General features: G+C 42.7%; 1 non-coding gene across 1 annotated transcript; it reads left to right on the top strand.

The window, feature by feature from the left end:
* Window positions 1-43,853: 43,853 nt before the first annotated feature.
* LOC127235903 (U6 spliceosomal RNA) lies at window positions 43,854-43,960 on the top strand. The gene has a single exon (XR_007835742.1). It is a non-coding gene; the product is annotated as a U6 spliceosomal RNA (small nuclear RNA).
* Window positions 43,961-72,089: the final 28,129 nt, after the last annotated feature.

Below are 72,089 nucleotides of genomic sequence, written 5' to 3'. Positions count from 1 at the left end.
TGAGTTTGATTTCTTCCTTTTCAATTTGTAGCTCCTTGAGCTCCTTTTTTATTGCTTTAGCTAGAACTTCAAGTATAATATTGAAGAGATATGGATAGAGTGGAAAGCATTGTCTTGTTCCTAATTTTGAAGGGATCACATTAAGAGTTTCTCCATTTAGTTTGATGTTGGTTGATGGTTTGCTGTATATTGCTCTTATTATGTTTAGGTATGTTCCTGTTATCCCTGATCTCTCCAATACCTTAATCATGAAAGGGTGTTGGATTTTGTGAAGGCTTTTTCAGCATCTAGTGTGATGATCATGTGGTTTTTCTTTTTCAGTTTGTTTATATGGTGGATTACATTGATGGATTTTTGTATGTTGAAGCATCCCCGGGATTAAGTCTACTTGATCATGGTGGATGATTTCTCTGATGTGTTCTTGGATTAAATTTGCCAGTATTTTATTGTGTATTTTTCATCAATGTTCATGAGAGATATTGGTTTGTAGTCCTCTTTCTTAGTTGTGTCTTTGTGTGGCTTGTGTACCAAGGTAATTGTAGCTCCGTAAAAAGACTTTGGCAATGACCCTTCTGCTTCTATTGTGTGGAACACTTAAGGAAGCATTGGTATTAGCTCTTCTTTGAATTTCTAGTAGAATTCTGCACTGAAACCATCTGGCCCTGGGTTGTTTTTGGTTGGGAGACTCTGGATGACTGCTTCTATTTCATTAGGGGTTATAGGTCTATTTAAATTGCTTATCTGTTCTTGATTTAGTTTTGGCTAGTGATATCTATCCAGACAATTGTACATTTCCATTGAATTTTTGAATTTTGTGCAGTACAGGTTTTCAAAGTATGACCTGAAGATTCTCTGGATTTCTCCAGTGTCCATTGTCATGTCCCCCTTTTCATTTCTGACTTTGTTAATTTGCATGTTCTATCTCTGCCTTTTGGTTAGTTTGGATAAAGGTTTATCTGTCTTGTTGATTTTCTCAGAGAACAAACTCTTTGTTACATTGATTCTTTGCATTGTTTTCATAGTTTCTACTTTATTGATTTCAGCCCTCAATTTGATTATTTCCTGGCATCTACTCCTTAGGGGTGACTTTGCTTCTTTTTGTTCCAGAGCTTTCAGTTGTACTGTTAATTCTCTTATGAGACTATTCTCCAGTTTTTTTCATGTGGACACTCAGTGTTATGAACTTTCCTCTTAGCACTGCTTTCAAAGTATCCCATAAGTTTGGGTATGTTGTGTCTTCATTCTCCTTGAATTCTAGGAAGTCTTTAATTTCTTTCTTTATTTCTTCCTTGACCCAGGAATGGTGCAGTTGCACACTGTTCAATTTCTATGAGTTTGTAGGGCTTCTGCAATTTGTGTTGTTGTTGAATTCTAACTTTATTGCATGGTGGTCTGATAAGATACAGAAGGCTATGCCAATTTCTTTCTTTCTTTCTTTCTTTCTTTCTTTCTTTCTTTCTTTCTTTCTTTCTTCTTCTTCTCTTCTTCTTCTTCTTCTTCTTCTTCTTCTTCTTCTTCTTCTTCTTCTTCTTCTTCTTCTTCCTCCTCCTCCTCCTCCTCCTCCTCCTCCTCCTCCTCCTCCTTCTTCTTTTGGGTCCTATTGAGGTTGCCAAGTATGTGGTCAATTTTAGAGAAGGTTCCATGTGGATCTGTGAAGAAGGTATATTCTTTTGTGTTTGGATGGAATGTTCTAAAAATGTCTGTTAAACCCTATTGGGTCATAACTTCTGTTCGTAGATAGGTGGACCTATCTACTGTTGAGAGTGGGGTGTTGAAATCTCCCAGTATAAGTGTGTGAGGTAGTATGTGTGATTTGAGTTTAGTAATGTTTCTTTTATGAATGTGGATGTCTTTGTATTTGGGGCATAGATGTTTAGAATTGAGACTTCATCTTGATGGATTTCTCCTGTGATGAAAAATGTCAATCTTCATCTCTTTTGATTGATTTTAGTTTAAAGTCTAATTTGTAAGATAGTAAGATTGCTATACCTGCTTGTTTCTTGGGTCCATTTGATTGGAAAATCTTTGCCCAACCCTTAACTCTGAGGTAACACCGAGCTTTGAAGTTGAGGCATGTTTCTTGTATGCAGCAGAAGGACGGATTCTGTCTTTGTATCCATTCTATTAACCTGTGTCTTTTTATAGGTGAGTTAAAAACATTAATATTGAGGGACATTAATTACCATTGATTGTTTACTCTTGTTTGTTTTGGATTTGTTGTTTTTTTGTGGTATTACGTGTGGATTTCCCTCCATACTTTTTTTGGCTGTTGGTAAAGTGGGTCTCCCTACTGCCTATATTTTTGTGGGTGTAATTGACTTCCTTGGGTTGGAGTTTTCCTTCCAGAATTTTCTGTAGGTCTGCATAAGTTGCTCAGTATTGTTAAATCTGGGTTTGTCATAGGATATCTTAGTTTCTCTATCTATAGTGATTGAAAGCTTTGCTGGGTGTAGTTGTCTGGGCTGGCGTCCATGGTCTCTTAGTGTTGGTAAGGACATTCTGGCCTTCAGAGTTTCCATGGAGAAGTCAGGTGTAATTCTGATATGTTTGCCTTTATATGTTACTTGTTTTTTTCCCCTTGGCTGCTGTTAATATTCTTTTTTTATTTTATACGTTTGGTGATTTGATTATTATGTAGCGAGGTGACTTTTTTTGTGGTCCACTCTATTTGGTGTTCTGTAAGCTTCTTGTACTTTCATTGGTGTGTCTTTATCTAGGTTGTGAAAGTTTTCTTCTATTATTTTGTTGAATATATATTTGGCACCATTGAGTTGGGTTTCTTCACCTTCTTCTATACCTATTATTCTTAGGTTTGACCTTTTCATGGTGCCCCTTATTTCCTGGATGTTTTGTGTTAGGGATTTGTGGGACTTAAGATTTTCTTTGGTTGATGACTCTATTTCTTCTAGTGTATCTTCAATGCCTGAGATTCTTTCTTCCATCTCTTTATTCTGTTGGTTATGCTTGCATCTGTAGTTCCTGATCATTTGCCTAGCTTTTCTATTTCCAGCATTCCTTCAGATTGTGTTTTATTTATTGTCTCTATTTCAGTTTTCAGGTCATGGACTATTTGAATTGTTTCCTTCATATGTTTGATTGTTTTTCTTGGCTTTCCTTGCTTTCTTTAAGATATTTGTTCATTTCTTGTTTTTGTTTTTGTTTTTTGTTTTTTTTTTGGTTTGTTTTTTCTTCCATTTCTTTAAAGGATTTTTTTTTCATTTCCTCTTTTGGTGTTTCTATCATTTTCATGAAGTTGTTTTTAGGGTCATTCTCTTCTGCTTCATCTGTGTTTGGATGTACAAGTCTCACTGGTATGGAGTCCCTAGACTCTGGAGCTGTCATATTGATCTCTCTATTGTTGACTGTGTTCTTTTACTGTTGTCTACCCATCCCTTTTCCCAGTGCACACTTGTGGGGTCTCTTCCTGTCCTGGTGAGTACTGGACCAAGGTTCTCTTTGGATGGGTGCAAGCAGGTCCAGTTCTCTGATGGCTCTCCTTGTCTAGTGGATGGAGATGGGACTAGGGCATTGGCAGACTGTGGATGGGCTGGTCTGCTCTGAAGGATTACCTGTGCACAGTCCCCAGTCCTTAGAAGGCTCTTAGCAAGGCACAGAATGTGGGTTCCCTCCTTGGGCAGAGGAGAGACCAGGATGCTGCAGACTCTGGGCAGGCCAGTCGGCCTGGATGGTCTCCCCAATGTGCATATAGACCCCAGGCCTCAGGAAGTTCTTGCAGGACCCTCCCCCACCCCTGCTTTTTATTTTTATTTTTTACTTCAAATATTTTTTACGGGTATGTGTGTGTGCACACCTGTGGGTGCCAGAGGTCAGTAGTAGAAATTTTCCTCAACTACTCTGTATTTCTTTTGAGACAAGATCTGTGGCCACTATGATCTGGCCTAGGGACTGCCCCATCTCTGCATTCCCATGGCTCAGATTATAGCAGGTACTGCAGCTACTGGCATTTTATAGGGATGTTCGGGACATAAACTCAGGTTCTTATTTTGCATACCAAACACTTTAGTGACTGAACCATCTATAGGCTCTACTTCCTAACCCTTGAAAGCATTAATAAATGCATAGTTGGCTTTAATTTATCAGAGCACATATGCAAATTGAATCTCATGTCAATAAAGAACCCTCTTTGTTACTAGAATTTTTTTAAAAAGTAATTTACCTTTAAATTACTAGGTCTTGCAAAGATGTGTGGTTGTATTTGATAAGAATGGCAGGCCACAAAGTTCCTACTGATGCTAACAATTACAGACAAATCGAGACCTATTTCTTCATTCTTTTTTCTCAAGCTGAATATTTCCCAACAGTGGTAACAAGAAAAACAGTACTGATTCTAAAACCTTGTTGTTGGGAATTTTATTAACAAGACAATGACTAGCAATTGCTTAATCTTTATAAAAGGAATAGAAATGGATGCTCTGCAGACACATTGAGATATGGCTTAGGTCATTCAACTATCAAGTAGTAACTGGATATGTTTAACACATAGGTTAATCATCTAAATTAAAATTTCCTCTTTGGCCTTTCTTTCATGGAATGTTCTGTGGAGTGGACACACACTAGGGTGTGTTGTGGGTGTTTTCTGTGTACCATGACTAAATGACATGTGGTTTGTAGAAGACTCTCTCTCCCCTCCTGATACATTAACATTTTATTGGATTAGTTAAAATTTTGAAAGCTTTTGGCACATGAATACAACTGAGCCACCCAAGAAAAGAAATGTCTTCCATGCCTAAGACTAAAATATTTATTTATCATTATGCTATGTCTTAAGTTTGAATCCTCGGCAGATTTGCCTGGAGTACTTGTTGAAGGTTTCGTGCCTGGTGTAACCTTGAAGAATCTTTTGAGGGTACCTGCCTGCCATATGCCCAGCCATCTGTGTTATTTCTTGCAAAAAAAAAAACCTTATTTTTTGTATGGGTGTTTTGTATGTATACATGTATGTGCACCATAGAGGCCAGAGGACATTTCCTGGGACTGCAGTTATAGGGGATTGTGAGCCCGAATGGGTGCTGGGAATTGAACCCCAGTCCCTGGAAGAACAGCCTGGTTTTAATCACCTGATCATCTTTCTAACCTCTGTGCTTTCTCTTACACAAATGCTCTGCTTTATTGTCAGTACAACTTGTATCCCCTTATAGTGGTTCTCAGAGAGCTGTGTCCCCTACACTTTCACTATGACAACTGATGTTCATTCTGAACAATCATTCCTGAATCCCTCTCTCTCTCTCTCTCTCTCTCTCTCTCTCTCTCTCTCTCTCTCTCTCTCTCTCTCTGGTTTTTTGAATACATGTCTCAACCCAAGTAGTGCACCTGAGTTTAAAAGAAAATTAGTAATTCATTTCAACAAGCCAAGTTATCAGCTCCACAGCAGGCTGGATATTTTTATGTCTAAAGCCTTTGTGCCTTTGTGTGTGTGTATTGTATGGAACTCTGGTATTTAGTAACTGCTATTGGTAGAATTCATGTTAGATCAGAGTGGCCTGGTATGTCCCTTGTGTGCTCACTCAACTCTGTGGCCACAGGTCATCTTGTTCTAGAGGAAAAATATCTAAAAGAACAAACATACTTGAGAAAGAGTGAGTAAGAAGAGTTTTAAGCTATAGTTATTGATTTTGAAGTCTTAGCTTTTAAGAAATCAGTGTAAGTAGGATACTCTGTACTGAATTCCGTTTTTGGACAAATGTTATAATTTCATTCTCTGGTGTCTCTGCAATATGTTGGCTTAGAGTTATTTGAACACACAAATACAAATATCCCATGTTTGCTCTCATATGTGGGTCCTAGAATTATTTATAGATATTTAAAACGAGGACATAAAGACAGAGACTAGAGGAAGGAAAATGGTAGAGGAAAATGATTGGGGCGGGGAAGGGACATAATGGGATGGGGAGCATGTGCTCAAAGTGTGCTGTGGGATATATGAAGGGAATTGTCTCTTTGACAACAAGTGCTATGTAATCAGTTTTTGGAAAGGATTACAAAAGATTTGTCTTTTCTTCATGTGAACTAAATTCTGTAAGCTGCTTAAAATATCACCACCTAACCCTAACCTTTGAATTGAAATTAAGTGCCCCTCAAGTGGAAGTGCTATTTGGCATAGGATTATGGTATTTTAGAGGCACTGTGCTGAGTGCACAGGGCACTGCTGTTGTAATAAATAGATGTGCTGCCACTCACCTCATCATGGTCAAGACCTCTGACCTCTCCAGATTCTGTGTGGGGCTGAGAACTAAGCTGGGGCAGGTTATCAGGTACCCACTCTCCTCAGCCCTGTCTCCCACTCCCCAATAAGAAAGAATCCATTATCACATACTTTAAGTGCTGGTGGACCCTCTGGGATTGTAGATACCTCATTTAAGCTAGGAGTAGCCCTCAATGAGAGTGGCCAGTGGCCAGGAAAGTGTGGGGCACTCTTTCCTCATCTTCCTGTCACTTCATCCTTCAGTGGAACTCACGGCCAGGTCACCTGTGACATTCCTTAAAAAACATGTGTGTGTGTATGTGTGTGTGACTCAGATTCCCCAAAGGCAAAAGCCAGAGGCACTTGATCCCCCTGGACCTGGAGTTACAGTCAGTGGTGAGATGCCCAACTTAGATGCTGGGAACCAATTCCAAGCCCATTTAACACTCTAACCTCTGAGCCATCTCTTACCCCTACAACTGTGACACTTGAGTCCCCCTGCCCTGAGAAAATGTGATGTGCCAATAGCTTTTCTTCTCTCAGTGGCTTCTACTGCTACATGTCGGTCCATTCTTGTGTGTGCCATGATGAAAGAACACGGTGAGATGGTGGCATTGTGCATATGGCACAGGTGGGGGCTGAGGTGTGACTTTAGTGAGCCCCTGCATTTGGAGAGGGTGAAGCTAGATTGATGGGCAGCAGGGCACAGACAGCGATCTGGCTTCCGTGAGGTCAGCCTGCTCCACGCAGGCTCTGCAGCTGGGTGGACTTTTATGGTGGTCTCATTGCCTGTTTTTCTAAGATGGCCAAGCACACAGTGGGGGCTTTTCTGGCTCTTAATAGCATGCACTGGGGTCAAGGAGTTCTTTCATTCTGGGGATCCTTAAAGAATGTCAGCCAGCAGCCATCTCAGCAGCTACAAGGATAAATGCTTCAGTTCTATGAGAATCTGGGCTCCTAATAGCATTCATAAACAGTTACTGTGGTTTTCTGAGCCATCTGCTCTCTGTAAAGATGTCTATATGAAGAGGTTAGGAGCCTTTGACAGAATCTTTTAGGAGTCTTTTAAGCTGTGAGACAGGATGCCTTCTACAGGCTGGTAAGACACACCAAAGTTGGTGGAGGGAGAGGCATATATGCCATCATTAGCAGACCTCATGGCATTGCTTTTTGTAGATTTTGCCTTGACTGGCACTGAAGCAATGCCCAGGCATGCCCTGTTGATTTGCATTTCCCAGACCCCTGCTGCTGGTGTGCAGGGTGCCTGTCTCATTACCATTCTGCTGGGTGTCAGCATTTTTGTAATTCCGAGAAGAAATGAGCTATCTGGAATATTGTGAGACGTGTAATTCAATATTATATGAGCCTGTAGCATAATTGAGTTTCGAGAAACAAACAGCCAGGAGTTTGAGCTGATCAACCTGTCACACCAACAGCATGCCTGGCCCAAAGTACCACCTAAGGCATGTGCCAGCAAAAGACACAGTGCCAGTGCTCTTGGGGGAATGCTTCCCCTTTGACTCTGAACAGTCATCAACTTGAGTGAGAACAAAAGTGAAGGCAGAGGTGAGCAGATAGGAGTGAAGTTAGTTTGCTCTCTGTCTCTGTTACTCAGATCCAGCCAGAAGTGGAATCCAAATTCCATTCCTGCTGTTTCAGAGCACACCAGCTCATTTGATTTCTGCTTTTAAATGGAACTCACCAAGCCCCTTTTAATTAGTGTTCAGGTCATTTTCTGAGATGGAGGAGGGATGCTGTTGCTGAAGGAATTGTGTAGTGATGGGGTTATCAACTGTATGGTATGCACTAAAGCTGGGGCAGGGTTCTCAAAGCTGCAGCAAGAAATGGGCCATCTTCCAAGAGTTGCATCAGTCTGGTCAGAGAAGTACCGCAAGCCCCATCCACAATATGCTCATCTGACCCTTCCTAACTCCAGTATGGCCCTTCAAAGTCACTGTGTGGCAGGTGCTCCCTACTGCCACTGTTTTCTTTCTGGGATCAGAGCTGAGGACATGCTCTTCCTGCTCCCAGCCTTGTGTCTGCCTTTACCCTGCCCCTTGTCTCCTACCTTCCACCTGGGTCCTGTCCCCTCAGTGGGCTAGTCTTTTAAGCACCCCAGCTGGTAGGTTGTTTAATAGTGTGCCCCTGTTTACTTTGCAATAGGAGACAGAATCAGCTGGTGAGTCCCAGTGTTTTTTTGTAAGACATAGAAAATAAAGCCTGTTTTTACAAGTGCTTTGAGGCAGCTTAGGTCCAGCTGCACATGTAAGGAAAACTCTGGACCTTCTGGTAATACTTGCTAGTGCTATATCCGTACCTAAACTAGAAATTTAGGGCAAAAAATGAACAGCCAGCTTGCCTAATAACCTGAGGACATGGCAAGGTAACCTGCCTGAAAAGCTTTAAAATAAATCTGGTGTAAACCAGAGATAAACCCATGCATGGTCTTTGTTGAGAAGTAGACATACATAAGAGGTAGATGATGGGAAGATTCTATCCCCAAATTACTCAGCCAATGAGAAAAGTGGGGTGGGGCCTGTGTTTAGAGCTATGTTAAAAGCTGTTCTTTGTACTCGGGCAGTGCACCCTGCCACTTTTATCTTAGTTGGTGGCTTAGGAATATAAGACTATGAGATAAACCACACCATTACTCTGAGTCTTTGGTGCTCATTATTGGGGTGGGGTGGGAGCTTTGTTCTCACACTCTGAAGGCCTTTCCACATTGGACTGTCTCCACTTCACATTTCTGCTTACTCTCCACATCTGTATAGATGAGAATGCTGACTAGAAAGAACTACAGAAGAGAAACACCCCAACAGTGGGGGACTGAGGGATGCACACACACCTAGGGAATGTAGTATTTCAAAGCTATGAACTAAGCTTCTAACCCAATCCTGAGTGACTGTGCCCACTTCGGCAGATACTCATGATGCCACAGTGTGTGTGAATGCAACACACACAGCACAGGTGTTGAGAGATTCAGAAGTCACAGCTGCAGTTCTCCCAGTACAGGCTCTGTCTCTGAATGCTGTATCTGAAAGTTCTATGAGTATGGGGGACACTTGGGCAGGGGGGAGCCAACCCACTGCTGTGGCAGGGACCCCCACAGTCCCCCATGTAGTTGTTCTCTGCTTGCTGGTGCTCAGGGACTGGTGCCCAACAGCCAATCCATTTATTTGAAAGGTGTGACTATCAATGGTTGGTGCTGCAGGGGGAAATGGAAAGATTGACACAGGGCAAAAAGGCAATGGTTCTTTCAAAGATTCAACCCGAATCTCAGAGGTCCAGGAAGAAAGCCAAATTCAGTAGGTGTTTGGCACTAAGCTGTCTTGTCTGTGACACATGACAGTGTAAACATTAAGGGGCTTAGATGTGGCTGCTTTCTAGACAGTGCGGGAACTGTTAAAGAGAAGAGGGACATGGGCGAAATCTTCAGCAGGTGTCCACTTTGAGCCCAGAGTCTTACAGACAATCGTGTCCTTTTGATGTGAACACAAAAGATTCGAGAGTCTGGGTGTCTGCCAGGCAGGCAGCCCCATGGAGCTGCACATGGCTTTGTCACTGGGGCCGCTCTCCAATGGACCAGTTATCATGGGCAAGTGCAGACCCTGGCCATCCATGCCAGCACTTCTTATGGAGTGGAGGGGACTGCAGAAGAGTGAGGGGAAGAGCTTTGCACTTGGACTTCAGAGCCGAAGGTCACCCTTGGGCAAAGGAGGGCATAGAACCCTAGGGCCAGTGCTCTTTTGGGCAACAAGGCCAGCTTATGAAGAAGGAGCTTTTAAATATTCAGAGGAAAGACAAAGACATTTTTGATTGGTTTCCTAAAGTATTTTGTCAGAGTGCTATTTATGAATCTGGAGACTAGTAAATTGTGATTAATGATCAAAGTCTATTCTTATTTTTGTGTGTGTTTGTGCATCATATATGTGCATATGTGGGTGCATGCGCATATGTTCATGTTGAATGTCATTTCTCCAGTGCTGTTTTCTCTTTCTTTATGGCTTTCTTTCTTCCTTTCTTTCCTCCCCTCTTATTCTCCTCCTCTTCTTCTCCTTCTTGTCTGTGTCTGCTGTTGTCTTGGAGCTTGCTAACTAGGCTAGCCTGGCTGGCCATCAAGCCCTGGGGATCTGTCTGACTCTATCTCCTCAGTGCTGGGCTTACAGGTACATGCCACCACATCTGGTTTTCTATGTGGCTCTGGGGATTGAACTCAGGTCCTCATGTTAGCACAGTGAATAATTTACCAACTGAACCATCTTTACAGCCCCAAGACTTGATTTAAATGCTAATGAGTAAATTTCACTGTTTAATTTATCCCTGCCTTCTCTATAACACCCCCCACCCCCACCCCCCACACACACACAGAAAGGGAGAGAGAAAGAGAGAGAGAGAGAGAGAGAGAGAGAGAGAGAGAGAGAGAGAGAGAGAGAGAGAGAGTGTGTGTGAAGGGAAGTGAGGTGATGAAAGAAAGGGAGTTGAAGAAGGAAAGCCATTGAAGACTCATTGTAAGACAGTCTTGCTTCTGGTGATCCTGAAGCACTGATACACCCCTCCTATTTGCTGCAAAGGCAGAATCTATCTATATACTAAGTTTCTGTTTTCAAGTACAGCCTTGGCTGTGATACTGGAAAGAATGAACAGTCAGAGCAAGCTCTGGTCTGTGAAGGATATTGGCTGCTCATTGTCTGGTGAGGACAGGACCATACCCAGCCAGTTGTGCTAAACTGAGTGGAGGTTGGAGTTTGAGGATGCTCAGGGAAGTGGATATTTACAAGCCCTGGCCAGGAAGAATGTGTCTGCAAAGGGTCCACTTGTCTGCACCCTAGGTTGCCTTCTCCCTGGGTGGGATGTCATGTGGTCCTTTGGAGCTCTGCAGACCTGAGATGTTTTATAAATGAGCAGGTGCTTCCATTTTCACCACTGTTCTTCCAGAGTGCTGTGGCTGCTGAGCAGGATTTAAGTTGCCCCAAGTCATGGGATGGTCAGGCATACTCCCTCATCCCTGGAACTATGAGTATTTTGAACCTGATGACATTTTGATTAGAGGCATGTGTCCCATGCACTACAGAGTATTCGGCACCACCCCCAGGAGCTATATACTATGTGCTAGTAGTTGCTTCCAGGTACAAGACAAAACTTGCAGCCCAGTTGGGTACCACTGCTATGAATCCTCATTACAGAACTAAAAAATAAGCTTCAAGGGACGAGGGTGAGCTGCAGCTGCCTTACAGAGCAAGCCTCAGTACTCCTGGAGAAAGGACAACAAAGCCCATACTATACACAAGTCAGTATGTCTGTCCAGTGTGCTGTAGGTGGACTGTTGTGTGCCCTATGCTAATCATGGCTCCTCGTCATCATGTGTCCCCAGTCACCATGACTTTCTGGCCTCCATTGTCACAACTCTTTTAGGATTTGCCTATGTGGGGAGAGTTATCTGTCTTAGGACACACCTCCTTTCTGGGGTAACCCAGGTTGGTGACTGGTTGCCATGGGGGTGCAGGGCTGCTTTCCTGGCTGCATGGTGGAAAACCTCAGATGAGCCCAACTTCAGAGCCCATCATGGGCCGGCTGGCACTCTGTTTGGGGCTAAGACACAGCTCAGTTTTCCCCCTCATCTGTTCATCCCTGCACTCTCAGGCCAGATCCTTCACAGCGATCTCTATCTGAGCTCAGAGTCTAGGGGAATCCAATGCTCTACACAGTAAGGACACCACTACTATATAAAGACACAGGACCCTGCAACTCACAAATGTTTTTTTGGTGGGAGGGAGGGCAAAACCCTAAGCCAACAGGACATAAATGTTAGATAAAAAGCCACTGGGAAAAATGGCTTCAAAAGAGTGATTATAAATGCTCAAGGGTTTACAGAAACACATAGTATAATAGGTAAAGATCCCATGAAGAAACAGAAAGAAAAAATGAACAACATGGAGAAAATTGTATGAAAGACACATTCTAGATTGGCAGGGCTTACACTGTTGAATATCTGCTTTCATCACTTTAAATTTTCTCATGTTCTTAATTGTTTACAAAGTCAGTAAAATTTTATTAGTTCTTTATGTATTGTGTTTGTCTTTCTTTTTGCTTATTTTCTAATAGTGTGCTCAAGTGTGTGCATGGATGCCATGTGAATGCAATGCTCACAGAAGCCAGAAGAGGGTGACCTATCCGATGTGGGTGCTGGGAACAGAGCAGTATGTGCTCTAAAACCACCGACTTAACTCTCCAGCCTCCTTGTATGCTCATTTTCTCTACTTCATTTTTTTCCCTCTGCATCATTTGTCATCAGTAGTTTGGGTAGCTTACACCTTGATGGGCACTGATGGACTTATTCTGTTTGGAGGTTATTTGTTGTGTTTCTTGGATCTGCAAATTCTTACTTCTCAGCCACAATTCAACATTCAAAGCTGTCATTGCTTCAGATGTTATTTATACCCAAATGTTTTTCTCTTACTTTGAAACTCAAATCATACACATTGTCCTGTTTGATATTGTCCCATAAGTCACAGAGACAATTTCACAATTTAAGCAACTTGCACCATGAAATTCTGATGTGGCAGCTGAGCAGATAAACTCAGTGGGAATGGGCACATTAGTATTAGATAGATTAGACTTTGGAGACAGATAGTATTACCAGAGACAAGATGGAAATTTCATCATGCTAAAGATTCAATTTACCAAGAGGGAAATCTCAGACACAGAGAAGGATCAAGAGCACAGCTGTCTGGAGTGTGGCCATCAATGGCCTCTGAGCGCTGGCCTTCACAGCTCAGTTGGAGATAGCTTCCATCCTCAAAGTCACATCTTCCCCAGGCTCATCTTCAAGAATGAGGGCGACTATAAGACCTACACATTTCAGTCCCATGTGGGATACACTCAGGTCAGAGCTCTGCAGATTGTTCTAGCATAACCTCCCAGGTGCCAATGTTCACATTAGGAAAGTTGTGTGAACAGAGGGCAAGGTTGTGTTCTAGAACCTTATGGGAATTACTCTTACATTCCCAGCATCCATGCCTGTCAGACAATCCCTCTCCTACTCTAAAACCACTTGAAAAACGATTTCCCAAACTGCATGGATCAGAATTGAGACTATTGCTATCCCCACTATCTGTTGAAATGGGAGGCCTACCAATGGGCCCCACAAATCCCTATGCCTTTTCCTTCATGGTACTACACCTTGTCTACTGCTGTACAGGGGCTAGTAGATATACCCCAGACCACTAAGTATAAAAACTTTTATGCCAAACTGTCAAGACCCAGCAGCTGTCACTAATAGACCTCACTGGTTCTAGCACCATAACATACAACAACATCTGGTCCCTTATCTTTCTGGCTAGTAAGACAGAAATACCCCTTGTGACTAACTGCTTCCCATTCCAGATATTTCCCTCTTATGTTCAAGCTAGCAGTGTGTTTCCTGTTTATTAGGATATTGTCTTGGAACCCTCTAGCAGAGGTGAAACTATCTGCTGACTAGTTTCAGGCCAAGGAGCCCCTCTTTTCTAAGGGCAAACGTGGGTGTCTCTGGGGCATATGGCTGCCACAGACTTCAGTTGCTACAGCAGAAATGTCCCTGTGAATTGTCACAAAGAAAATTGCAAGTGTGCTACTGTGGTGGTTCTTCTCCACAGTGACACAGTGGCATTAAATGTGTTTAAAAATCCATCACAGGCTGAGTCTGTAGGCGGTGTATTGTTTGAATTTGAATCAGCAGTGTAAACAATTTCATGTTTCAAATGAAATTTCTACAAAAACACTCATCCTAGAACATAACATAAACCACTACAGATTTGACAAATAGGATACGGCTGCTGTGTTTGAAAACACTGGTATAGATGAAAATGTATTATTCACACCAACTCTTTCCTCTGCCTCGAGACTGAAAATTGTTTCTGTGGCCAGCTCTGAAATCTGTGCCTTGACAACTGTGGTATGTTCATCCATCCTGAGTGACACGTGGAAACCCATTTCACATGTCACCACCATTCTTTTCTCTGGGATGGTTGTCTCTTCACCTACTCTTTACAATATATATTTGGGGTGCCTAATGCTATAGAGTTCTTTGTATTCTATAGATTATGTTCTGGTAGGAACTGGCCTAGGGTTAAATTTTACCTAAATTTGGACTTGTATTGACTTTGCTCATTGCTGGAACAAAACACTTAAGGTTAATAATGCTATGGAGTAAAGGTTCGTTCGGATTCATTAATTTGGATATTTCTCTCTGGAATCACTTGGTCCCATTGATCCTGGGCCTGTTGTGAGGCAGAGCCTCATGGTAGCTGGAACATATGTCAAGAACTATTTGCTTCTTGGTGGATAGAAAACCAAGAGCTGGAGAAAGAGTAAGGGGCATGGAAAACAACCCAAAGGAAACATTCCTGGTTATCTACATTGGCCAGGCATCACCTCCTAAAGTTTCCAGCCCCTCTCCAAATAATGCTACCAGCTGATGATGAGTGTAAGAATTAACACAGTGCTCATGGAGAGTGTCTCATAGTTAAACTGTACAGAGACAGGGAGATGCCTTAAGTGATGTTCAAGAAATTTCAAATAGTTTTAGTCAAAGCAATAACATTAACATCAGGCATTGTGGGTTAAGGGACACTGATTCTAGGGTAAGGGATCTGATATTAATGCCCACCTAAAGCTAAGAAATAAGAGTTTAAGAATTCAGGCTAAAGTGTCAGGAGCATGAGAGCCTAGCATTTATGTCTACAACCATGGACATTCATAGCAAGCATGAATCTTAGACTACAATATTCAGATAATACCAGAGCTCAATGAGTATTAAATCTTCCTTTCAACCAATAATGTTTGGTTTTCTCCTCTCTGCCCCAGGCTCAGACTCATTTATAGAGACAAACATCAGTGTCCCTGGCTGTTCGAAGGCATCTGAGTGCTTTGCCAAAAACTGATTTCTCACTGCAACCTCAAGGTCCTATCAGGGCCAGAGACATCAGATGCCTCTGTTAGCTCTCTGGACCATGGTTGGTGTGCTGTCCTCCCAGGCCAACACTTATGAGCATCCTAGGCATCTCATCCTGCAAGTGTCACTCTTAGATTTAAGCACTGTCTGATTTTATCCCTGCTGTGCCCAGTGTGTCAGCAGCCAGGACTCTCCAGTAAAGAAGCCCCCTGGGACTGCAGATACCTGTGTGAAGTTCACACAAACACACCCTGATTTTCACATACATGGCGTGAGAGTCCTGGTAAGACAGAATAAAGAAGTCCTGCTTTGTTGAAAGTGGCATAAATACATAAGCAGGTGGTTCAAGTGGTTGCTGGAGGTGACGATTCTAAAGTCTGTAAAGTAGATGAGCAGGCTGGCAGCTGGAGTGAGCTGAGGGGCTCAGGCACCAGTCAGGGCAAGGGAGTAGATGCCTCCAAGTTTCTATTTTGGTCCCTCATCTCCCCCAGCCAAAGGTCTGAGGTCCCCATCAGTTAAGTACCCTATCCTTCCCTGTAACTATCCCTCTTTACAAGCTTAACTAGGAAATGGAGCTTCTGACTTAATTAGTATTTATTTCTTGCCAATTCAGTTTTCCATGCAATCATTGTAGTTCCATTCATCTATTGGCTTATGATATTCACACTCTAAACCTCACTTGTTTTTATTTTCTTCTGTTAGTTTTCCTTTCTGTGAGAAATGGCTGGTGGGACAGTTGGTAGAGACGTCATGGCAGAATTCATGGTAGTGATAGTGTATGGCAGAGGATACCTACATCATGGTGGACCAGGGAACTGTGTTCAAGAACCAGAGGAAAGGCTCTGTCCTTCAAGGACTCACTCATAGTCCTCTACTTCTGCCAGCCAGACTCCATGACCTCTCAAAATGTCTCCATCTTCTGGGGAAAAAAACATTAAAAACTTGTGTGCTCTTGGCAGGGACATTCCAGATCCAATTCACAACATTCCATCCCCAGTCCCCAGAGGCTCATGGTCATTTGTATTCTATAGATTATGTTCTGGTAGGAACTGGCCTAGGGTTAAATTTTACCTAAATTTGGACTTGTATTGACTTTGCTCATTGCTGGAACAAAACACTTAAGGTTAATAATGCTATGGAGTAAAGGTTCGTTCGGATTTTAGTTCAATTAGGAGAATTGCAGGAGTCTTAATGGTTTCCACACTCTCCAAAGTCTCTTCTGAGTCTCAAAGCAAATGCTCCACTATGAGACCTTCTTAGCAAAGAAAGTTCCACATGTCCAAGATACATCAGCACAGGACAGGCTCACCCCTAAAGAAGGATTGGGGAAGAGCAAGGGGACCCTGACCATAGCAGGCCTGAAACCCAACAGGGAAAACATTAACTCCTGTAGTTTAAGTCGAGCCTCCAGGCATGTGGTGCCATGCCATGAGCTCCAGCAGGCTTGGGCAGTCCCTTTGCCTACAGCACATTCGGAGTCTCTCTTGTGCTGGTTCTGCTCAGTGGCTTTCTCAACTTCTGTCAACCAGGCTGCATCCTCTAATAGCTCCATAGCACCCTAAAATAACACCATTAGCTAGAAGACAGCTATTCAAAACATGGGCCTGGGAGGACATTTCAATTTTCAAAAAGCACAGCACCATCCTCTCCAGGGCAGTCAGCAGGCAGCTGTCTTGGCCCCGATGGTTTTCGGAGATATCCTAACTTCTAGGAATCACACCCCAGTTTCTCCTACAAGCTGTTTGAATAGGTTACCTTTACCCACTGGTACTATTGCTAGCATTCTAGGGCATCTCTAGCACACACCCACACCTCCAATTCCTCCTGAAGAGCAATAACTTATTAGCTCCAGGCTGCCCCCAGTGGCTCCCTAGGTAGCCTCCCTTCTGTGTGGGGTTGTCCTTTCTACTCGAGGTGGAACACAGCTTCTATCAGCATAGCCGTGGTGTCCACATGCACCTTAAATGTTAGCAGCAGCTTAATGTGCATTTGGAGTGGAATGAGATTCTTGGGCTGGATCTGATGCTGTCCCTGGAATTCAGAGTGTCATGTAGCCCAGGTCAGAAGCTGTTAATTTTGCTTTCCACTCTCTTCCCTTCTGGAGTAAACTTCTGGTACCCAGAGAAATTTAATCTGTCAAGAATCTTCAACTCTGTATGTTTTCTTTTTCTCCGTTTTGAAAAGTGCTTGTTCTTTTTGCTTTTTTTGCTTCAGATTCTCAATATAAACCTGGCTGAAAATACTTAATGCTATGCAGGCTTGAGCTCTTCCCCTGCAAGATCAAGTAGTTTAAAGTTTAGCCTCACTCAAAATTTCAGGCTATGGAGAAAATATTGAGAAAATATTGACAAGATGTTTTATGTTTTTTTTTGTTTTTGTTTTCTTCCTTCTTTCCTCCCTCCCTCCCTCCCTCTCTTTCTTTCTTTTACATGTCGATCCCAGTTCCTTCTCCATCCCTCTTTCCCACCCTCCCTCCCTCTTATCTTCTCTGCGCTCTCACATGCACCCTTCCCCCACCCCAATTCCACATGTAGGGCTTTGCCATCCAGGTGGGGTCATGTCAAGTCATGTGAAGTAGGGACTAGGACTTCTCTCCTGACTCTAGGTTAAGGGAGCATCCCTCCATGGGGGATGTGTCCGCAAGGTCCTTTTGTGCACCAGGAATACATCCTGGTTCCACTGTCTGAGGTCCCATAGATTGCTCAGTCCTTCTGGCTGAGACACATATTTAGGGGAGATACCATCTTACTCCTGCAAGAATAGCTAAAATTAGAAGCATCAATGACAACTTATGCTGGAGGGGATGTGGAGAAAGGGGAACACTCCTCCACTGCTGGTGGGAGTGCAAACTCGTACAGCCATTTTGGAGATCAATATGGAAGTTCCTCAGGAAAATGGGGTTTCACAGGACCCAGCAATCCCCCTCTTAGGCATATACCCAAATGATCCACATCCATGCAACAAAGACATATGCTCAACTATGTTCATAGTAGCATTATTTGTAATAGGAAGAAACTGGAAGCAACCTAGATGCCCCTCAACTGAAGAATGGATAAAGAAAATGTGGCACATTTACACAATGGACCACTGCTCTGCAGAATAAAATAATGGAATCTTGAAATTCGCAGGCAAGTGGATGGTACTTGAAGAAACCATCCTGAATGAGATAACCCAGTCACAAAAAGAGGAACATGGTATGTATTCGCTCATATATGGATTTTAGATCTAGAGCAAAGAATCACCAGCCTATAATTCTAAAAGATTCATATAAAGCCCCTCACATAAGGGGGAAGGGACATGTCCCCCAGAGCACAGGGAAGTGGGGGGCAGTGAATGGAGAGAGAAGTAGGAGAAAGAGAAAAGGAGGAGAGGAAAGCACGTGCGACTAGGAAGATTGAGTCAGGGTAGGAATAGAAGACAGAACAGAGGGAGAGAAAGAGAGAGAACATAAAAGAGGAAACCATTACTGGTTTGAAGAGAAAACTGAACCTAAAGAAAGATCTAGAGACCTAAAAGACTGCTGCCAACTAACAACTTGAGCAACGGTGAAAAGGCTACCATAAATGCCCTTCCCAGATAGTGAGATCAACAACTAACTTATCCACAGTCATGGAGCCCTCATCTAGTACCTGTTGAAATAGAAGCAAACACCCATAACTAAACACTGAGTCGAACTAGAATCCAGATGTGGAGGGAGAAGGCAAGACCAGGTTGCAGAAACACATAGAGACAACTGACCTGAACAAGGAGGAGCTAACGGGCCCCCAGACTGATAGCTGGGAATCCAGCATGGGACTGACTCACACGCCCTTTGTTTTTGTTTTCTATGAGTGACTTTTAATCCAACACCAAATGAATGGTGGGGGAGGCTTGTTGGAATTTGTGGTGGTGGATGTTTGCAGTCATGGTTCTTTACATCATGGTGTGCTTTCTTTAATGTCAGCTACATCACAAGCCATGCTTTTTAAAAGTCACCTCTCATGCATTTTCCTTCCTGAGCTTGTAGCTACTACTCCTTGTCTTGTAGTTGTGGGAGATGCTGGAGAGTCTTGAGGCACATCCTCATGCACGGATTTGAAATGTCATTTATTAATGAAGTGCCCTGGCAATCAATCACAACATTTAACACAAAATTTGAGGCCCAGTTCCATCAGAATGATAGAAATTTAATCTCACCTTTGGATTCTTCCCTGCCTACCATCCCCAGGGAAAACTTTGAGTTCTTAAGGTGACAATACTCCCATAGCGAAGACACTGAGCATAAGGAAGCCCATGGACCTTTCTGGATTTTGTTCAAGTCAATATGGAAAGGAATGTCTATACTTGTGACAATCTGAAGAAATTTTCATCCACATGTGAATACTAATAGTGTCAATGTCCTAACCATGTGCATTATAGAAGAAAACAGTGAGGATTGTTTTTTAGGCTTGTGGGTCAGAGTTAGGAACACAAAGAAATGTATCTATAGCCACACAATAGTGTGGGGGGCATTGGAGCAGTGCTCTGGGCTGTGACTTGTACTTGTCTTTAGTGTGCAGGGTATTTTCAGGACTAGTGAGATACTCAGTGGAAAAGGCCATTGGTTAACTACTCTCCCATTGGCCAGAGAAGCTAAGAACAGCTCTTAAAATGTGGAGATATGGGTCAAGTCTTACAACTTTAGGGTTGGGAAGGGGCAAGAGGTAGCAAGGCCAGAAGGCTGGTGCCATTGTACTTGCTACACAGGCCAATGCCTCTGCTCCTAAGGGAGGCTCTGCAGTAAAGATAATAGGAAGAGTCCCTGCCCATCCCCCTTACCTCCTTAAGAGTCAGGGGGAGGCCACACAGAGAGGGGTTAAGGGGAATGAGATGATTTCTCACAAGGATAGATAGGTGGATATGAAAGGATGTGTTTTCTAACACAAAGACAGGAAAGACGTAAGAAGGGTAGTGACATAGCTTGGCTAAAGTCTGATGCTCAGACATGCTCTAATTTGCCAGCCTTCTGAAATAGGTTTTATTAAAGGATTTTTCATCAGGGTAGGCATGTCAGTGCTGATATTGTACAGTTGTGGAGTTGGAGCATCCTTCAGTGATGGCTCAGCAGAGCAGTTTGTCTTTACTCCTCCTAAGCTTGTGAGCCTGGACTAATATATTACCCTGAAGTACAGAAGACCCAAGAAACACATCCTTCTAGAGTGCTCAAGAGATTTATATTCACTGGCTTTTCATCTCCACAATACAAGCCAAGCACTCTGATGCTGGGGACTGGACAGGCAGAGGGATTCCTTGGCTCAGACAAGATTGAGCACCTGGTAAATACCAGGCATGATGTGAGGTCCTGGAGATGTAAAAGATGTGAGAACAGCCCTTTGCTGTAGCAAGGCTCAAGGATGTGAAGGTGAATACTTGCCCAGCACATGTGGGCCTTGGATTCAGCAATAACAAAACATACAGGGGAATGGTCCTGTACAGTTATAATTCAGCATGGTGAGTTCCCAAGTGGCAGATGGAAGGGGCTCGGGCATCCCTTACTAGGGGCCACTATGGGACACACTTTTAAAGAGGATACACATGGGCAGATTCTTGAAGAAACTGGAATCAATACCCTGAGGAACCAAACAAGAATCAAAATTAGGGATTATAGGCACTCAACATATTGTATTTTAAATTAGTACAGCAAGGGTCATATACAAGGAGGGCAAAGAATCTACTATTTCTTCCAAATTGAGTTATGTCAAAAGTTTAATTCCCAAACACAATTTTTAGAACAGGTCTGCTGTGTTACCAGTGATGTATCAGGTGGTTCTTTTCTGCTTACTGATTTCAAAAGCTTCTGAACAATGCAAACTTCAGGGGCTGGGTTGATGGTACAATGGGTGAAACACTCACCCACAAGCATGAGGACCAGAGGTAGGATTCTTAGCATCCATGAAGATGCTGGCTGGGCATGGCAGCCTACCTGTAATTCCAGAAGGTGGGGAGCACACATGGGAGCAGTCAAGGAAGACACCCAACATGAACCTTTGACCTCACACATACATGTGCTCTCACACATGCAAACATACTTAGACACACACAGGCATAGCATACATGCATCACATATACACATACCACAGACACACACACACACACACAGACACACACACACACACACACACACACACAGAGAAAGAGAGAGAGAGAGAGAGAGAGAGAGAGAGAGAGAGAGAGAGAACTGAAAAAATAATCAGAGTTTGTCCTTCCTTCATCAATGGACAAAAGCTCAGAATGATCAGGCCTCCTGACACACACAGCTTCTGTGAAATGACCACAGACACCCAGCTGGCCAGGCATGGAACATCATTTTCTTTGTTTTGAAGATGGAAAATATCCCCTGTTGTGATAAATAATACCTAAATGACAGCAACTCCTTCATTAGTGAGTTGTCTGCAGTTTCTGAAGATGAGGGACTGCATGACATGGTTTCCACAAAGTCTAGGAAAACAACTTAACTATGACTTTGCAAAATACGTAAATGAGATAGCTCCTTAGAGATGCTATAGAGTGTGCCTATGGGCACAAATTCCTGAATTTTTTCACCAAAGACAATAGAACACTTTTAAAAAATGCAGTTTGGAAGTCATCCCTGAATCCCGAGGAACAGGATAATGGTGGCTAGTACATCCAGTTTGCTGCTCCTGGCTCCGCTGTTTAGATTGGCTCTCTCCGTAACACACCATTGATGGCTTTCCACAGACACTCTGGGAATCAGACCTCTAGCTCCAGGGTTGAAAATCGCCTTCCTCCTTATGGTACTGTCCAAGTAAGATAAACATTCATGGATTTGTGCTTTGTGGGAATCTCCACCCTTGGAGCCATGCATGTCATATTGTGAGATGTCCCAACCCAGGACCCACCAAGAGACATCTATTGCTTTGTGTGATTACCATCTTCTTTGATCCCACAGGCTTCCAGTATCCTCTGAGAAATGCTGCCAAGACATGGCCAGATGTCCCCTCTTTCACAAGATTACTTTGTATGTAATTGTATGTCTGTTCAGGAGTTCTGTCTTCATGTCTTCATAAGGAAAAGTCTTTGGTGGGCTCAGGAAGAGGGCCTCAGGGAGGACATCTTAGAGTGGTTTGGTGAGGGTTCTGAGCCGGAATGAAGGAGGCAAGCCAAATTAGAATGGAGAAGGGACAGCCAATTTGGGGCCAGATCAGGAAATACTTAAGTAAATGAAATGAGAATAGAATCTGTAAGAGTGGATGGTCCTGACCAATCATACTTGTTGCCATGGGAACTGGAAGTAGCACCTGCATCAAATCAGTATGTACAAAGACTACTGTATTTATCTCTTTCCCATTGGCATTGTAAGGTAACATGAGAAAAAGAGGTTCATTTAGCTCACAGGTCTGGAGGTTGAAGAAGAGGGCTCAAACTTACACTAAGCTTTGGTGGGGGCCACTTTGGATATGTCACACAATGGATGGCATCATGGTAGGGGCACATGAGAGGCATTGGTGGCCCGGTGAAACAGGGAGGCAGAGAGCAATTCAGGGTGAAGCTTGTGCTTTTATTCCAGTCCATTTTATCCATGAGTTCAGCAGGGTTCCATGAGAACACTTTAAACATTCCCAAGGGCAATGATCTAGTGCTAAGCCCCACTTCTTGAAGATTCCATAACCCAAACAACACTGCCTCTAACACACATCCAAACTACAGCACCCAGGAGTGAGACCCAACACACAATGCTTTCTCAATGAACCAGGACCTTTATCCCAATTGTGAGGAGAATGTAAACACGGGAGATGCCGGGTAGGAGTTTAAAATTGGCTCTGAGGAAGTCTCAAGGAGAAGGGAGGGAGGGAAAGACATCTAGTAAGATGGCAAATAATTGCTTGATTTCTTCATGAAGCAGGGCCTTGCTGAGGCTGCCTCCTTGGGTATCTGTCTTTGATTTTGGTAAGGACCGTAGTCCAACACACGAGGCTCACCCTCACATGACAAAGAGCAGATCAGGAGATGGAGGAGTGAAAAGGTCCATGGGCACAGGCAAAAGCTTTGTCCTCAGGGGCATCTGAACCTTGCATATCCCTGCTCTCTTCACAGAGTCAGCAGAGCTGTGAGAGTCAAGTTCATTTGAGGCTTTTCAGGAATACAGCTGCTGTGTGTAGCTAGTGTCTCAAAGTCTCTGGGGGTGGAGTGAAGGGGAAGACTGTAAGGATCAAAGGGAAGAGGCTTCTGATAAAGTCATGCTGCCTGCTAGCATGCTTTGTTTTTATTTTCCCTTGCTGTCATTCACAGGTGCCAGGACTTATCCTTAGCCCATGTAGGTCACCACTGCTTAAAAGCAATGTGTTTGCATCAGTGGCTAGACGACATTCCCCAGAGGGCCCAGACTTTTCCCAAGATGACAGTCTCATTGATTGGATTTGTAGGTTTTATTTGTGGAGGTAAAGTTTTGTATGTTTTGTTCTGAGCCAATAAGCATTTTTCAAGCCCAAAGTGACAGAGCAGCTCACGAACTACAAGTGATGCCAAATGGCTCGCCCGTGAAAGAGCAGAGGCTTTGGGACCTGGCTGTGACCCTGAACAGCTAGAGGTGGAAATGTATACTCACCCCAACCTTCATGCTTTCGTGTTTTTCTGGCTTGAGCTTACATAGGTCTTGTGCATACTGTCACAACCACTGTGAGTTCCTATGTATAGCTGCCCTGCTGTGTCCACAAAACAATTTTCTCATAGACATCAACAGTCCCTGCCTCTTCCACTATTTCTGCCCCCTTTCTCAGTGATCCCCGAGTTCTGGGATGGCATCATGTGGTATAAATGTTCCTGAATTCTCAGGGCCTGTAATTTTAGCTTTTTGAACACTTTGAAATGAATGAGTTGAAATGTTTTAAAAACCAACTGAATGATTTTAACATTTGTAATTTATTTATTATTATTATGATTTTATTATTTAATGTATTAATTATTATTTAGTATAATTTATTTACAATTTAGAGTGTCTGTTCTTGTCCTATTATAATATGTTGCCTAACAGAAGGTTTTTAAAGAGGAACATTTGAGCCTCTTTCTTAAGTTAGAAGGATATTGAAACGATGGACCCCAAAGAATTAAAAATTTCCCATGATTCCACACTATTGGAAGGAGAAGTTTGGAGCCCCAGTGTCAGTCAGTGAGGGAACTGTCTCCCAGTGTGGACCACCTTACTAGACAAACTGTTGCCATGATGCTGATGGGTCAGTGTAGGACAGGATCACACCTTGACCAGGCAACTTAGTTATGCTTATCTCTTGCCTTGTCTTGAAACTGAAATTCTCAGGGGAGACCCATACTCATGTCTGATCTAACACCCTTGTGCCTCTCCACTAACAGATGTAAAACTTGCCTTGATTTATCACATCTTTGATATTATGCAATTATTACTATGTTGGGTATAGTTTGGGCAGACCTGAAGTCCTGTTTCTGAGCCTTTGTCACTTACATTTGGCTCCTGAATAAACTGTCTCATTCCTTTCTTTTTTCTTTTACATATTGATCCCAGTTCCCTCTCTCTCCCTCCCTTCCTTCTTCCCTCTCTCCCAAGTTAGAGCTATGTTTCTGTGTCAATATACCATTAAATGTCTCTGGGGACACTGATGTGGCTGAGCCCCACCCCCAGCACAGGACTCACTGTCACAACACCATTGTCTTACAGGAATATGTGAAGGATGGATCTTTAAAATATTGGAGAAAAGGATTGAAAGGGAGTAGGAAGTTTATAATCAGTCAAACAAAACAAAACAAACAAAAAACCAAGGCAAGATTCTGATAGAGGCAAAATCCAAAGCCCTCAACCTTCTTTCTCAAGCGGTGGTTGTGGACATCAGCAGTGTTTGCTCAGCTGCATGGCTACACTCTCACTGGCAGTCCTTTCAACTATAATGGATGTGGGTGTCCAGGTTCTTACCGTTTCTGCTGAGTAGGGGCTGAGCTGCGGTTCTGGAATGGAAGGGCAGGAGGGACCCGACAGGTCTTCTGTTGGCTCTGCAATGGGGCCAGGACGGTCTTCTCTCAGGTCTTCTATAGACAGCTAACTGAACCTTAGGAAGGGCTAATCAGCAGAGAACTCTGAGGGGAGAAGGAGCCAGGGAGGAGCAGGGAGCAGGGGCAGTTTCAAGTAAACCTAGGTTCCCATTTTATCTTCTCCAGTGAATCCAGAAATCCAATGATGGAAAATGGGAGTGGCCAAGAGTGGAAGGAGTTTTGCAGTGGCTTTCACGCTGCAAGTGTCACTCCACCATTAGTGGCTTTTATACTGGACTTTGCAGAAAAATCACTGGAGGGTCTTGGATAGCCTGTTTGGCAGTGGGCATTGCATTTATGGACAGAGGGTTTCGTAAGGTAAGAGATGACGGGATCCACATGCTAAGAGTGGCAGGAGTTTGGAGCCCCTCCATGTAGGAGATGACCTTCCTGGGGATCCATGGCTGTGGGCGGGCATGGCCTCTTGTTAACATTCTCACGAACCATTCTGCACTTTGTTTACATCTCTTGCCTTTGTACCTCTGTCCTGCTGAGGTCCAGGTTCTGTTGTGCCTCAGCAGCTCCCTGGATTGAGTCATAGAGGGCAAGTCCAAGAAATGAAATCTGTCTCTTTCCATTTGGTAGTTTGCAAAAGTCTATTAAAATAGAATTGCCACATATTACTTCTCTAGACCATGGGCAAGCAGCCAGAAGGTGGGGATCTGATTATCCCCCAAATTCTGCCTTGCCCCCTCCCATGATCTGTGAGGAACAATGAACTGGGGTTCAGCCATCACTCTGCTCCTTACCTGCCCTTTCTCTCACACCCTGGCAGCTGGGTTTTCTGCAGTTTCTTTTTGTCACCAAGTCTGCCTTGAAGCTGCACTCTTTTCTAAGCTCTCACCTTGCTCCCACTGACCTCTGAGTGGGTTCATTCTCGAGAAACCGTGTAATCCATGACCTGGCTTCCAGGCCTCCTCCACACAGTCTCAGCAGAGTCAGACCAAGAATACCTCTGGAGGCTTTCATGTTGGGGAGGGCTGGGCTGTATATGTCTGGGGACCCTGAGGTCTCAGAAAGAGCCATCAGCACTTCCCCATATGTCAGGGATTTATCCATCTAAGATGTCACTTTGAACTTGATTTGGATGAGGTGACAAGGCTGGCTTCAAGTCTCACAGAAAGCTTGATCTTCAGTGTGGAGAGGTCAGGGAATCACTGTATTGAGCCACCCAATTTCTTTATCTGGAAAGAGGATTTCCCAAGGAAACAGGTAGTGATACAGATTGCCTGGTTTGCACTTAACTATGTTAACCCCTCAATGGCCATGATGGTGGCAGCCATGTAGCCATGGGCAGATAGTAAGGAATTCTTTCTGTAGTCTCAGTGGAGCTGGCTTCTTCAACAAACTGGCTGTGTCTGCTGGCGGGCTGCTGGTGTCTGAGTCCTTTGTATCTTATTAGCACATTTATCGTTAGTGCATTTATTAAGGCTTATTTATCTGTGATCAAAGAGATTTTAAGAGCCACTTTGGGTAATCAAATGTCTACTGAGCTTGTGGGTCCTTCCTTCACTCTCCCACTCCAGCTTTCTATCATGCCACATTCCTTACATGTTTGGGTTACAGCATAAGCTTATAATTAAAGATAAGAGCCAGTCTAGATTGTCCAAATAATACCGTGCCAGTTGAGTTTCAAATGTTTTCCTTCATTGATTATAATGGAGTTGGATGCAAATCTGTATTTATGCACTTGAAATTACACTCATCATTTCCCTTAGTTCTCTTTCAGTTTGTGTAGTCTGTGACTGTGTGTAAAAGAACCAGAGTGAGCTTGGCCTTTCCTGAGGAAAGCTTATCAGTGCACACTAGGGATGGTGTCCTGTAGAGATGACCATGACACTGAGCAACACACACCAGGGCCGGTGCCCTACAGTAACACACACCAGAGATGGTGCCCTGCAGAGATGCCATTAACACTGGGCAACACACACCAGAGATGGTGCCCTGCAGAGATGCCCATGACACTGGGTAGCACACACTAGGGGCAGTGACCTGCAGAGATGCCCATCACAGCATCCATTTGTTCATTAATGTGAATGAAGTCTTCCTGAGCCTCACTTTCTACCACAGATTGATTGTTCTATGGGGCAAATGACATGTAATCATGAAGCAGGACTCTATAGGTGAACCACTCAGTTACCTGACATCACTTACCATGACTCTATGGATCCCATTGCTTTCAGGACTATCGAAGTCATTTCTCTTAATTTTTTCATTTATTTGAGTGATTGCTGCCTGAAGTGGCTTTTTTTTTTTTTGGAAGCAGTCATTCATGCATGGAAGGAAGTAAAGGGCTTAACCTTGCTTCTTCTGCCCTCTGTGTGGATCCCTCAGGCATTCTTGGGGTCCTCTTTCTGGTTCATTGATTCAGTGCCCCAGTCTGCACTTGGCTATGTCAACCCTTCCATAGCATGATAAGGTTGGCATATGTAACCCCTTTTTGGAGGTCTAGGAAGGATCTGGCAAACTTTCTCATTGCAGGACCCAGCTGAGCTCACAGGGCCCACAAGGTGGCGCATGAGCTGCAGCCATGAAAGGTGGCTGTGGACAGCAAAGATGGGAAACCACAAGAAGCCAGAGCATCCATCAGGCTGGTCTTTCATACATCTCACAGTTCCATACTTAAGTATTTCCATTTTACATCTGTCCTCAGGTTTTTCTGCCTGTATAATCAGGCTCAGGTTTCTGTGGCTTCCATCATAAAAGACATGGCATATATTTAAATTCTTGATAATTTGATTTCATTCCTTGGACTCCAGCAGGCAATGCAATTATTTTTAAAGCCCTAGTACCTTAAAGTGATCTTCTGTTGTGTTTATGAGAAAAATCACCAGTTCAACAAAGGACTGCATCTAGATTATACTCTCAAACTTTTTCTAGAAGGAGGACAAAAGTGTGACCTACATGTGACCTTATGGAAAGACATTTAAGTGTTTCACAGATATGGAGACAAGAAGATTAGTGTGGGTGTGGCTGTAGGGGTGTGGGTGTGGCTGTAGAGGGGTGGTATCAGGGCAACTGTGTTGTTGGCACAGTTAAATATTATCTCTAGGGTGTCTACTACATGGAACTATGTGTTAAAATGTCCTTATCTGTAAAGCTGCACACAGATAAACTTGTGTAGAGATATCTGAACAAGCTCTTGGGATTTCATCATTGTCCATTTCATATTTTTGATATAATTATATAAGATGCTACCATTGGGGAAAACTGGGTGACGGTTATGTTGGATTTCCCTGAAAAGTCTTTTGTAACTTCCTATGAAGCTTTTTGTAATTTGAAAATATTTAACTACAGAAGCGTGTGTGTGTGTGTGTGTGTGTGTGTGTGTGTGTGTGTGTGTAGGTGTGTAGGTCTTCATACAATACAGGTTTTGTATATATAGAAACCCAAGGTTGAAGTCATATGTCTTCTTTGACTATTCTCCAACTTAGTTTTTTTTAGACAGAACTATCCCTGAACCAGAGCTTAAAGATTCAGCTAGACCAGCTGGTCGATGGAGTTCAGATAGCCATGTCTCTCCATAATTCCAGCTCTGTGGTTACAGACATATACTGCAGTGCCCAGCTTTTATGTGGGTGCTGGGAACCCAGATTCAGATCCTTGTGTTAATGTGACAAGCACTTTACCCATTGAGCCATCTTACCAGTGCTATGAGTTTTTAAAGATGTATATATTTAAGGTATACAACATGATGTTTTGGTACACATAATAAAACGAGGACAGCAGTTAGCTCTTTAATGTATCCATAATTCACACAGTTCCCTTTGTGTGTGTGTGATGGGAGATGTCATTCTGTATATGTTTCTCATACTGGTTTAATGAATAAAGCACTGTTGGCCAATAGGAAAGCAAGATAGGCGGGACTAGGAGACAAGGAAGATTCAAGGAAGTAGTAAGGAGGAGGAGATGGAGAGACTGGGGAGACGAGATGCCTGCCATATTCCCTGGTAAGATAAGACCATGTGGAAATACATAGAAATGGGTTAATACTTATGACAGAGCTAGCTGATTAGAAACTAGTACCTGGCCAACAGCATTATATCAAATACAGAGTCTCTGTGTGTTAATTGGGGCTGGAGTGGCGGTGGGACAAGACCAGTGGCGGGTGGAAAAAAACCTTACTCCTTACATATGGCGCCCACATGGCTAATAAGAACTTCCACTAAAAATTTAACAAAAGCTTAAAAAAGGGTTTTATGAACAAAAGAACAGAGACAAGCAAGGTTTCTTGGTAGCAGCATTTTTCTCAGTTGGACTCTGCTTTGCGAGAGACAAGCAGATATTTGCGTGGCTCCTTTAAAAGAGATTTCCTGACTCAGCATAAGCGGCAAAAAAAAAAAAAAAAAAAAAAAAAAAACTGCACAGCTTAAAAAAAAACACACTGCTAACAATTTATTGGTGTGTATCAGAGCTGGCAATGGCAGTGACCACATCTCCAAGCCAGCAACATGCTGCTGGATGGCAGCGCAAACCAAGGCGGTAAACACAGCTCTCACTGCTGGTGGTAAAGGTACCCACTGCCATCTTTAGTAAACCATGGTTGACATAGCTATGACTTTCATTTTAGCAATGTTATTGTTTACCTGATAAAAGACTCGTGGCTACAAAAAGATAAAGATTTACAGTAAAGACAAATTCATATTAAAAAAAAGTGCTAAAGATTTATAGTGTGTTCTAAAATATATGTAGGTTTGGGAGAGAAAAGGAATAAAATGGTTTTAAAACTACAGCGAGGAGTTGGGTGTGGTGGCACATGCCTTTAATCCCAGCACTCGAGAGACAGAGGCAAGCAGATCTCTTGTGATTTCAAAGTAAACCTGGTATGCAGAGTAAATTCCAGGACAGATAAGAGTTACACAGTGAAACCCTGCCTCAAAAACAAAATGAAAAAATAGAAGAAGAGAGTAATAATAAAGCCACGTAAAAATGAAAAGCTCAGAGAGAACCTGTGTACTGTATGGCATTATATTGTCTTTATATCATTTGACTGCTGAGGAAACAACTGTTAAAGGAAATACTGCTGGATTAATTCAATTTATATATTTTAAAAATGCTTTGACTCCAAGATTTAAGTTCAAGGACAAGTTACTGGGGAAAAGGATTTCTATTTTTGTTTCCACAGAAAATGAAAAGCTATGGATTCCTTCCAGACTAATGTGGTTTGAGAAAGCCAGACCCCCCTGAAACAGAGTACCAGGTGATCCTACATTCAAAACAGCTGAACAAAGCAGGCTTGCAGACTACAGCCAGGATTTCATCTTCTTAGGATCCCCATGATCCTAAGTTTGGAACCAGTTTGGAAAGAATGACACCCAAATTCCCAAATATTGTTTATAAATGTTTGTTTTCATTTAAATGGGGTTGGTTATAAATGGTTAATGATTACAACCAATATCTTTTTAAAGGTAAAAAGGGGATTATGGTATAGATATGAATACTTTGTTTTGGAATGGATTTTCATTTATTGATACAATTTAAGGTCAATTTTGTGATATGTATATTTCTCCTCTTATTTAGGTATTGTGTTTATATAGCTCAGTTAGAAATGTAATGTATAATTTAGTGCAGATTATAGATAGTTACCTATAATAGTCAAAACTTACAGTTAGGTGAGTTAGTATTTCTAGATATATAGAAATGTTGTTGAGATTAATAGGCATTCTTCAAACCTTTCAAAGACATACAGAATATGGCTTTTAAAATGGTTTAGGATTTTTCTTGACAGTGAAACATAAATGCTCCTGACAACACCACCTGCATCAAAAAGGAAGATGGACATTGAAGAAACTCGTTATGGAGTTTATTTTCAATATGGCAAGACTAGCCATCTGGACAAGATACTGCTCTTGTCTGGGACTGTTTGACTTTATGCTGTATAAACTGGACATGCAGGACCCACAGGAAAATGACTGCTGATTCAAGATGGACATTGCTACAGAGTTCCTGCTTCATGGAAGAGTCTGCCAGATAGTCTGCAGGACACAGAGAAAAATGACTGACAAACTGCCAATACAGAAAGACAGTTTAAAGTTTCCTGCTTTGCTGAAGAGTCTGCCAGACACACTATGGCCTATGGGCTGAAGATGCAAGATTACAGAAGAACTTCAGGTGACTGACAAGGCAAGATATCTCTGTCATTTCTAGAGTTTATTTACTATCCTTCTGTGGTCTTTGAAGGAGTTGAAGACAGATAGTTAAGGTTATAGTTTTCCTCAGTTAGGATTTCAGATGAGTTCCATATGAGACTTTAGACTCACAAAGATAGGATAGATGATAGAATATTTTCTTCAATCTTACTAAATGTTAATGGACTAAATATTGTTAACTGTGATTCCTATTTGATAACTGTTGTGTTATATATTTTGCTATGTTAAGGTTAAAACCCTTCTTTTTATTTAGACAGAAAAGAGGAGATGATGGGAGATGTCATTCTGTATATGTTTCTCATGGTTTAATGAATAAAGCACTGTTGGCCAATAGGAAAGCAAGATAGGCGGGACTAGGAGACAAGGAGAATTCAAGGAAGTAGTAAGGAGGAGGAGATGGAGAGACTGGGGAGACTAGATGCCTGCCATATTCCCTGGTAAGATAAGACCATGTGGAAATACATAGAAATGGGTTAATACTTAAGACAGCTAGCCGATTAGAAACTAGTACCTGGCCAACAGCATTATATCAAATACAGAGTCTCTGTGTGTTAATTGGGGCTGGTGCGGAGGCGGGACAAGACCAGCGGCGGGCAGAAAAAAACTCTACTCCTTACATGTGTGTATGCCCAAGGCCTACTTTCTGATCCCATTTCAATATACTACACTATTAGCTATAGTCCTCATTAGATGTCTAGACTTATTCATTCCACATAACTGAATTTTGTGTCCTTTGACTGGTGATTTTTTCAAAGTCAGGTGAAAAGATTGATTTATAAAATGTGCTGCGAATGAAAAGAATTAAGAAAAAGGTTTACAGCAGACATAGAGTGGTGAGAAGAACCCTGGGCTGACCCACCACTACTGGGTTCAAAACTGATGTGTCCGTCACAAGGGGAGGGTCCCCATTAGTGACTTTGGATCTATGGGTTTCAATTGCCTGTTGATACCATGGAGGGGATGGCTGTGATAATTTTAATTTTTGCAGGGTACCTATGCATTCAAGGAGCTGCTATTAGGCAAAACACTTTCCACAGGCTGAGGCACAGTCAGTATGTGGTAAGTATTTGCTCCTTCTGAAGCTGACAACAATTAAATATTTCTAGCTAGCTAAAAGGGAGGATCATGAACACACTCGTAACACACATTTGAGATTACCCATAAGCCTTATGGCATGTTATAAATATGTGTTGGAAGATCATACTGTACCCTGTAAGTATGCACAATTGAAATATGTTGAAAACAAATATAGGTGGGCTGAAGGCGGCTCAGTCAGTAAAGAATTTGAGTCTGAACCTCCAATACCTGTGCACACTTGGGAGATAGAGACACAGGGATCCCTGGGGCTCCCTGGACAGCCAGTCTAGAATAATCAGCTAACTGAAGGTTCACTGAGAGACCGTATTGTCAGGGAGTAAGGCAGAAAATGGAGAAAGATAACTGAAGTACTACTCTGGCCGCTACATATATGTTCCAGGGCACACACACCCACACACATGAATGTCTCTCTCCCTCTCCCTCCCCTGTCTCATACACACACACACACACACACACACACACACACACACACACACACACACACACTGGAGAAGACACCTGAAGTCAACCTTTCACCTCCATATTCATGTGTACCCATGAATAAATATGCACATGCACCCACCAATGATACACAAATAAATATATGACATATGCGGGTTAGTTTTTGTCAACTTGACACAAACTGGAGTCACTTGGAAGAGGGAATCTCAACTGAGGAATTGCTTCTGTCAGATTGGCCTGTAGGCAAGTCTGTGAGGAGGCATTTTCTTAATTGCTGATTGATGAGGGAGGGCCCAGCCCACTTCTGGGGAGGGCGTTGTTACCCCTGGCTGATGGTCCTGGATTGCTTAAGAAAGCAGGCTGAGCAAACCACAGGAGCAAGCCATTAAGCAGCACTCCTCCATGGCCTCCGCTTTGGTTCCTGTCTCTAGGTTCCGGCCTTGAGTTCCTGCCCTGATTTCATTCATGATGGACCATAACTATAATCTGAAATAACCATTCTCTTCCCATGTGGCTTTTAGTGTCTGTCACATGAACAAAAGCAACTAGGATGAAGAGGCAGTCATGTGAACTTGTGTATACATATGGAATGGAACTCCTGCTTATTTTTACATAAAATCTGGCCATGTTTTCAGTCTTTGACACCAAACCATTTGGAAGTCCTCAGTGGTGTGTGTGTGTGTGTGTGTGTGTGTGTGTGTGTGTGTGTGTAGAAACCACTGAAAAAGGTAGCTTATTTTAAAAATCAGTTTGTGTCCCCTATATGCTCTTGTGTTTGAACACTCTGTCTCCAGTAGATATGGCACTGTTCGGGAAGGTTATGGGACCGCTAGGAGTTGGAGTCTTGATGGAGGAAGTGTGTCACTGGGGATGAGTTTGAAACATTTATAGCCTGGCCCTGCTTCCTGTTCTATCTCTCCATGAAATGTCAGTCACCTTCCTAATCCTGCTACCATGTTCTCCTTCCCGTTGCCATACCTTTTTTGCCATGAAGTACTGTATCTCCTGGAAACTCTATAATGGTCAATCTTCATTCTCAGCTTGATTGGGTTTGGGACCACCTAGTAGACACACTATTGAGCACATCTGTGAGAATGTTCCTGGAGAAGTTTAACAGAGTATGGAAGAGCAACTGCACATGTAGGTAGAGCCATCTCACAGGCTGGGGTCCTGGACCAAATACAAAGGAGAAAGATAACCAAGCACTAGGATTCATCTTTCTCTTTCTAATTCCTGTGTATCTATGAAGTGTGACCTCTCAGCTTCCTGGACCACATCACAGTATAGCAGAGATTCTGAAAGGGTTCTAGGCCTGCATAGAAGAGGGACAGGGTGGACACAGGGAGGGACATGAAGTGAGGGAGATTAGAGGTCTGATAGTCCCCGTGTGTGTGTGTGTGTGTGTGTGTGTGTGTGTGTGAAAACTCATAGACTTCACAGCTACGGGGTCCACTCCCCTCTTTTCTCACCCTCCTTCTTGTGGGTCCACTCTTTTTCTCATCTCCCTTCTCAGCCTCTCCTCCCTTCTAGGCCTCCAAGCTCATTTGCATCTACTTTTAGTTCTTTCTTCTCAACAGTCTCACCTCCAACCTTCTGCGGAAATGGGCAGGCTATTTACCCTGTGATCTGGCAGAGCCCCCATTAGATGGAGGGAGTGTCACCCACTAAGTATTCACACAGTGTGAAAAATAAATGGAGCTTATTAGTGAGGATGCCATTATTCAGCCTGCTTTCAAGGCATTTCCTTGTTGGTAAGTAACATTGGATATGTCTCATTGCGGTTCTCAGGAGTTTACATTTAGTGGCTGCTTCTTTTTTTTTCCTTGTGCATTGCTATTTTTTTTTATTAGCCCTCTGAGAATTTTATACAGTGCATTTGACCACAGTCATCCTCAGTTCCTCCCCCAACTCCTTGCAGATCTGTCCCACCTCCTCACTCTCCCCATCCCCATGTCCTGTTTTTCTTTTCTTTTTTTAAATTTAATAACCATTGACAGTTTTTACTCGCCATACCTGCCATCCACTGGAGTGTGGGTGTTCTCCCAGGGCCAGCTGCTTCTTACCTGACTGGTTTCTGTGGGCGGGGCTGAGGGTAGGAAACAAGGAAGCCTAGTTTCCCAGAACTTGTAAAAGAGCTCACATTTTATGGTTGAATTTGTAAGAAGGAGGTTCTAGAAATATGTTGGATCTTATGAATTAATTCTCTTCACATAAATAATTCCAGTTTCCAGCTTTGTTACTGATCTGGTCATTTTATGTTCATCTGGCCACTGACAGCAGATTGTGTCACTGAGAAGGGGTTTAATAGTAGAGTCCCTCATCCACCAGCCCTGTTTCACAGTTGTATTTGAACTGGGGGATTCCTAGCACAGGTTGGCTAAACTCTAAATCAATTAAAAATGGTGTTGAGATACAGGCCTCAAACCTAGAAATTGCTCAACTGAGAATTTCAAGAAAAGAGGGTGGTCCTCAACATACGGGGCCAATTCCCTTTCCTCCTTTCCTATCCTTGCCTCTCTCACACACGCCAAGCTTCTTTAGATGTGGGCCAGGACCCAGTGCAGTATGGAAGAACTAAATGTGAAAATTGTAAAAAATTTGGGAACAATTCATGTTTCCATGACTGAAAATTCATGGAAATAGAATGCACAGTTAACCTGAAGTGTTTCTAGCTGTGTCGGATGGGTCGCATTGCGTGACTTCACTGCAGGTATGATTCCAAACATACAACATATACACTTCACACTGCACAAACTAACTCTTCACACAGCCACCAGAACTGCCTGATACATATCTGCTCAGATTCCAGGTCACTCAAGTCATGGATTGCAGGGTTTTTACTGATTGTGCAAAGTTCTTCCTTTGCAAAGACATAATGTTTTAGTTTAGAGCATTCATGCCAATTGAAATTGGCTCAGTAAATACATGCATTTAAATTATTTTATTTTTGTTCATTACTTTTTCTTGAACATATTGCACTTGAGTACTGTATTTACATCATTCCTGCCCCACATTCTCTTCTAACTCCTGTGTCCCTTTCAAATTCATGACCTGTTTTCATATATATGTATATATATATGTATATGTATATACACACACATATCCATGTATGTATCCACATATATAAGCTGCTGAATAATTTTAGTGTTGCTGATATGCATATGCTTAGGGCTGACTACTTGGATTGTAAGAGCATGAGGACCTGAATATCAGTCCATGAGGCAGTGTCAGGGAGCTGCACCCAGGAAGTCTTAACAATATGGTCAACTAAACAAAACCTTCACAATGACAATGAGCTGACACCCCAGTGTGAATGAGGAAATCTCACAAGGCCCCACCCTAGATGAAGGGCTACAGGCGATTAATGTCTGCCGAGAGGGAGAATCAGTGCAGGGGTCTGGGATGAGCTCCCTGATGAATCCCATTTGAATGGATGGCTTTGGAGGATGGGGTCTAAGGGGTGAGCCTTCAGCTGCCCCTGTGAGGAGCAGATGTACTTCTTCTTGTGGGCAATGAATGTGCTTGCTTCTTGAACTTTCACTTCAAAGGACTTATGTCACCTCCTAAGCATGTGTGTGCCCTCACTGTCTTGATGTTGGGGAAATGTTTATACTCTCTTTTGTTCCCAAGGTGTCCTTGTGAGTCAGCTGTTTATGATGCCCAGGGTGATAGAGTTGTGCTTCCCAGGCTTTCTTGACTTCTGTCATTGGTACTCCAGTGCACGTGAGGAGGGTGCAGTTAGCCAGGAAGGAGAGAAGTGTGGGTCTGTGCTTCATACTGTGCTTTAGGTAGTCTCTCCTCTGAGCTCTAACTCTGTCCATGCAGCCCCATGGGTTCACTCTGCTCCTGCTACAGACCTGTTTCATGCCTGCTGCTGGGAGAGGCATCAGTTATTGCTGTGACACTGCTACCCAGGCCTCATGATTTTCTCCAACACACTGTGTACCTGTATAAGCAATTCTCACATTAATTTTCCCATGCTTGAAATCCTGGTCCAGTTTCTCTTTCTGATCCTAACTGATGATGCTCATCTAGCTTCTCAGCAATTCTATTGATTAAAAGATAACTGTGCTCTAGAGGACAGAAGGAAGGGGAGGAGGTGGGCCAGCCGGAGGGCAGACGACAGGCACTAAAACATAGCTACGTGGGAGGAATGTGTGCTAGCGGTCCACGGCTCAGCAGAGTTAACCCCAGTCACGACATTCCATCATCTCTTTCATCACCAGAAGAGGCGACTGAAGGTTCCCAACTGAGATGATAAATACTTAAGGAGACCAGGATGCTGAGCTCCTTGACTTGCCCCAAACCCCAGGCATCGATTATCTATTTTCTGGGTTTAAGCGAACCCTCACCCCCAATGTTGCTACTTCTGTGTGGTGGATATTGTTGGAAGCTGGACGTGGAAAGGTACAAGGAGAAGAGAGAACTAATTGTGTGTTGTCTTGAAATTTGATGACTGAAAAAAAAAAAAAAAAAACAAAAGAAAAAAAAAAAAAAAAAAAAAAAAAAAAAAGAAAGGTGTCCTTCCTGCCCTGAGCTCTCAAAGAAGGTGACGACAGAGTCGAAATATTGCTTCCAGTAGTGCCTAATGCCAGATTCTTGGCTAACCTGAGCTCTGTCCATTATGATGGTAGCAAGTGAGGAGTTAAACTTGAAGCTTATGCAAGGTTGGCATTTTACATCAGAGCCCCTCTAGAAGTGCAGGCTGCTCTGAAGCAGAGAGAGCTGACTGAAGCTCTCTCAAGAGCTTCTGTGCCCTAAAATTCCTTAGATTTGGTATCACTATCGAACATTTTCAGCAGCCTCAGTTCAGGTTTTCAAAGTGGAGTGAAATGCCCCTGACTTGCAATAGCATTGACTGAATCAGAATGCCAGGTATTGCTCAGAGCCGCCACAATGTCTTGCCTACACCAGGAGTTTCTGATGGGAACTGATTTTAGAAATTGGATTAGGAGGGCCCTCATCGGATGCTGCTCTGTGCCCTGAGCAATGGTTCTTTAGGCAAAGCACAGTGTGGCCTCTACTTAGGCCCTGCATTGGCCTCATACAATTTGATGGATCGTTTAGCATTTATCAGCCTCTGAAGCTCCATGCCCAGAAGTGACATTTCCCTGGAATCAAAGTCTTTAAAAGCTTGCAGGAGCACTAGATGAGATGGGCGGGTGATTTATTGGGCTGCTAGGCGATTCGAAGTTTCTTTGACTGTGGCACAAATGCCGCTTAGTGCCCTGGATGATGATAAATGATGCTCTTGTAAGAGTGTGACCTCAGAGAAGGTCTGCTTCAGTGTGGTGAGCAAGGCAATTTCCTTGGTATAGAATAAAGTTCCCAGCACTTTCTCCTTTGAAGGGAAGTCATGGACCCTTTGAGGATTGAGTGAAATATAAAACTATGGATCCTTTCACTTGAAAAGTACATTTGTGAACTGGGAAAATGGCTCAGGCAGCAATGTGCCTGACATACAACCATGAATATATGAGTTCAAATCTCCAGTATCCATGCAAGAGCTGGGAACAATGGCTTATGTTTGTCTTCCCAGCCTTGTGTGGGAAGCAAAGCAAGGCAGATCCTGTTAGCCAGCAGACCCAAGACAAGGCAATGAACTCTAGGTTTAGGGAGAAACCATAAAGTGGAGGGTGACTTTGACCTGTGCTCTTCAAATATAAGATACATATGTGCGTGCACATACGACACTTTTACATCACACACACACACACACACACACACACATTTGCACATAATTATATATTCAGGGTCTGTAGGAACTGTGGGCTGCAAATGAAGGATTGACAAAATAGATTACATCCTGCTTATGGATGCTGGAGAATTTGGTAGACATCCTGTGCTGGTTTGGCCTTCAGGAATATGTGTTCTGTGTATACTGGAAAGCTGCTAAAGGCAGTATATGATCACAGCAAGTCAGTATGTGCTAAGACAAAAACCTCCTCAGCTTCGCTGGTGAACTTACTTATTTTATGTGTGTGTGCACACGTGTGCACTTGTCATGGCATGCATGTGGAGGTCAGAGAAAAACTTGTGGGAATCACTCCTCTCCTTCTACCATGTGGGTCCCAGGGTTGGAACTCGGGTTGTTGGGCTTAATGGCACTGCCTTTACCTACTAAGTCATTGTGCTAGCCCCCATGGGGTAGCTGTCTTGCAGATAGCTGAATTTAATGCTGTCTGATGTATTTGCATTGTATTTTAGACACTTCTATGTGGTTTGCTTCCCTACCACAGTCCAGAAACATTCGGAACTTACCTGCAGCTTCATCTTTCCTAACCTTACATGTCTGTTCTTCCTCTTCTGTGATAGCTCACAGCATCTTACACAGCTGGCAGATCCCACTGTGGTGTCTTCTCATCCTGTCTCTTTGTTGGCCTCTGCTCTGTGGCCTCCTTTGTGGCTCCTCATCAGCCTATGTCGTAAATGTTCTGTGCCCTGGAACCTTATTTCATATTGCTATTCTCTAGAATATTTTGTTGCTTTAAGGCTCACTTGGATACTGGTGTCTCTAACACTGGTCAGCATGGTGAATTGTGTTCCATGAATCCAGCCAATTACTTCAGATATATAGGTGGGTAAATGATCATTTGCATACAGATGAAGCAAATTGCCATAAGGGCTATTTTTTTTTCTGAGATAAAGGAGCCTAGAGGAGATGCACTTTGGAGTTCAGGAGAGGAACACAGTGTTTGGCTGGACATTTGTGACACACCCTTAGTGCTTTTTACAACTTACCTTATCTTCTCAAGCAAGCCCATCTGACAGAATTCTAGCTTCTGAACCTATAGCACCCCCTCCCCGGCTCTCTCCATGAGCTTTGCAGCAGACCAAAGCAACTACACTTCTCAAGTGTAAGAACAGTAGTTCCCCTGATGCTCTTCTGGGCTCTTCTGTGACATTTTAAACATCTTTCTGCAGCACCCAAGGTGACTTCGTAACATAGCCATAACACATACTACTAGTTTCCAACTAAAACTAGGGCCTTCTCACTGTTGGAAAGAAAGGAAAACAGAAGCTTCCTTCCATACCTCTGTTTCTTGCCAGCAGCTTTGTTCTACATTCTTATGTGTGAGTGTGCGCGTGTGCACGTGTGTGTGTGTTTGTGTGTGTGTGTGTGTGTGTGTGTGTGTGTGTGTGTGTGTGTATGTATGTATGGAAGCCAGAGATCAATGTATAGTGTCTTCCTCAGTCTCTTTCCACCATACATTTGGGACAAGGTCAGTCATGGACCTTGTTGCTTACTGGCTTAGCAAGCCCCTGGGATCTGCCAACTCTGTTTCCCCAGGACTGGGATTATAGTTTGTTGTTGCCATGCCTGCCTTATTTATGTGGGTGCTGGGGATCAAACTCAGTCCATGTGCTTGCACTCTTATGGCTAGATCCACCTCCCTAGTTTGCTATCTCCTGCTCTCAGATTCAGTTAATGGCTGTGGGTTTGAATGATAACGTCCCCCATAGTCTTGGGGCTTTGAATATATGGTCCCTGGTTAGTAGTGCTGTTTGGAGAGGCTTAGGGCCTGGTTGGAGGAAGTGTCTCACTGGAGGTGATCTTTAAACTCTCAAAACCCACGTCAAGTTTGATCTCTCTCTGTTCCCTGCATGTGGTTTGAAATGTGGGCCCTCAGCCATTCCTGTTCCCAAGTCTGCCACTTGCTGCCATGATTACTTTCCATGATGGACTTTCAGCCTTGAGGAAGCCCAGATAAAGTCTTCTGTATGGTTGCCGCCATTGTGGCATTTATCAGAGCAATTAAAAAGCAACTAATACAGTGGCTTGCTTTCTATTTTCTTTTATAATACGTGCAGCTTAACTCCTTTGGGACTAGGGAAGAGTTCTAGGGAAATTATAAGACAGATTCACTATTTCCCCCATGTATGCTGATTTACCTCTCCAGTCAGGTATAGGTTCTTTGGGAACAGGGAACCAGTTAACACCATCTACAGCCTCCTCCCCTCCCCCAACTCTGGCCTTCTGCACTAATCTACTGGCTGCATTCAGCCTGCTTCAAGTTCAGGGAGGTCAGAAGGAGTTAGAGGCTAGGAAGCGTCTCTCTTAGTGTAGAACTGTGAGGCATGATGAAGGAAGGAATGAAGAACTTCCAGCCGTAAAAGAGATGTGCCAATGCAGATTTCCAATTTGGGCAGAACTGCATCATTCTAATGAATTTTGAAAACTATGGCAAGCTAACTTCATTGCTTTTGGGTTGGTAATTGACAAAATAGTGTCTCAGTTGCTTTCAAGAATAAATATAATTTCCCAAAGTGCTTAGCTGTCTTGTAGGATGTAGACAGGAGAATCAACCTTAATAGAAAATAATGATATTCCTAACTAGAATGGACAACATGCAAGGTAAACTCTTGCCTGTCTGCCTTTCCCCTGATAGACCTCTTCTGCTCAGCTTTGTCTGATATACAGTATAGTGGCAAGTCAAAGAATATAACAGAGAATTTCTTGCTGTTTTAGACTCCCCGCTCAGCTGTAAACATAGCCATTTAAAATGAGGTGTGAGGCTTGGCCCTCAGTGGTGCTGCACTCAGGAGCGGAGAACAGACTTTACAACATCCTTGCTTCAAAGTGTTGTCCTAGGAAAACAGAAAGCAAATGCCTGCCAGGTTATGGCCCAGAGCTCCTTTGCTAATGTGAGTACAAGTGAACTGCCAGGCACAAACTGTGCACTGAGCTTAGCTCTCTGAATGTAGGAAGCAATTTCAGCAAGTCTTGTAATTTCAAGTTGTTAATTCTAAGACAACCGAGCAACTTTATTCATCCTCAACAGAAATAGTCTATTTTTACCCTGATTAACAGTGTTAAAGGGCTTGTTGGAATGAGGACCATAATGGCAGATACAATATAAAAGTACACAAGATGAAGTCTATAAATATGTATAAAATGCATAAACATAAAATACATACAGTATATTTAAAATGCATATAAAGTATAAAGCTTCTTTTCTCCTCAAGTGTAGAATCAGAGAACTAGGGCCAAATGTGAGATTTTGTTTTACTTTGTAGACAAGTACAATCACACCACAATGTGGTTCATTGGAGTAAGATAAATAGATTGTAAAGTTTCCCATCATGACTTTTTCAAGTGTGCAGGTCATTGGATTTCGTACATTCATAATGTTGAGTGACCATTGCTACCATCCATCTCTAGACCTCTTCATCTTATGAAATAAAAGCTCTTTGCCAACTAAACCCTGGTTCCCCATTCTCTCCAGCCCCCAGTAACACAATCTTTTCTACACTTTTTACTAAGGACGGCAAGGAGCCCATTTGCTTTTGTGAATGGCTTATTTCAGTATAATGTCCTCAAGTGCATCCATCTTCTATCATGATTCCCTTCCCTGTTACGACTCTACAGCACGGGCAGGTCACATCCTGCTTACCTGTCGATGGTATCTGGGTAGTGTCTGTAGTTTTTGGCACAGCACCATGGTCTGTTTCCATCACACAATGCAGGCCTCCAGTCTTCCCTTTGCTGCCCACAGTTTTTACTTTACTGGGCTTTCTGTTTGTTTTCAGGGTCCCATGAGCCTTTGAGATAATGGCATGCATGTCTAATTTAGGGTTGAGCAGACAATTGTCACTTATAATTAGCAACATGAATCTGCATGGGAGCCATCTCAAGGATAAGATAATTAGTATTATATTAGCTTTTATTTTTGTTTTAATTGATATTGCTTAAGAATTTCATACATGCATATAACTTGTTTTGATCAAATCTAAGCCGTTCCCTTTCCTCCAACCCCTACCCTACCCCTTTACCACTTTTCCCTCCTAGAGTCAATGCTTGGCTTAAAATGCACCAAGTCCAGTTAGTGTTGCCAGCATGTGCATGCGTGTAGGACCATCTACCAGAAGACAGGTAACATCTCAGGAGCTGCATCCTTGAGGAAGATGGATTCTTTTTTGCACAGCAGCTATCAATTGCCAGAGTTCCTTAGGTAGGGGTTTAGGTTTGATGAAGCTCTCCCCTATCTCTTATGGGATTTTGGCTGATTTGATAATGCATAGGTCTTGGGCATATAGTGTGGATCTTGTGAATTCTATGTGCGATGGCCCTGTCATGCCTCTAAACACTGTTTTGCTACAGATGTCTACTACTTCTCGCTCTTATGATCTTTTGGCCACTCTTTCAGCAGTGATCCCTGAGTCTGAGGAGTAGAAAGTGTGATACAGCTGTCCCATGGAGAGATAAGTACTCCACAGTCTCATAATCTCTGTATGTTGTTGTTGGTCTTTGTATTAATTGCCATCCAATATAAAAAGAAGCTTTATTACCAAGGCTTGAGAGATGCACTAAGCTATGTGTTTACAATAATTCATTAGGAGTCAGTTTAATACTATGCTCATTTAGCAGAACAAATAGTATCCTCTGAAGGGTGTGTGATTACCTAACAGGTTCTTGAAATCCAATAGGAAATAGTTGCTCCCATAGTAATTGTGCCACTATTGCCCCAGTGGGCATATCTTGCCAGGCCAGTCACTATTGACAATCACAAGTTTCACAGGTGGGTAAGACTGTTGGTTATTTTTCTTCCCCAGAAGCATGTCAATACCTTCCAGCACGATGAAAACTTGCTAATAAGCCAGTGTCAGCTTAATTCCCCCAATGTGTGTTGTCTTCAGCAATAAGATCTTACCATCAAGTTCTAGAGGGTACCCAGTAGCAGTGCAATGGACTGTGATGTTTGAGGGCAATAGGATGTCTATTTTATTTTTTGAGGTTTTTTTTTTTCTATGTAGCCTCATCTGGCACCATCTCCCAGTTCTCCGGTTTTCTGGCTTTAGTCTTCTGATTGCTGAGATGATAGACATGTACTTTCAGTCTGGGTATCATTTTGACTTTTTTATCCTAATGGTTAATGGTGATGAGCATCTCTTTTGTGTTCACTGGCCATTTTCTATCTTCTTTGGAGGAATACCTGTTGTGATGGCTAATCCTGTTGTCAACTTGATTACATTTGGAATTAAAACTCCCAAAATGGTGCTCACTTTGGCAGCACATACACTAAAATTGGAACGATACAGAGAAGATTAGCATGGCCCCTGCGCAAGGATGACACGCAAATTTGTGAAGCGTTCCATATTTTTGCCAACAACAAACCTAAAACAAGCATCAACAATCAATGGTCCTTACTCACCCTCAACATTAATGGTCTTAACTCACCTATAAAAAGACACAGGCTAACAGAATGGATACGAAGACAGAATCCATCCTTCTGCTGCATACAAGAAACACATCTTAGATTCAAAGATAGACATTACCTCAGGGTAAAGGGTTGGGAAAAGATTTTCCAATCAAATGGAACCAAGAAGCACGCAGGCGTGAGTATCCTAATATCTAACAAGTTAGACTTCAAACCAAAATTAATCAAAAGAGATGAAGATGGTCATTTCATATTCATTGCAGGAGAAATCCATCAACACAAAGTCTCAGTTCTGAACATCTATGCCCCTAATACAAAGGCACCCACATTTGTAAAAGAAACACTGCTAAAACTCAAAGCTCATGTAAAGCCTCACACACTTATAGTGGGAGACTTCAATACACCACTCTCAACACTAGACAGGACCACAAATCAGAAACTCAACAAAGAAAAAAAGAAAAAACAGAAGTTATGTCTCAACTGGGGTTAAGAGACATCTACAGAACATTCCATCCAAACACAAAAGAATATACCTTTTTCTCTGCTCCACATGGTACCTTCTCTAAAATTGACCACATACTAGGTGGCATAACAAACCTCAACAGATACAAGAGAATAGGAATCATCCCCTGTATCTTATCGGACCACCATGCTTTAAAATTGGAATTCAACAACAACACAAATAGCAGAAAACCTGCAAACTCATGGAACCTGAACAATGTGCAATTGCACCACACCTGGATCAAAGAAGAAATACAGAAAGAAATTAATGACTTTCTAATATTCAACGAGAATGAGGATACAACATACCCGAACTTATGGGACACCTTGAAAGCAGTGCTACGAGGGAAGTTCATTGCACTAAGTGCCCATATGAAGAAAACAGAGGATAGTCACATAAGCGAATTAACAGCACAACTGAAAGCCTTAGAACAGAGAGAAGTGAACTCACCGCAGGTGAACAGACACCAGGAAATAATCAACTTGAGGTCTGAAATCAACAAAATAGAAACAATACAAAAAAATCAATGCAACAAAGAGTTGGTTTTTTTGAGAAAATCAACAAGATAGGCAAACCTTTATCCAAACTAATGAAAAAGCAGAGAGAGAACATGCAAATTAACAAAATCAGAAATGAAAAGGGGAACATAACAACAGACACAGAGGAAATCCAGACAATTTTCAGGTCATACTTTGAAAACCTGTACTCCCAAAAAATTGAAACAGAAGGTTCATTGCCAAACTCTTTTTTATGAGGCCACATTAACCTTGGTAACCAAGCCTCACAAAGACACAACTAAGAAAGAAAACTACAGACCAATATCCCTGATGAACATCGATGCAAAAATACTCAATAAAATACTGGCAAACCGAATTCAAGAATACATCAGAGAAATTATCCACCATGACCAAGTAGGCTTCATCCTTGGAATGCAGGGATGGTTTAACATATGAAAATCTATCAATGTGATCCATCATATAAACAAACTGAAAAAGAAAAACCATATGATCATCTCCCTAATGCCGAAAAAGCCTTTGACAAAATTCAACACCCTTTCATGATAAAGGTCTTGGAGAGATCAGGGATAACAGGAACATACCTAAACATAATAAGAGCAATATACAGCAAACCAACTGCCAACATCAAACTGAATGGAGAGAAACTTAAGCCAATTCCTCTAAAATCAGGAACAAGACAAGGCTGCCCTCTCCATATTTCTTCAATATCATACCAGAAGTTCTAGCTAAAGCTATAAGACAACAAAAGGAGATCAAAGGGATCCAAATTGGAAAGAAAGAAGTCAAACTGTCTCTATTTGCAGATGATATGATAGTTTACATAAGCGACCCAATAAACTCTACCAGGGAACTCCTACAGCTGATAAACACCTTCAGCAAACTAGCAGGATACAAGATAAACTCAAAAAAAATCAGTAGCCCTACTTTTTTCAGACGACAAAGAAACAGAGAAAAAAAAAATCAGAGAAACATCACCCTGTACAATAGCCACAAGCAACATAAAGTATCTTGGTGTAATGCTTACCAAACAAGAAAAAGACCTATATAATAAGAACTTTGTGGCTCTAAAGAAAGAAATTAAAGAAGATACCAGAAAATGGAAAGATCTCCCATGCTCTTGGATAGGTAGGATAAACATAATAAAAATGGCAATATTGCCAAAAGCAATCTACAGATTCAACGCAATCCCCATTAAAATCCCACCACAATTCTTCACCGACCTTGAAAGGATAATAATCAACTTTATATGGAAAAACAAAAGACCCAGGATAGCCAAAACAACCCTATACAATAAAAGAACTTCAGGAGGCATCACCATTCCTGACTTTAAGCTCTACTAAAGAGCTATAGTTCTGAAAACAGCCTGGTATTGGCACAAAAATAGACAGGTAGACCAATGGAATTGGGTTGAAAATCCTGATATTAACCCACACACCTATGAACACCTGATTTTCGACAAAACAGCTAAAATTATACAATGGGGCCAGGACAGCATCTTCAACAAATGGTGCTGGCACAATTGGATGAGGGTGTGTAGAAGACTGCAGATAGACCCATATCTGTTGCCATGCACAAAACTCAAGTCCAAATGGATCAAAGACTTCAATATCAATCCAGCCACATTGAACCTCTTAGAAGAGAAAGTAGGAGGTACCCTTGAACAAATTGGTATAGGAGACCACTTCCTGAACACAACTCCCGGGGCACAGACACTGAGAGAAACAATTAATAAATGGGACCTCTTCAAACTTAGAAGCTTCAGTAAGGCAAAGGACACAGTGAACAAGACCAAACGGCAGCCCACAGACTGGGAAAAGATTTTCACCAATCCTATATCCGACAAATGGCTGATCTCCAAAATATACAAAGAACTCAAGAAACTAGTCAACAAAACACCTATTAAAAATGGGGTACAGAACTGAAGAAAGAATTCTCAATAGAGAAAATCAAAAAGGCTGAAAGACACTTAATAAAGTGCTCCACATCCTTAGCTATCAGGGAAATGCAAATCAAAACAACTTTGAGATACCATCTTACTCCTGCCAGAATGGCTAAAATTAGAAATGAGGACTCATGCTGGAGAGGATGTAGAGAAAGGGGAACACTCCTCCACTGCTGGTGGGAGTGCAAATTCGTACAGCCATTTTGGAGATCAGTATGGTGGTTCTTCAGGAAAATGGGAATTAGTTTACCACAGAACCTGGCAATCCCCTCTTAGGCATATACCCAAAGGAATCACATCCATGTAACAAAGACATCTGTTCAACTATGTTCATAGCAGCACTATTTGTAATAGCAAGAACCTGGAAGCAACCTAGATGCCCCTCAAGTGAAGAATGGTTGATGAAGATGTGGCACATCTACACAATGGAATACTACTCTGCAGAAAAAAATAATGGTATCTTGAAATTCACAGGCAAGTGGATGGCACTTGAAGAAACCATCCTGAATGTGGTAACCCAGTCACAAAAAGAGGAACATAGTATGTACTCACACATATATGGATTTTAGTCCTAGATCACAGGACCACCAGCCTATAATTCACACTACCAGAGGAACTGGGATACAAGGTGTATTCTAAGAGATTCATATAAAGTTCCTCACAGAAGCAGGAAGGGACAAGTACCCCAGGGCACATGGGATGTGGGGGGGCAGTGAAAGGAGAGAGAAATAGGAGAAAGTGAGGGGCAGGAGAGGAAAACATGTGCAACTAACTAGGAAGATTGAGTCCAGCTAGGAATAGAGGACAGGAGAGAGAGAGAGAAAGAAAGAAACAGAGAGAGAGAGAGAGAGAGAGAGAGAGAGAGAGAGAGAGAGAGAGAGAGAGAGAGAGAGAGACCATAAAAGAGGGAGCCAATATTGGTTTGAAGAGAAAATTGAACCCAAAGAAAGGTCTAGAGACCTACAAGACTGCCGCCAACTAACAATTTGAGCATCTATGGAAAGGCTATCACAAATGCCCTTCCTGGAGAGTGAGATCAACAACTAACTTATCCATGGAGCCCTCGTCTAATGCCTGTTGGAAACAGTAGCAAACACCCATACATAAACACTGAGTCGAACTAGAACTCAGATGCAGATGGAGAGGACAAGACCAGGTTGCAGAAACACATAGAGACAGCTGACCTGAACAAGGAGAATCTAATGGGCTCCCAGACTGATAGCTGGGAAGCCAGCATGGGACTAACTCAGGCCCCCCTGAATATGGATTTCAGCCAGAAGGACTGAGCAGTCTAAGGGACCTCAGACAGTGGAGCCAGGATGTATCCCTGGTGCACAAAAGGACCTTGTGAACACATCCCCCATGGAGGGATAACTGCCTTAACCTAGAGACAGGAGAGAAGGCCTAGTCCTTACTTCACATGACCTGTCAGATCTACATGACCCCAACTGGATGGCATTCCCCTACATATGGAATTGGTGTGGGGGGATGGGAGGGGAGGGTGGTTAGAGTGCATGTGAGAGGGCAGAGAGGGTGAAAGTGAGGTAGGGAGGGAGGGAGAGGGAACTGGGATCGACATGTTAAATAATAAATTAAAAAAAGAATTACTGCCATGATGCTGTGTAAATTTAACACTTTATTTGATTAAAAAAAAAATAAAACTCCCAAAATATGAGAGTTTCTTTCTTTCTTTCTTTTCTTTCTTTCTTTTTTTTTTTTTTTTTTTTTTTTTTTTTTACATAATTTGAAATGGGAAGATCTACTTCTAACCTAGAACTTTAGGGTAGGAAGACACACCTTTAATACAGATCTTTTGAGGAGGAAAAGCCCACCTTTAATGTGGGTCATGACTTCTGCTGGGAGCCCATATAAGGACATGGGAGAAGGAAGCTCTTCTCTTTGTCTGCTTGCTCTTGCTTGCTAGCAAGTCCATTTCTTTGCTAGCATTAGAGCCTATTTTCCAGGATTCTGGTGTATACCAGTGGAGACATCCAGCCTCATTGACTAAACAACTACTGGATTCTTGGGCCTCCCATTCATAGGCAGCCATTGCCTGTTTTAAGTTTGTCTTTCTACTGTGCTGATACTGTCTTTTAATATGTGAAATTTATAATTTTGGTTAAATCTGATTTCTCCACTCTCTCTCTCTCTGCATGCATCTTTGGTGTCATTCAATTATCATCATGAAACTTTCCACCTATTTCTGTAATGTTAGCTGAAGGTCCATTTTCATCTTTTGCTTGAGGATAGCTAGTTTCCCTAGTGTTTGGTGGATGTTATGTCCTCATAGAATAATTTTAGAAGCCTTGTAAATATCTTTGGGCCCCATATGTAAGGGTGTATTTTAGGATATTGCTGTTAATTAATTGCTATTAGTGTTAACTTACTAATTATTTAAATCCATTATTAATAAATAAATTATTAGGACTGTTAATGTCAGCACCATACTGTTTTGATTGTTGTAATATTGCAGTACATTTTAAAAACCAGCAACTGTGAACTCTCTTTTTTCCTTTTGAAATGATTTTGGTTATCTGAAAGTCCAAACACATTTTAGGGTAGTCATTTTTTAATCTATATAAAATGTATCTGGGATTTTTACAGGTAGTTACACATTTCAAGTTGCCTTCCAATCCATGAGTGTGGGATACATTTCCATTTATGTAGAACATATTTCAGAAATGTTTTGTGGTTTTCCACATAAATCTTTCATCTTTTTGTTCAAGTTAATTCCTAGGTATTCACCCTCCTCTCTCCTCTCCCTCACCTTACCTTCTGTGCCTATGTGTGCTTGAATGTCCATTATGGGCATTCAGGAGCCCACAGAAGCCGGACAAGGTGTCAGGTCTCCAGGAACTGGAGTTAGAGATGGTTACAGAGCCACCACTTGAGTCCTGGGAACCAAACATGGATCCTCTGCAGTATATGCTCTTAATTGCTGAGCCATCTCTCCAGCCAGGGTATTTTAATCTTTTTGATGCTAAGTGGGATTATTTTTGTAACATCTTTTCATATTATTCTCTTACTGTATACAAATACAACTGATTTTTGTGTGTTGACCATCTTGCTCCTTTGACAAGTTCATGTGTAAGTTCCAATATTAGTTTTAATTTCAGTCTTTTACCCTGGATAATGCTTTTTGGAGGTTTTATATGTGTAGGATTTGTTGTTGTTATGCTAAGATAGTTTCTATCTAGTTTTACTTTGTTAAGGCTTTTTATCAGGAAATCTGTTTGATGTTTTTTTGGAAGTTTTGCTGCAATAATTAAGGTAATTAGGCTATCCTCCTTCTGTTATGGCTGGATAATGGTCAACTTAAAAATCTAGAATCAGCTAGGAAGAGAGTCTCAACAAGGAATTGCCTAGAACAAATTGCCTGTTGTCATGTCTGTGACTGACTTGCTTATGTTCACTGATGTGAGAAAACCCAGCTCACTGTGGGTGGCATCATTCCCTGGGTTTGGATCTTAGACTGTAAAAGAGCAGAGAGAATGAGCTGAGTAATAACAATGCATGGTTGTATTTTTTCTCTGCTCTTGACCATGGATGTGATATGAACTAGCTATGTTAATTCCTGCTGCCTGTGTGTTTGCTTTTTCTATTACTGAGACTAGGATATTATAGTCAACCACCATTATTGTAAACTTTCTTATTTTCCTCTTCAATTTTGTCAGGGTTTGATGTTTGTATTTGGATAGTTTCTTATTAAAGATATGGTTGATTAGTTATGTCTTCTTGATACATTAACAGCTAATTCATATCTGTCCTTGGCCTTCTATCACTTAAATATTTGAAATATATTTGATCTGGTATCCACATAGTCACATTTGTCTTCTTTTGGTTTTAGCTCACTTTTTTTGGTAGTGAAATGTTGACATACTTTATCATTTTCTTTTGTGTATATTCTATAGCTATTTTCTTTGTAGTTGCCTTGGAGACTACATTTAGCATTCAGAACTCTTAACATAGTAATTAGAATTTATAGTCATTTCCTTTCAGTGTCGTGCAAATGCTTTGCCCCTTAACAGCTCCACCTCATGTCTTTCAATTATGTTCATGCCACAGAATTACATTCTTAGGTATCACTTATTTGAAAACATACTTCTTTTTAAATGTGAGAGTGTTGCAAATTATGCAGGAAACACAGTGTGGAGTTACAAACCAAAATTACATTAATGCTAGCTTTTAGATTAGTCTTTTAAAAAACCCATTGATATCTTAAGTCATACAGAAAGCAAAAACAAAGCTACCAACTATGATTAGTTAAACACTAGCCTTTGTGATTGCCCATGGGCTTAGCTTTATCTAGGTCTTCATATTGTCCTATGGTTTTGAATTACGGTCTAGTGTCTTTTCATCTTGCCCTTGTGAGCATTTCTCAGAAGGTCCAATTGCATGAAGTCATTATTTCCATCTATCCTGGGATGCTCTATAGAATCTAGCTGCTTTCAAATTTGTGTTGTTTTTGCTCCAACATGCTGAGTTTTCATCATGTCAAGCTCTGCTTCATGCTTTTTGGATGTAGGAATTTTGTTTGATCATTTTTTTTCTTCTAGTATTAAGAATTAATCATTCTGGTACCTCCTTGCAGTGGAAGTTTCTGATGGGAAATTACTGTTAATATTATTAAAAGGTGTTCGTATGTGGCAAATTACTTCTTACTTTTTGTTGTTGAGAGTCTCTAGCTTTCCACAGTCTGATCATTGTATGATGTGGTGTGCATCTCTCCAGTTCATCTTACTTAGAGTTTGTTCCATACCTTGGATGTTTATATTCTGGTCACTCCTCTTGAATATTTCTTTACACTTTCTCTTGCTCTTCTCCATCTGATATCCTGTAATTAATACCTTAGTTCCTATAAGTTTTCCACATGTGCTGTTGGTTGTGTTTACTTATATACTTTTTCTTTCTATTCCCGACACTTAATAATTTCTAAGATCTGATCTTCATGTTCACTAAATTTTTCTTCTTCTCACTTAAGTCTACTTTTGAATCTTTCTAGTGCTTCTGACTATCAGTTATTACACTTTTCAGCTCTATAAATTCCTCTTCACTTTCTTTTAGGTTAATGTCTCTTTTAACATTTCCACTGTTTGTCATTTTCTTGATTTCTTCTGAGTCTTATCTTGGTTTCTCAAGCATCTTTAAGTGAGGTATTTTAAAGCCTTTATCTAGTAGATCTCCCATCAAGTCTTTTTCAGAGATAATATATATTAGTTACTTTTTCATTTGACTGTACTATACTTATTTGTGTGCCTTCTGATATTTTGTAGAAATTAGACACTTAAATCTAGTAATATTATAATTCTGGAACTCTAGCCCTCATTATTCTTCAGAGTTTGATAATTTTGTTTTTAAAAAATTATTATTGTTGCCAGGCAATGGTGGCGCACACCTTTAATCCCATCACTCTGGAAGCAGAGGCACGTGAATCTCTGTGAGTTTGAAGCCAGCCTGGCCTATAAAGCTATACAGAGAAACCCAGTCTCAAAAAATAATAATAAGCAACCAAAAAAATTATCATTGTAATCTATTTGTGCTCTATGGTCAGCCTGAAGTATAAACTTAAAATTATCTGTAGTAATTTATGAGGATCATGTATGATAACCTGATGATTTTCTGTTTATGCAATCGTTTTTGAATTTCCTAATATTTAATACCTGGTTATTGAAGTGGGGAAAGGAAAAACACAGTGGGGAATAGAATTCATTGTTTAAGTCCCCTGGAAGTCACTTCCATCAGAGCAAGAGAGACTTAAAATAATAGTCCAACAATGTGACAGGTCCAACTGCAGTTGCTGTTTTTTCTTTGTATTTGAGGCCAGGAGCCATACTCAGTGGCCAGAATATGGTTCTCTACACTCAGAGATCAGATTAATTTCTGTCCATGTCAGTGCAGTGTTGAAGCTGCTCCAGTTTAAAAATGTGGTTGGCTGCCATGGATGGGACTGTGAGTGAGAGATGGGTAGCTGCTGCTGTGCTAAGAGCTGAAGTGACTGTATTAACAGTTTGCTGTGTAAGTCTTCCCTGTGGTATAAGCCTTAAGTAGGCTTCAGAGGAGGAATAATTACAGCAGACTTTTGTCAATGCATTGTGGTCTACAAGGGAGATAGACTGGTGGAGCTTCCTTTTTTCATTGTTGTTTTTAGACTCCTCCCAGGGGTTTTGTGTGGAGGTTGCTCTGATTGAGAGGACTGTAACTAGTGGAGATTATGCACCACTGAAGACATTATGTTTAATGCTCATACAAGAATAAAGGCACCCATGCCCCCAGCAAATAGTTTTAGTTTCCTCTGTAGATGGAGGGTTAGATGTCCAAATACATGGCACAGAATGACTTTATCTTTTAAACATGATAGAAATTTCCATAAGATTTTAAGATAAATCAGTTCTAATAATTTAGTTGACATAGAATGATTTTAGTTCACTGGCTAATTTTAACTGTCATTTTAACACAACTGGATTTACCAGGAAAGAGTTTTCATGATGAATTATGTAGAACAGCTTGGGCTGTGGGCATGTTGTAGGGAATGGTCTTGTTAATTGATGTAGAAAGACCCATTCCTTGTGGGCGGCACCATCCCCTAGGCAGGGGTCCTGAACAGGGTAAGAGAGGAGAATGCCCACTGAGAGCAAGTGTAGATACATTTATTATCTCCCAGCTCTTGACTGTGGGCATGGTGCTCTGAGTTCCTGCTGTAATGTTCCTACAATCATGTACCAGGCTTGGAATTATAGCCCCAAATCTTTCTTCCATTTTCAAGTTGCTTTTTGTCTTTTTTCTTTTTCTTCTCTTCTCTTTTCTTTCTTTTTTCTTTTTTCTTTTTGTCACAGCAACAGAAATGAAGCTAAAAATATTTCACCCCAAAACTTGATTTAGGGTGAGGCGTGGCTGTTCCTAAGTATGATATGTGAGCTCCAAGCTCAGAGATGCTGTACCATGAAAGGGGCTCAAGATGAAAGGTTTGGAGGTGGCTCAATGGCTCTTCTGGTAGAGAAATTTGAAAAGCACCATTTGCTGTGTGGGTCAGAGGGGCATGTGTGAAGCTTCTCTGAGGGCCCTTTTTATGTTCAAATCTCTGCCAAACTCCTACAAATATATAGCCTATCTGGATCTAGCAGGCAATTAAAATATCTTTCATTTAGTCTTGCAGAGAAATTTGGGTTGAATTATGTAATTAATACATTGATTTGAAGACAGCTTAGATGAGAACTTTACCGTTTCCACTGGGGCTACATTTTCTTCATTATGACCAGTTAGAACTCCCTACTACTCAATTACTTTGATGTAGTCTTTAGGTCAGAACAGAACAACCAAATAAAAAAAATTCCAATTTCTAATTCTATGATTTACACTTTATTATTATGACTACGAAGCCCAACAAAGTATGAATTGCATTTCTCACAGGTGATGTTGTATTTCTACTTGAATTTAATTCAACTCAGATCTTCATTATCAAGTACCATCTAAGGGTACTTAGACCATGACCTCTATTTCAGACCTTGCCATTTCCTTGTGTGGCAATGACTTACTCTTCATGAGACATTAGAGCTGTGAAGTTGGATAATGTTCTTGTTATTTCCTGGCATCACTGGATTAATCATGCGTTAAAGTTCCTTGTATGTATGAACTACTGTAGGAAAAGGCCTGTCATTATTGCTGTTATTGCATATGAACCTACAGTAGCCAGGAACAATGTCTATGCTAAGCTGAAAACTGGAAGACCAATTAGCATTCATTACTTTTCTGTTGCTGTGATTAAAACACCATGACCTAATATGACTTTTAGAAGAAAGGTTTTATTTTGGATGTGGTTCCAGAGGGAGAGAGAGGCCATAATGGCACTGAAGGCATGACATCAGGAGGCTGGAGCTGGAAGCTGATCAGTCACACCTTCAGCCACACACAGAAAATGGAAATTACAAAGTGGAGTGAGGCTTTGAGCACTCAGTCTCATTCCCAGCGATGTTTGTCCTCCAATGAGTCTCCGCCTTCTACAGGGCCCCTATTTTCCCAAGACAGCACCACTAACTAGGGGCCAAGCATTCAAAAACCTGAGCCTAGGAGGACATTTCTCATTCAGACCATCACAATGACCCAAGCAAGTGTCATATCAGGTTCTTCTGTATTTCTCGTGATCCTCCTGCCTCTGCCCCCTTAAGCAAATCCTACCAGCGTGCGCCACCACAATTGGTTCTTCTGTATTTCTCATGTCACAGAAAGCAAGATGAAACTGATCCAGATATTAAAAGCAAAACAAAATCTCACACTGGCCTACTCGTCCCTGTCTGTTGGCACAGCATCTGCTGGTCTAGCTGCTTTCTGATTTCTTGCAGGGTATATCACCTCTACTGCTTTTTTTCACAGATGATGATTCCAGAGTCCGGGTAAAATTTGAAGGAACATTTGACCCACAAGCTGAATTGGTGTAGGTGTTTTATCCTTCAGTGTTCATCTTCTAGTCCAGGAGTTCTGTAGAGATCCATATGGACACATCATAGAAAGCACTTGGAAGCCTGTTGTGAACTTGAACCCTGCAGAAACTAGAAGCCAGCATTTGGCTTGCTCTCATTCTCAGCTTGGCACATTTTCTGCCTGTCCTCTTGAGTGGCTGCTGTCATTTCTAGCTTTGGGTCCCAACAGTAACAAAGGGGTGTCATTTTAAATGAAAGGCAGGCCAGCTTTTCCAGCGGTGCTCTCCCCTCAGCCTGGCTGGCTGACTTCCTCCTCCCCAACTCCTTTCACTCTGCCCCGATCATGCTCTGTTTGGAGGAGAGTTAGCTGCCACAGTTCCTGGGCTCCTCTCTATGAGCCAGCCTCCTGCACTGCTGTGAAACAGGGAGTGGCTACATCACCTGGAAGGGGCTCCCCTCACTGTGAGCTGCCATCAGTCATGGCTGGTGTTTCATTTCTAACTCAGACAAAGGTCTTGCTACAGCACTCCCAGTCAGTTTCTAGATTCTACAAAACCTCTATCTCATGTTTTTCCTACCCTTGGTGTGGGAGACCCTGGTGATGCTATGAGATGGAAGCACACAGTATCTATGACTTCACATGTAGATGCTGGTGGACACACCAGTGACACAACAGGCTCCGTAGGTGGCTATGGGAAGGCAGTGCTGATCTGTGCTAAGCTCCGCAGACATGCTTGAAGTCTCATTTGTATCTCCCATAACTGTTCTATTGAAAGCTTTCAGACATAGCACAAGTGGACAGATTCTGTCTGCACCCCTCTAGAAGCCCTTCAGACCACTTGGGGTTGGGAATACATTTTTCCTGATTAAATATGTATAGTACCTATATAGTAAGCAGTTCATTCTCTGTACTACACCATAATTAAACATGGTATTCTTTCTTCTTGACAACATATTCATGATGGGTGGGGAAAACCTAGAACAGAAATCACTTCAGAGCTTTGTAGATTTTGGAGTTAGGAGAATTGGATCAGGTCTCTGTCCACCAGTCCATCTACCTATCCATCTCTCTGTCAAACATCCATCCTACTTATCTGCTCATCCTTCTTATCTTCCTTCTATCAATTAATCAATCTATCATCTATCTTTATCATCTACCATAGCTATCTAGATTTAATCATGTCTTTCAGTCTGCCATCTATCTGAGAAGGCCAGGACAGGTAGGTTATATTACCTGGCTCACCAGGCCAAGAAGTCCACTGCCTATGGAGCTAAAGAGCCGGGCAACCAAGGGATGCTTCAGTATGAGTATAAGAGGTTATGACTCAGGTGTCTTAATATCTGAAGGCAAATGGTAAATATTCTAGACTCAGAAGAGTAAAAGCATCCCCTTTGATCTTTTTACTTCCACCCCAGTGACCCTCAATGGATTGAGTGATGTGTTCTCACAGTGATGAGGGTTGAAATTTTTTATTCAACCCACTGATTGAGACACCCAGAAATAATATTTAACCAGGTTCCTTAGCCACCCAAGTCAACACATAAGGATCATCATTGTAGAACCTATGTCATTATCTACAATCTAAAGATGAGGAATTTGAAGCTTCCAGAGGCAATATAGTTTTCCAGATGTCAGCCATAGGATTCAGAGTAGGACCCTGAATGCAGCAAGAGTGGCCTGGGCTCTTGTCTTTTTACCTCTCGTTTGCTTTTCTTGGCTCATAGAAAACCCTCTAGGAGCCTTAACACAGTCCATGTTTATTAGGGTCCTTGCCTGTTAGCTGCATCCCCAGGGAACACAATGTTAGGGCCACCTGTTTATATCTTCTCGGCAATGTTGCTCCTTAAGTCCTGGTGCCTTGGGTTTTGTTTAATTTCAAGTTTTTTGTTTCCTTAGACCCATAAGACCCATAAGACATCACTGAAAAGTCTAATAGGGGTTTTTTCCCCATATGCTTGCTTTGTCCCTTCCCTCCCCTCCCTCCTTCCTTTAATTTTTTTCCTTTTCCTTCTTTTGTGATTGGGTCCCTTGTAGTCTATGCCGTCTTTGAACTCTCTATGGCTAAAGATTACTTTGCATGTTTTTAATTCATTAAATTACATTTAAATGTGTGTGGGGTGGGGGTGGGGTGATATGTGTGTCTTATGGTGTACAAATTTTGAAAGTTACTTCTCTTCTTCCAGCATATGGAGTCCATGATTGAACTCAAGTCGTCAGACTTTGTGACAAGAACCTTTACTCACTGAGCTACCTTCTGACCCTCCCATCTCTGTCTCCCGTGCTAGGATTCCAAGTGTGCACTACCACACCTATCCTTTGCAGTGCTAGGGAATGAACCCAGGGCTTCACACATGCGAGGCAAGCACTCTACCAACCAAGCCTCATCCCCAGACTCTGCTTTTCAGCAGTCCCCATCTGCTTAGATTTTGGCCACCATAAACATGGCTAGCATTCAGAGCCTTGGGACTATGTTAACAATGCTGGCCTTCCTACCCCTTCAGTGTTAGCCATCCCCTGAGCCTGCAGATCGATGGCTATGGCCTCTTGTCAGTGTTTTCCTGGGTGTTCATTTTCCCCCTCCCCTGGAAGATGATTGCTTACTTGGAGTGTCATCATGGGAGTGTACAAGTGTATGGGAAACTACATACATGGAATCAGCTTAAATGTGCAAGTGGCTGGTGTTTCTCAGTTAGAACTGAAACTATTTTAGATCAGAATTTCTCACATTGTCTCCCATAAAAGCCTAGTCAATGAAGCACTTCCTGAAAAGGAGAACTTTCTCTGCTGGTATTATTCAGAGAGAGGAAAGCAATTTAATGCAGGGGTTTGGTTGGAAGAGTAAAGAAATGAAAAGGCAGGCAGGAGAGTAACTCAGAGTTTGGCAGAAACAGGAAGGGGCCACTACCCCAAGGCTAGTGGGGCAATAAGAAGAAAAAGTGTGATACAGGCAGCAGCAAAGACCTGTAAGCATGGGGGAATTGTCTGGTGAGTGCTGAAGCCACTGGATGGAGGGGATGGGGGGTATCATTTTGTGATTGCTGTCTGAGGCTCAGGAAGTGAGGGAGAAACCACTCCACCTTCCTCCTCATCTCCATTGCCAACACATCCTATTTGGGAGATACAGTTCTCAGCAATCCAGAGAAGATGAAAGACTGCATCTGACAACCTACAAATCACACCACCAGCACATCTGTCAAACGGTTCTGGCAAAACTTTCTACTTGTTGTACTCTGTCTGTAAGCTGCTTATATGATTGACAGGAAAATATCCTTGGACTGTCTTAGGATGCACTATCTGGTGAATAGAAAGGGTACAGGGAAGTGCAAAGATGACCGTGGAGAGAAAGTGAATGCTTCCTCTATCCGCACAGCTCAGCAAGCAGATGCAGAATGACATTACCATCACTTGGGAAGGGCATTGTGGTCATTAGAATAGGAATGGTCCCCATAGGCTCATGTATTTGAATGCTTGGTCTTTAGGGAGTAGTGCTACTACTGGACGGGGATTAGAAGGGGTGGCCTTGTTGGAGTAGTGTGATCTATTGGAGGAAGTGTGTCACTGGGGGTGGACTTTGAGGTTTCAAATGCTCAACTAGGCCCATTGTCTCTCTGCCTGCCCCTGCAGATCAAGATGTAGAATTCTCAGAGACTCCCCATTTCTGTCTACATGCTACCATGCTTCCATAATAATGAACTAAACCTCTGAACTGTAAGCAAGCCTCAGTGAAATGCTTTCCCTTGTAAGAGTTACCATAGTCATGGTGTCTCTTCACAGCAATTGAGCATTGGCTAAGATAGGAACCAGGTAAGAAGTATCGATCCTTATGATGAGGCTTTATGTATGTGTTCCTGTTCTCTCTGGCCCTTTCCGGTGTAGAGGCAATACTGACACAGCCAATTGCATCTCTCAGTAGACACAGATCCAGCTAATCTGAGATTTTTTGTCTTATGTTGAGATATCAGTGTTCACCAACAGTAGTCCTTTTGAGATATTGATGAATGCTAGTCCACATTTTGAAAACTCATAATGCAAAATGAGTGTGCTAAAGCTCAAACTGTTTCTGACACAAAGAAGTCATTATTACCACATACCAGGACATTCCTGAACTCTTAGAATTGTTCTCTTACTCAAAGTCTTGGGAAGTTTTTAATCAGACCATTTTGGGAATTGATTATTTAGTTCCCTTTTGAATCAATTGATTTCTAAACATGTTTTCTTTAATTATGTTGTAAATTCAGAGCTTAAGTAATAAGAACACTTTGGGGGACTGAAGAGACAGCTCAGCAGGTAAGAGTACATCCTGCTTTTGGCAGGGGATCTGAGTTCAATCCCAGGAGTCATGCTGGGCAGCTTACAACTGCCTATAAATTTGGCTTCAAGGCCTCTGGCTTCATGAGGTCCCTGTATTCAAATGCACAAACACACACATATTAAAAAAAACAAATCTTAAAAAAACCCAATAACCCACATATTTTCTATTCAGTCATAGATGGAGAGCGTTCATTGCATCCTGCTCCACCCAGGGGAGCCAATGGCAGTCCTGAGCCTTTGGGGGGAGAAGATGCCATTGACTTCAGTGACATAGCACTGATGAGTTCCCTATATTTCAGTAGAGAGCTCAACATCCATGCCTATATAAACAGAGAAAAACCAAAAACAAGTCAGAAAGACATGAAATTGAGATGGGAACATAGTGGTAGGAAGCAGAGCAGTTTGTAAGGATGGGAGGATGGCGAGGGATGAGTGTGATAGAATGTATTATATATAACTGTATGAAGTTGTCAAAGAATAAATAATTCAGGAAAAAAAACACACACATTCTCCAAGGTATTCAAGGGAAATAACAACTGCCTCAATGTGTATTTACCATAACATGAAGGTCCCAAATCATTCTAAAGTCTCCCAACTGAGGACCCCGAGGAGCTGAGTCAGTGGACTCCAACCTGACTACAGGATGGAGATGTGGAATAATGCAATCTGAGGGGATGGTCTTGTCATCAGTGTGAAGGATGAAGGCACAGCTCCGAGGGGCCATCTGAAGCAGCCTAAGGAGCTCCCTCAATCACACATTTGGCTTTTATGATGAGGATGGCTCAGAGAGCTCCCTTAGTTTTACATGAAACCAGCCTGCATTCCTGCAAACAAGTGAGAGATTGCATGCACTGAGCAAGCACAGGTATTAGCTAAGAAGCCTAGAAGACATACCCTGGCTGTCTGTCACACAGAGTAGCAAGGATCCATTGTTTTGTGCCTGTGATTGGTACATGGGCCCAACAGAAGCCATCAATCCTCCATGACTGAGTCCCAAGTCCTGTAAGTCCCGAGTTCTGCAATTTTTGATGACCCTGAGTTCTCTTTCATAAAAGACCACTGTAATCTTAAAGGCATTCTCAAGACACAGTGTTTGCTGCTGGTTAGGCGAATGGCAAACCAAAGTGTCTCCTTGGGGGAATTAACGCTCCCCATTCGTTACCAGCCAGCTGGCAAACTTTCGGTCCTCTTTTTTGCTGATTGAGTAATGGTCTCCAAGAAGGAAAGTGATAGGGCAGAATGCTTCTCCGAGAAGGGAAAATTGATAAGAGAAATTGACTACCTCAATCTCTCTCATTTTGATGAGGCACACTCTGCTTTGATTAAACGAGTTTTCAAAAGAAATAAGAAAGCATAGCTTCTGGGGTTGGTGAAACCCAGGTCCGCAGTGGAGGAGATCAGTGTGGAGGTGTGTGGGGGGTGTTGTCACTTAATCTCTGCTCCAGAAAGCCCTTGCTATTCCTGCTTAGCATGTGCCCATTTCCTCGTGTCACTGGCACACTCCCTAAGCACCTTTTGAGGGTGATGCCAAGCTCTGCTTCTGGAAGACACTGTGGCCTTTCTGGACTGCTGCCACCTGTGGTCAGGACTATGCATTCAGCTCTTGAGTTCTTCCTTCCTGTGTCTCTCCCCTGTGGTTCCAAGTGGGTAGATTTGCCATTTGTGCACTCTGAGCCTTTTGCAGTCATTGATCACATCTTAAATGACTGTCTTCATCCTGCAGAGCACAAGATGCCACATGTGTTTGTTTGATTTTTAACCTAGATTGGATTGCATGAACCTGCTTCCTCCTGCCCAGAATCCATCCCTCTTTCTTCAGTAGATGAATAGTGTGTTAAATTGAGAAATGACTCTTTCCTCCATCATCGGCCATATGTTTTCTGTCGGGTTGGCTCCATTCTCAGCAACTGTCAGTTAATCTCATTCTGTTGCCATAGTGACTGATTCAGGGATGGGCAGATGGCATAAAGCAACCCAACCAAAATGTACTCAGAGCCATCTCTGGGGGTATGCAACAAAGGTCACTCCCAGTTTGGACCTTTAGCAACACCCAGAAGCCGCTCTGGGACCACAAGGAAAGCCAGCATCAGCAGGCAGATGTAGTAGGTCTGAAGAGGAAATTGTTGGACAAATCAAGTGTACCCACAGGACTTTCAATGTCAAGATCAATAAAATTGTTTTTCATAGTTAGGTTCATTTGAATTTTTTTTTTTTTTTTTGGTCACAAATAATAATGTGAACACAGGAGACACTTGCCTTGTGTTCACAAACTTGCCATCACTCTTCTGGGTGTGGCTCAGTACACTAGTACATCTTAAAACAGAACCACATTTGCAGGTTCTTCTTTCTCTTGCATGTCTCTGTATGCAATGTACCTTTCTGGGCTCACACTAGGTGGCCTTGTAATATCCCTGTCCCTTGCAAAGTTTGCCATTGTTTTTCTGCTTCCGTCTTCCAAACATTCACATGCCCCAAATACCCACTCTGTGCCATTTCTGGTTTCATACAATGCGTTTCTACAGCAGCAGATTTAGCCTCAAATTTAGACCCCTTGGGCCATGAAGCGCTCAGTTGTGAGGGGCTGCCTTGGGCCTTGCAGGATGTTCAGCAGCATTGCTGGTTTTGGCCACTAGGTGTCAGTAGCACACCCACTGCCCACTCCCTCAGGGTGTGTGCCACTGCAAAGTGCTTAAAGGCACCATTCACTGTGGCTCAAATTCACGTTTCCCAAATGATTAGTGACATTAGGTGGTCTTTTTGAAACTTATTGTCTTTGTGTGTGTGTGTGTGTGTGTGTGTGTGTGTGTGTGAGAGAGAGAGAGAGAGAGAGAGAGAGAGAGAGAGAGACAGAGAGAGAGAGAGAGACAGAGAGAGAGAGAGAGACAGAGAGAAACTGTGATGTGTGATGACGGGTATTTTTGCTGCTGGCCCATGGGTTTATGGAGATTCTCCTGTTGTTGCTTCTCATCTTATCATAGGAGCAGTGGGATTGCAGATATGTGCTACCACATCTGGATCTACATGATTTTGGAGAATCATGCTTGCACAAGTATTTTATCACTGAGCTATCTCCACACAGACCTTCTGTATTTATTTTTAAATCAACTTTTTTGTTTGTTTTGTAATGCTAGTGATATGAGTTCCTTATGTGTTCTGGCTACCACACTTTGATACTGATAGGAAGAAATTTCAGATGTCTCAGCAAAGAAAATGTCAGCTGAATGAGATGTGTATCAAAACAGATAATGAAAAACCAGAAACCAAACAGATAGACAACAGTGGTTATGGGACTTGCCAAACCTCCCTTGGGGAATCCCAGCATCTGCCCTGTTTGAGAGCAGCAGAAGAACTTTCAGGCAAATTCTGACCTCTTCTAGAGCACTGAAAAGATCATATAGGATGGAGCTACTACTTAAGTGATTACTCGGGACTGGCAGGAATGAGACCTGCTTCAACCAGTTTTTTGCAGGTGTGCTAGGGGCTTTGGCCAGTGCTGGCAGGCAACACCCCTTATTTAACATAAGTAATCTCAGAGCTTCACCATGAAGGAAGGAAGAAGACCCAGTATGGTAGATATTGTTTATATTGCCTTAAGAAGCACTCAGGTGGGCTCATCTCTGATGCTGCTGTGGTCTGAGTTTGTGGTACTCTAGTTTGGATGCTGAACCCTAACAGCCAGTGTGACAAATGTGAAGAAACTCTGCCTTTTGGGGGTGATATAAATTAAGGTTGCCACAAATTAGGAACACCTGAACCTCCCCTGAAGACCTGCCCTGACTGCCTTGATTGAGGTGGGAAGGTCTGTTCTAATTGTGGGTGGTACTCTCTGGTGGCAGCTGAGAAGAATAGGGGTAACAGAAGGACATTTGTCTTCTGTTCCCCGGGGCTTCCTTCTTGCCAGTGGGTTGATTTACTCTGTTGCTGTTGTGGATTCCTTCCCTGATACCAGAGCCAGCATTTCCAGGTTCCATCACGGACTAAGGACTAGCAGCTTCCCAGCAACTCTCCAGGCTTCCAGAGGCAGATCAGGACTGCTGAGGTATCCAGCCTTGCAGACTGAGCAATTCTAGATTGTCAGCCTCCCCAGTGGGAGACAGCCACTGTGGGATGACTCTAACCACTGACAAGGACCCAGCCCTACCAGATCCTCAGCTTCTCAGCTGCTATTTAAACATAAACACACTTGATAAATTCTTATGTCAGGAGATGGATCCCTTACAAAACAGGCCCCAGCCTTTGTTCATCTCATCCACCATGTGAGATTACACAAGAGAAGACAGGCTCTTACTAAACAACAAATCATGTTGACCTGGAACTTCTGGTCTCCAGAAAGGTAAGAAAGAAGTTTCTGCTGTCTATAAACCATGTGGTTTGTCACAGGAGTCCCCAGAATAAGGCAGGCGTTTTGCTTAGTTGCTCTCTGCTCATCACGTTTATAGTTGGCAGTGTGACTCCATTGTCCTGACAATGCCCAGGCCTGTGTCCGACTTGGGTGTTCTTTCTGGTGTAGGGGACACCTTGAGGGTGGACTTACCTACCCCATGCAGGTGGTAGAGTGGTGCACTTGCTGTCTTCCCCTTAGACATTATGCTGTTTCCTCGTCACATACCATAGGTGTTTGGGGGGGGGAGGGGCTGCCTTAGCTATGTTCCCTGTCACTGTTATCAAATACCCCGAGAAAAAGAACTCAAGAAAGGGTTTGTTGGCACACTGTTTGAGGGTGCCATCCTTTATGAAGGGAAAATCAAGGCAGTAGGAGTTGGAGGCTGCTAGTGGTGTCACATTGACAGTCAGGAGAGAGGGACGGATGCTGGTGACCTGCCCACTGTCCAGGAGGGGGGGTCAGTGCAGGGATTGCTGCTGCTCACATTTAGGGTGAGGCTTCACCTAAATTAACCCAATGGAGATAATCCAGCACAGGTGTGCCCTGAGATTTGCCTCCAAGGTCATTTTAGATCCTGACAGGCTGACAGCGCTACCAGAGGGAGTCCCGCTCAGCTGCAGTCCTAGCTCCCTAGGCTGGCGATAGCCCATTGCGTTCCTTCAATCCTGGGCCATCAGTAGCCCACGGGTTATTTTGGGTTATTTTGATCCTAGTCTAAAAGTAATTTGCTCTCAGATAGAAACCTGTAATAAATATAAAATCAAGTTACCCTGTACCCCGGACCCCTGGTTAGTTTCTCTTACTTTACTCTTGCTATTGTATTGCATTGCAATTTTTTTCTTAAATTGGTATTATTTCATCATGATCATGTATCTACCACTCAAGCAGCATCAAATACCCTCATTTCCTCTCTTCAGTTCAGTTATCATTTTGAGTGTACATGTTTCTGTTGAGAATATCACTGACACCCTGACCTCCACCAGATGATATAAGTAGTGATAACATTCAGCAGTATTCCCATCTGCCAAGCCGTGGAAAATACCTAAGTGATCTCTGTCATTAGGAACTGATAGAGGAGTGGATGAAGAACACATGGAATATATATGCAGTGAAATATTATTCTGCTCCAAAAAAGGAGGTGTTGCTAATTGCAGTAACATAGGAGAATCTGGAGAACATTCTGCTAAATGGAATAAGCCACACACAAGAAGACACAGGTCAGGACTCATAGACACCAGTATGATTGCCAGATGCTGTGGGTGTGTATAAAGCTTCAGTCATAACATAAAGTTCTGAGCATGTAATGTTCAGCCTGGTGACTATAATTAATAACCACGTAGGTCACATGTGACTTTCAATAAGAAATTTGACCTCATGTTAATACTTGCCAAACACACACAGATGATGACAGGGTAAGATAACAAATATGTCACCAAGCTTGGTTACAGTGATTGTATCATAAAGTATTTGTTTATCAAAAAACAGCTTAAATGAATATTACTCGTATTTGTCAATCATATCCTGTTATGATATTAATACTGAGCATATTCCCAAGGAGCTGCCCAGCTGTGGCTGCTGTCAGTAGCTGTTCCTGAATGTGTAGGGCAAATAAGACCAGAATCTCCAGGGCCAGCCAGAGGGCACAGAGGGTGGACTGTCTCCTGACATCGGGAGGCAGCTGGCTCCCTGGTGGCTCCAAAAGGATCCACTCTGTGCTCTGAGAACCTTGGTTAGGGGCATTTATAGCAGTCTGTTTCTCTATAGAAGGCTTTAGGAAGGCACATTGCACTGTAACTGGGGAACTTGGGGCCCCCTCCTTAGCATTGTTGATTAAAGATTTAAAGACAGATTCAGAAGGAAGGCTGGAAACAATTTTGTTACAAGTTTGAGGGGTGGGAGGGATGGGCTTCAGGGAAGGAGTGAGAAAGTCTTGAGTGTTCAGGGAAAGCATGCTCTGGGTTGGGGCCAGCATGTGAAAAATATGTGAAGAGAAGGGAAAGAGAAACAAAACAAAATAGACAAAAATCCTGCTTAGTGTTAGGCCATGGGTCTGAGTTCGGAAGGAGCCAGACTCCAGGTTCTTGTGTCCCAGGACAGAGGGCTATGTCAGCAACAGGTGGTTAGAAAGAGCTGGGGGCTCAGCAGAATAGGCAGTCCCTGTGGCTGCTGGCCAGCATCCTGTCCATTGTGCCTGAACAAAACAAAGCAGGAGAGAAGATGGAATTCCTGCTTGTCTATCTAAGCTGTGACATTGAACTTCTGCCTCTGCCTCAGAGGTCCTGGTTCTCAGACTGCCAGATTCAGACTAGAATTAACACCATCAACCATACCACTGGCCACAGCAGGGTTTCCTTCCACAGACCGCAGATGGTGGTGTGGGACTTAGCCAGCTCCATAGTCTTGAGAGCCAGCTCCCTTCAGTGCTCCTGCCTGTCTCAGCTCACTGGATTTGGTCTGACTTGAGTACCCTGGCCAATCCAGTGTTCCTCTGAAGTCTTTGACAGTAAGATCACCTGTCCCAGGTACACATATCTGAGTCTCCTCATGTCCTGTTAGCACAGTTGCAAGACTCAGGGCCTTTCCACCTTTTCATGCTCATGAGGGCTGTGTACACGGAACTTGATGGCAGCTATGTGCTCTCATCCACTTACCATCCCAGAACGTTACCCGGCCTTGACCAGGGATCCAGGTGGCTCTGTGTTTCTCAGCCTCAGATGCTAAGGCAATCAGGGAAAGGCCTTCGGGGGTTTCAGTTTCAGGAACTCAGGGCACACTTCCATCTTCTGCTTGGTACCCGGGCATATCTTAGCAACTTTCCCATCTTCATTTTCTTTCCTTTCTATTTCATGATGAAAACCTCCCTTGGCATCTTGGTGCCATCACCACCACAGCCATCTCCACTCCTACTCTAAGTGTGCTGATGGTAGCAGGGTTCTGATGTCAGGTTCACACTCTAGGCTTGGGAGTCAGTGCAATGGGTCTAAGTTGCCATAAGTGGTCCATCTGAGAGGAACCAATCAGTACTCACAACCCCACCCATCAATAAGGATCAGTGTAACACAAATAAATAAATGACCCAGAGACTGACCTTGGAGTTCAAGCTTCAAGCTGAAGATCAGAAAAGCAAAGTAGCTAGTGGCCAGTTGGACAATGAATACCTCTCTGAGACTTTGCTTCTGTTTTATATACTTCCCTAATGTTGGGATTAAAGGAGTCAGCTATGATTCTCTTCTAGACCGATTCAATTTGGGTGACCTTGGACTCATAGAGATCCATCTATCTCTTAATCCTGAGTCCTAGGATCAAAGGTATGTGCCTGGCTTCCATAGCTTGCAACTGACTTTGCTCTGGATCCTCAGGCAAGCTGTAATAAATCACAAATAACATATCACTACAGGTCAGAAAGTAGAACTTTGGAACTGAGGCAGGAACGGGTGTGTTTCAGGATATTTGGTCGCACTTGAATCCCAAGATCGCATTACTTACTAGAGAACCCTGTTTCTAGCTGTGGTGTGGCTCAGCCCTCTCACACACCTTTAATCCAAGAGTTTTCTGCTGGAATATTGTAAATGGGACCCTTAGGTCAAGAGGCAGAGCAAACAACCAGTTGACAGGAAGTGAACAAGAAAAAAAAAATAAAACAGAGAATAAGGAGTCAGGACTGGAAGAGAGACACACAGGAAATAGAAGAGAGGGACACTGAGTTGGGGGGAGCTTTTAAGATTTATTTATTTACTATGTATACAGTGTTATGCTTGCACACCAGAAGGCACCAGATCTCATTATTGATGGTTGTTGGGAATTGAACTCAGGACCTCTGGAAGAACAGCCAGTGCTCTTAACCTTTGAGTCATCTCTTCAGGCTGAGTTGGAGTCTTGATTGAGAAAGGTCTCTTTCTGGAATGTTGGTGGAGGAAGAAGGTCAGCTGGGTGCTTTCTCTGTCTCTCAGCTAGCAGGCTTTCACGCCAGCATCTGGCTCTTTATTGGTAAATCAAATGATTGAGGTTATGTTAAAAAAAAAGCACAGGTGTTAACTGAGGTGATGGGGAGGGAAGGGTTCAGATAGAAAGCACACCGCACCCCTGACAGTGCTTAGAGACAGCACTGTCTCTAAGAGATGGTTACAGAGTCTGGGAAGAGGATAGCTTGGAGGTGAAGAGCAGTACCTGTCCCCTCATGGCTCACTGTCAACATATCACTTTTCCTGGTCTCCTGTGCAGGAGATTCTTTGCACTGGGCCACTTGTCACTTCTTAGAATGGTTCAGTTTAAGTGAATCTTAGCTTGGGTTTCAAAATAGGGAAACAATTATTTCAATACTTAGGGCCAAAGAAAAAGTCCCAGTGATATGATTAGCCGACACCCACCATATGCACAAGATGATCTGAGGAACAGGACACAAATCTTTGGCTCCTGGGCTTGGAGAAGAGACATAAACAATCCCAGAACTTGGTTGCGTTAAGTATTGTGGAAAATGCAATGATTCAATTGTGGGACTCATCACCCTCAGACATTATATTGGTCTTTTAGATCTCATTTACAAGTGGAAAGTAATTTCAAGGGGATAAATATTGAGTGCTCATCACCATGTGAGTGTGCCCAGCACAGTTTCCCAGATTGAATCAGCTAAGCACTCCTTGGGTTGTGAGGGTCTATTTGCCTCCTCCAAGAGTGTGGTGGTTTGAATGAAAATAGCCCCCACAGACTCGTTGGGAGTGACATTATTGGAGGTGTGACCTTTTTGGAATAGGTGTGGCCTTGTTGGAGAATGTATGGTTTGGGGTTTCAGAAACTCAAGTCACTCTCTTCTTCCTGCTGCCTGTGGATTCCGAATTCTCAGCTCCTTTCCAGCACCATGTCGGCTTTCATGCTACCATGCTCCCCACCATGCTGATAATGGACTAAACTTCTAACCTGTAAGTCAGCTACAATTAAATGTTTCCTTATAGGAGTTGCCATGGTCGTGGTGTCTCTTCACAGAAATAGAATCCTAAGACAGGACTGGAAGCATGCAGCCCTCTTCTACATCACTGGGGAGATGAGCTGGAAAACAAAGTGACCTTTCAACAGTGGAACACTTAATTTCATGCTCTCCATGTCTTGTCGTCCTAATTTTCATGTCCACGTGTTTTCTCTGGCTTATGAGTCCTGCAGCCAAAAGCCACCAGTCCCTGTGGCTGCTGGTTCCTTGAAATGGAAAACCTCGGGGAGAGAAGAGTCTTCAGTGATAGGGTGTTTCAACTAGTTCTGGTGGGCAGCTGTGGTCTGAATGAAGCGTCCCCGTAGATTTAGGCATTTCAGTACTTGAATCCCAATTGATGGCACTGTTTGGGGAGACTTAGGGGGTGTGGCCTTGCTGAGGAAAGCATGTCTTTAGAGATGGGCTTTGAGGCTTTCCTAGTTGCTTTCTCTGCTTCCTGCTTGCAGGTTAAGGTGTGAGCTCTCAGCTTGCTGCTCCTGCCACCAAGCCTGGCCACAGCCACACTTCTCCACTGTGACAGTGATGACCATTTGTCCTTCTGTAACTGTAAGCCCAAATAAATCCTTTCTTTTGTAAGTTGCTGTATTAGTTTTCTCTAGAAGAAGAGACCTTACAGCTGCAGAGCTTAGCAGATCTTACTGAGAGAGGAAGGTGAGATGGGTCAATAGCTTAAGTGGTGATAAAGGGGCTGTTGAGCCTACCTCCTTTCTTAGCCACTGTTTATTGCTGTGAAGAGACACCATGACCAAGGCAACTCTTATATAAAGAAAGCATTTAACTGGGGGTTTGATTACAGTTTCAGAGGCTTAGTCCATTATTATCATGCCAGGGAGCATGGAGGCTTGCATGGTGCTGGAGCAGTAGCCGAGAACTACATTCTGATCTTGAGAGAGAGAGAGACAGACAGAGAGAGAGAGACAGAGACAGAGAGAGAGAGAGAGAGAGAGAGAGAGAGAGAGAGAGAGAGAGAGAGAGAGATGAGCCTGGTTTTAGCTTTTGAAATATCAGAGTATCAAAGCCCACCCACAGTGACAGGTCCTCTAACAGAGCCACACCTCCTAATCCTTCTACCTTCTAATCCTATCAAAGAGCTCCACTCTTGGTGACTAAATATTCAAGTATATGAGCCTATGAGGGGCATTGTTATTCAGAGCCCACACTCTGAAACTCAGACAGTCTGACATCATCTTTCTTCCACCTCCCTCCTCCTGGAGGCTGCTGAGCACTCCAACTTGCCTACCCTGCTATTTCTTCTGTCAAATTCCAAGAAAATTGTCCTTGCCTTTCAGTATAGATGAAGCAACTATTGGAAAGGTGGGATGTTTGGGAAATTTGTCCACATTGGTCTGTGTTCCAGCATAATTGTGTAATGGACTGTTTTTTGTCTTGATTTGTAAGTGTCCAAGGCTAGACCATGGAGGTTACCAAGAACAGTTCCTAGAAGTAATCCCCAGAATGATTTCCTGGTGGCCATCAGGATCAGAGGCTGGAGGTCAGCTGGGTCATTCCTGGAGGTCATGGGCTGCTTTCCTTTTCTTGTCATCTGCCTCGTTGTCTATTCATACACTTCTGAGGGAGGTGTGCTGCTAAGAACCTCACTGCTCTACAGTGAGATTGGGACCAGCTATGGATAATAACAATGATTTTGCTGAGATTTCATGTGCACACTGGTGCTGGCCTCAAGAATCTGCTTAGACTAAGGTACCCTAAAGCTGTTCTCTTCAGCTCAACCCCCCTTTCTTCCTCAAGGACCCCTCAATCATGTCATCTTTAGCCTCACATTGATAGTTTTTGTTCCTTCTGGCAGGCATGAGATTGTGCTTAGATGTTCCAGGTATGGAAACCCTGAGAAGCCATGCAGGGCTCTGTAGGCCTAATGGGCATCAGTTCTGCAGAGGAGATCCTATGCTAGCAGACTGTGTCTCTGGTGTTAGAGAACATCTTGAAAGACAGGTCCAATAGATTTGTTATATCCATTTTGAAGGGAGGGTGCTGAGGTCAAAGGTGCCTATAGAGATGATGGACAGCAGCAATGGCAGACAGCCTGAATGGAGTGTGGGAATAAGAAGACCACACAGTGCCTGGGCTATGTGTGCAGCAGACCCTGTTTACCCCGCAAGGAGCAGAGGAAGATCTCCTCAGCAGTGTGCAGCTGCACTGGGGGAAGGGCTTCTGTGTTGGAACAATGCTTAGAAATCAGATGGGATGGGATTGCTCTGGTCTGTGAAGATGAGGGAGTTAGATGATTCAGGAAAATGACAGCACTCCAGAGGAAACAAAATCTGGAGTCAAAAGTGCCTAGCATAAAAGCTTTTGTGTGTGTGTGTGTGTGTGTGTGTAAGTGTACCTGTGTGCTTGTGTATTGTGCAAATGTATGAGTGCCTACGCATATGGGGGTGTGCAGTGTCTGTGGATGTGTGGATTTTTTAGCTTGGAAGGTATTAGCACCAGGAAGTGACCAGTCTGATGGCATGAGGTGACTTTCTGAGTCAGAGAGTGGGAGGTAAGATTGTGTGTGGGGGTTGTGCATGCCAGAAGAAGGCATGCCTAGGTCTTTCCTGAGCAAGTTTTGCTTTGGGGTTGTTAGGAACAACATGCCCTTTGCTGGCCCAGGAGTCTTTCCCAGACCATCTGTTGATTTGTAGAAGCCTCAATTTGTAGAAGAAAGTTTAAAAAGTGACCATGTAGCATGATGATATGTTAACTGGTCTAGTCACAGCATTCATTTCCAAATGCATGCACATGAATATCATAGTACCAAATTATATTTCCATCAAGTTGTTTTTAAAAACAATCAAAACTTCCCACTGGTTCAGACTCCAGAAACCCAGGTGTTTTCTGTAAATTCACACCCTTGTTTACGGCTCCAAAGAGTGCTGGGCCTCTCTCCTCCCTCCCAGCATGCATACAGTTGTGACCTTCACAGAAGGGGAGAAGGACAGACAGCAGGTGGCCAAGAGAGTGGGGCTCCTTTCCCAGAATTCTGTAGTCACAAAACACTAGGCAGCATTGTTTTTATT

The sequence above is a fragment of the Phodopus roborovskii genome, unplaced genomic scaffold (genome assembly GCF_943737965.1).
Source record: "Phodopus roborovskii unplaced genomic scaffold, PHOROB, whole genome shotgun sequence".
In the NCBI taxonomy this organism is placed as follows: domain Eukaryota; kingdom Metazoa; phylum Chordata; class Mammalia; order Rodentia; family Cricetidae; genus Phodopus; species Phodopus roborovskii.
The sequence above is the reverse complement of the archived record's forward strand: the minus strand, read 5'-3'. Positions and strand labels throughout refer to the sequence as shown.